The sequence below is a fragment of the Impatiens glandulifera genome, chromosome 2, assembly GCF_907164915.1.
Source record: "Impatiens glandulifera chromosome 2, dImpGla2.1, whole genome shotgun sequence".
Classification (NCBI taxonomy): domain Eukaryota; kingdom Viridiplantae; phylum Streptophyta; class Magnoliopsida; order Ericales; family Balsaminaceae; genus Impatiens; species Impatiens glandulifera.
The window spans coordinates 55,391,815-55,463,903 of NC_061863.1; the positions used below are offsets into that span (position 1 = coordinate 55,391,815).

The 72,089-nt window shown below is 27.5% G+C and overlaps 8 protein-coding genes, 1 non-coding gene and 1 pseudogene across 10 annotated transcripts; 3 read left to right on the forward strand and 7 right to left on the reverse strand.

The window, feature by feature from the left end:
- The first annotated feature begins 2,197 nt into the window (after window positions 1-2,197).
- LOC124926549 (UDP-galactose transporter 1) lies at window positions 2,198-5,897 on the forward strand. Its single transcript, XM_047466798.1, has 5 exons — window positions 2,198-2,613; window positions 2,907-3,156; window positions 3,225-3,432; window positions 5,018-5,249; window positions 5,344-5,897. The coding sequence occupies exons 1-5, from the start codon at window positions 2,500-2,502 to the stop codon at window positions 5,563-5,565; spliced, it is 1,026 nt and encodes a 341-aa protein (XP_047322754.1). The 5' UTR covers window positions 2,198-2,499; the 3' UTR covers window positions 5,566-5,897.
- Window positions 5,898-8,192: 2,295 nt separating this feature from the next.
- Window positions 8,193-9,696, reverse strand: LOC124927104. The gene is made up of 3 exons (XM_047467452.1): window positions 9,149-9,696; window positions 8,758-8,882; window positions 8,193-8,659 (listed from the first exon to the last, which is right to left on the reverse strand). The coding sequence occupies exons 1-3, from the start codon at window positions 9,539-9,541 to the stop codon at window positions 8,503-8,505; spliced, it is 675 nt and encodes a 224-aa protein (XP_047323408.1). The 5' UTR covers window positions 9,542-9,696; the 3' UTR covers window positions 8,193-8,502.
- An 8,492-nt stretch (window positions 9,697-18,188) lies between these two features.
- Window positions 18,189-19,120, reverse strand: LOC124926690 (uncharacterized protein PAM68-like). Its single transcript, XM_047466968.1, has one exon. It carries the CDS (start codon window positions 19,081-19,083, stop codon window positions 18,478-18,480), a length of 606 nt encoding a protein of 201 aa, XP_047322924.1. The 5' UTR covers window positions 19,084-19,120; the 3' UTR covers window positions 18,189-18,477.
- A 1,327-nt stretch (window positions 19,121-20,447) lies between these two features.
- On the reverse strand, window positions 20,448-21,624 carry LOC124927328 (aspartic proteinase nepenthesin-1-like). Its single transcript, XM_047467725.1, has one exon. It carries the CDS (start codon window positions 21,585-21,587, stop codon window positions 20,472-20,474), a length of 1,116 nt encoding a protein of 371 aa, XP_047323681.1. The 5' UTR covers window positions 21,588-21,624; the 3' UTR covers window positions 20,448-20,471.
- Window positions 21,625-22,879: 1,255 nt separating this feature from the next.
- On the reverse strand, window positions 22,880-25,401 carry LOC124926643 (gamma-glutamylcyclotransferase 2-3). Of its 2 annotated transcripts, XM_047466910.1 has the most exons (8): window positions 25,076-25,395; window positions 24,893-24,969; window positions 24,469-24,522; window positions 24,152-24,208; window positions 24,001-24,041; window positions 23,847-23,918; window positions 23,249-23,328; window positions 22,880-23,156 (listed from the first exon to the last, which is right to left on the reverse strand). In XM_047466910.1, the coding sequence occupies exons 1-8, from the start codon at window positions 25,182-25,184 to the stop codon at window positions 23,089-23,091; spliced, it is 558 nt and encodes a 185-aa protein (XP_047322866.1). In that variant the 5' UTR covers window positions 25,185-25,395; the 3' UTR covers window positions 22,880-23,088. The 2 variants fall into 2 exon arrangements, with proteins under 2 accessions (XP_047322866.1, XP_047322867.1); XM_047466911.1 differs by lacking the exon at window positions 24,469-24,522 and having other exon boundaries at window positions 25,076-25,401.
- A 2,720-nt stretch (window positions 25,402-28,121) lies between these two features.
- On the reverse strand, window positions 28,122-31,227 carry LOC124926482 (WAT1-related protein At4g08300-like). Its single transcript, XM_047466713.1, has 7 exons — window positions 31,017-31,227; window positions 30,302-30,364; window positions 29,531-29,647; window positions 29,153-29,399; window positions 28,903-29,061; window positions 28,664-28,815; window positions 28,122-28,583 (listed from the first exon to the last, which is right to left on the reverse strand). Exons 1-7 carry the CDS (start codon window positions 31,202-31,204, stop codon window positions 28,304-28,306), a joined length of 1,206 nt encoding a protein of 401 aa, XP_047322669.1. The 5' UTR covers window positions 31,205-31,227; the 3' UTR covers window positions 28,122-28,303.
- A 22,140-nt stretch (window positions 31,228-53,367) lies between these two features.
- Window positions 53,368-54,728, forward strand: LOC124924977 (annotated as a pseudogene).
- A 2,703-nt stretch (window positions 54,729-57,431) lies between these two features.
- Window positions 57,432-57,512, forward strand: TRNAL-AAG. The gene has a single exon. It is a non-coding gene; the product is annotated as a tRNA-Leu (tRNA).
- A 2,778-nt stretch (window positions 57,513-60,290) lies between these two features.
- On the reverse strand, window positions 60,291-62,511 carry LOC124924978. Its single transcript, XM_047464958.1, has 4 exons — window positions 62,331-62,511; window positions 61,318-61,438; window positions 61,124-61,235; window positions 60,291-60,995 (listed from the first exon to the last, which is right to left on the reverse strand). The coding sequence occupies exons 1-4, from the start codon at window positions 62,509-62,511 to the stop codon at window positions 60,291-60,293; spliced, it is 1,119 nt and encodes a 372-aa protein (XP_047320914.1).
- A 4,506-nt stretch (window positions 62,512-67,017) lies between these two features.
- Window positions 67,018-68,026, reverse strand: LOC124926503 (caffeoylshikimate esterase-like). The gene has a single exon (XM_047466739.1). The coding sequence runs from the start codon at window positions 68,023-68,025 to the stop codon at window positions 67,033-67,035; it is 993 nt and encodes a 330-aa protein (XP_047322695.1). The 5' UTR covers window position 68,026; the 3' UTR covers window positions 67,018-67,032.
- Between the last annotated feature and the right edge of the window lie 4,063 nt (window positions 68,027-72,089).

The window sequence follows — 72,089 nt, forward strand, 5'->3', positions numbered from 1 at the left end:
TGAGTAATGTGTTATAATTATTAGATTATAACACATTTAAAGTAATTATAATAAGAAAATATAATGAGTGTAAAGATTTGTTAGTAAACTATCAAATATATTAATTATTATTATTAGTAAGACAAATTTAATTTTAAAATTGTTGACTCAATTTTAGTGTGATATTTAATAAAAAAAAAGTATTAATTCATAATAAAATGTATTTGTGTTTTGATTAGGCTACTTATTTGTGAATTATGTTAACAAATTTTATTCATAATATTTTTAATTGTTCATATACATAAAACTATATATCGGTGGTTAATGATATATATACTTATATATTAACAAATTTGTCAATGAATTAAATCGATTAAACCGACTAAATCGATACTATAATCGTTCAAATCAAATTGATCTAATTGACAAACCAACGATTTGAAATTTAGTAAATCGACGTCAACCGTTTAGATGTGCTTTAGATGTGATTTTAGTTCATAAATAGACCAAACTGAATCTCTTACACTCTTAGAAGACCCAAACAAAAATATTTTATTTTTTTTATTCAGTTGTAAAAACAAGTCTTATTTAGGATTTCTAAATAATTTGTGAATTAATTAAAAAAATGGATGCGGGTGATTTTGAAGAAGGGCGGATATTTTAGTAAAAAAAAAATTATTTATTAAAAATGTATTAATATATAATGGTAAAATATATATTTTTTAAAGAAATATATGTTATTTTAATATTTTGATTACCGAAAAGAAATAGATAATATTTAAGGGTTGTGGAAAAAAAATCAAACTGAACCGAAACAGTAGCTTATCGGGTTTATTTTAACGGTTTATCAATAATAGAGGTTCCAATTAACCAATTTTTTTACCGGTTAAATGGTTCGATTTTCGGTTGAACTATTTTTTTACCGGTTAACTTGTAATAATTAAATTATATATTTAAATTTTATAATTTATATTAATTATTTTATAAATATTAGATATATTATAATATTTTATACCCTAAAAATATATAGATTATAATTGTTAAATCATGTTAAAATTTAAAAAGAAAGGGGGAAATAATGAATTGAGATGAAAGACATAAAAAAAATATGATATTTTTGACTATATATTATGCAGTTTATTCCAAATATTTTAATTTTTGTATTAAATATAATTTTTGATAAAAAAAATATTTTTAGGATGAATTTGGTCGGATTACTTAAATATTATGTTTGCCAATAAATTGTTGCAAATTGGCTAAAATAGATGTAACAAAAAAATTATTTTTTTTCACTTTTTTCTTTGTTGTTCTGTCATAGATAGAATAAAATAGTGACAAAGTATAATTTTTGTTTATCCAATAACACAAATCATTCACATTTTTTTTTTATTAAATAAAGTTATTTTAAAATAACCACTTGGAATATATATAGACTCATTTGATTAAATAATTGTGGAAGTGAATAAACTGTGGTGAATAGACTCAATAACATAAGTAACAAACAAAATTCTGTTTTTATTTAATTTTTTATTGGACGAGTTCTTAAATTTAATCGTCTCCAAAGACCTTTTATTTTATTTTTTTATAACTATCTTGTTATGTCAATAAATTAAAAGATTTAAACTTTAAAAAAAATCCTAACTTCCTAATGTTCCTGCATTGAAATCAATCACCACACCACCTTAGACTACCTATGACATTAGACGACTCAAGTCCCGGACACATACATCCATGATTGTGACACCCAATTGGCTACCGCAACCGATACTTTCATCTAAACCTTGAGCGCCCGAACACCATTTTGTTCAACCTCTCCGGACGATTATATCAGCTCAAATTCACATAGACGTCGGATTGAAGTTAGAAATGAAATCATTATCGCCACACATTCTAAGGGTGAAATTGTGAAATATGTGCGGAGAAAAATTCATTTTTTTAGCTAAATATCTTTCCATATAATAAAAAAAAATTGATGCTTCAAATGGTTAAAATTGTGATTGTTTTGAGTCTCGTGAGACGGGGTAAAATGTTAGGATAAATGATATTAAAAAAACACCTAAAACATTAAAACTTAGTCTTACTTACTTATAAAATAACCTAATTAACATCAAACATGGCCTAAGTGAAAAGAAAAAAAAGTGAAACCACATAAAATATGTGAAAGAGTAGTTAAACTGTGTGGAAGTTGAGCCTTAAAAAAGGGTCTAATGGCGTGAAGTGAAAACGTTTCAAAATTTGGGAGAGAGATAAAGAGAGACGACGGCAAGGCAAGAAGAAATCATGTATGTTGAATGTTCCCTACCCAGCTTCTCATAGAGAAATAGAATAGAAGAAGAAGAAGAAGAAGAACCAGACCCATTTTACCCATTTCTATATCTCACTTCACACCTCTGTCAACCCTTTTTTATATCTAGTTTCCCACTCTTACTTACAACTTCTCTCTTTCGCCCCCCAAAATCCCACTTTCTAGATCTTTCGAATTCAGGGTCATACCTTGATCGGCTAGGTTTACACTTTACGATGATGGAAGAGGGCCGATTGTGTCAGTGGAGCGTAATTCGATCCGTCTTGTGCATCCTTCAATGGTGGGGATTCAATGTCACTGTTATCATCATGAATAAATGGATCTTTCAGGTATATGCTTTATTTACTTAACCTGATCCGTTCACTCATATCAATCCCCCAGCTTGATTTAAGGGTTCGTCCTCCTCTGATGGATGCTGTATGTTTTACCTTCATATGATACCCAAATTCTCGATTCACATGTATTGGAATCTTAAATCTTAAATCTGAAATCTTTAGTTTGTCATTGGTTCTATAAATTGATCAAAACTATCATGGATCTAATCAAACAAGGTTTTGTCCTTTTGCTACATTTATTTAGTTGTTTCTGACTTCTGATATTCAAATCCTTTCTTCTTTCACAGAAATTGGACTTCAAATTTCCATTGACGGTATCATGTATACACTTCATATGTTCAGCTATTGGAGCTTTCTTGGTTATCATTGTGTTGAAGCTTAAGCCTCTTATTGTGGTTGACCCTGAAGATCGATGGAGAAGGATCTTTCCGATGTCATTTGTATTTTGCATTAACATAGTACTCGGAAATGTTAGCCTACGCTACATTCCTGTCTCATTTATGCAAACCATAAAGTCATTTACTCCTGCAACTACAGGTTGGCATCGGATCTCCTTTATTTGCATTGTCATATGGAATTCATTCTAAACATTTTTCTTGAAACAGTTATTCTACAATGGTTAGTATGGAGGAAGGAATTTGACTTAAGAATATGGGCCTCATTAATTCCTATTGTTGGAGGAATTCTTCTCACATCTATTACCGAGCTAAGTTTCAATACACTTGGATTTTGTGCTGCGTTATTTGGATGTCTTGCTACTTCTACAAAGACCATCCTTGCTGAGTCTTTGTTGCATGGATACAAATTTGACAGGTAATGCATGGAATTCTATACATCTTTGTTTTTTTGGCTTTAGTCAAGCTGAATTGGTGTGTATTTTGGAGGTGAAATTTGATGAATATCTTGACATCGAAGGAGACTTTATGCTCAACAAGTTTATAGGTTACATGTTGGGAACCAGATGGATTTGACTTATGTTTATACCCATTTATACTTGTTCAGAAATCACTCAACACTAATCTATAACTATAGAGAATAGGATAAAGTAATCAACGTGAGATACTGAGATTTAACGAGGTCTAGCCAAAAATGCCTACATCCTCGGCCATTCTGTATATCTTTAGGGAATAATGGCCCTAGTAGCCCTATATTACAATGTCTTTATTGATAAGAGTACTACAAGTCAAGAAGACTAAAATGCCCTGCCCCAGCCCACTAATAACCCTAATTCTATGTGTATACGAGTTGTATATAACAATATCTAATCTCTACTTCACATCTTAACCCTACCTAATATTTACAACTGTGACAATATATTTTGCTATTTGGTTATGCAAGTTGTATATATTTTCAGGCCTTAATATATAACATGAATATTCAGTTGTGATGCAGTGATTGATGTAATAGGCTTGTTTAGTATCAATAAATGGACTAAAATTATGGTTTCAGTAGTCACATTGCAACGCCATATTACAAATCTTAGTGTTTGGTATGTGGATTGTAAAATATTGCCACATGGTAAAATTTGAAGTCATTTGGAGTAGGTTATGGTTAAAGTAGATTATATAGTCATGAAAGGGTTTTTTCCTTGAAAATAAAGATCGAATAGAAAGTCAATTTTCAACATAGAAGTATTACTATTTCGGATCTCATACAGTTGAGCTGTTGCGCCTTATTGGTTGTACTTATTTTTGTAGGAGATGCAATTGTTGCATTTTCTGTGGTTATTAATGAATTCCATTTTTTTCAAAAAACAAACAAACATATTACTAGTTTGTTCAAATCAAGGTATGATGAAAATTTTGAGAAGGCAGTAACAGTTAAACGGAATAGTGTAAAATAGCTTGAGACCAGAGAGTATCTTCTTCTTTCTTCCACCTTCATTTCTGGTAGACATCTATAACTAAGCTTAGGCCTTGTTTTATTCAGGGTTATTTGGATTTAATCAAAATAACCCCATATCCCATCATCATTCAAATCATCAACTAAAATACCCTTCTTCATTTTTGTATAAATACATTCAAAAGGCAGTCTTGTCTTTTCACCTACAATCCAAAGTGCATATTGGACAATACACACAAAAATCCAATTATCTGATATCCCTTTTAAAACTTTTTTTAAATCCTTCCTCAAACAAGCTCTTAGTTTCAGCAACAAAAACTTTTGACCGGACATCTTTTCTCTTTTAACTTGTTGCCTTCATTTTGGACATGTCTGCACCATTATCGCCTATCAATGAGGCCCATGACAGTGGCTACAATCAGATGACACCGACACCCATTGTCCAGTTCAAAAGAATTTATTATTACTCATTTTCCATGTCAATATGGTTTGTGATTTTTTTTGCCTGTTACATAATCTAATATTTTTATGTGCGTGTGTGTTTGCCTTTTGATAGCATAAACACGGTGTACTACATGGCTCCATTTGCAACAATGATTATGGCTGGACCTGCATTGCTACTTGAAGGAGCAGGAGTCATATTATGGTTTCAAACCCACACAGATGTTCTTCCAGCCCTCGTCATAATTTTGGGTTCGGGCGTGTTAGCTTTCTGTCTTAACTTCTCTATCTTTTACGTGATTCATTCTACAACTGCCGTGACTTTCAATGTTGCTGGAAACCTCAAGGTGAGACATTGAATCCAGACATTTTGTTGTTTTGTTTTGGTTTTTGGCCTTTTTGAATCCAAGGGTAGTTTTGACTGAATTTTGATCCCTACAGGTTGCAGTGGCTGTGACATGTTCGTGGTTGATATTTAGAAATCCGATATCTGCTATGAATGCAATTGGATGTGGGGTGACTCTTATTGGATGTACATTTTATGGGTATGTGAGGCATTTATTGTCTCTACAGCCACCAGGAACTCCTCGTACCCCACGAACTCCTCGGACGTTGAAAGACTTGATTCCTCTCGTAAACGATAAACTAGATGACAAGGTATAGTCTGATGACTTGGAGGGGAGTAAATGGTGATATAAATATCAACAAAGATATAAAACTAAACCTCTTCTCTATGTAGTAGTAGTTGTCCATTTTATTTGGTATGAAATTGAAAAGATATACTAAGTTTGAGTATATTTACTACCCCCACCTGTTGAAATTTTCTTATTTGGGCCAATTTTAGTTTCATGTTTATTTTGGGATTTTATTATATAGCTGATAATGAGATTTTCAATTAGTGAATACAGTGTGGGAGATTTCCATATCCTTTCACTAATTTAAGGTTGGTTTGTTTGTTTGGTGATTTATAACTATTATTAGATTGTTGCCTTGGATTGAAATTTTATTGGGTCTTCCATTTCAAACAAGTCTTTATTTGGAATGAAACTCAAAACATATACTAAGTTTAAGTATTTTTACTACCCACCTGTTGAAATTTTCTTATTTGGACCAGTTTTAGAGTCATGTTTATTTGGGATTTGATTACATAGCTTGATGATGAGATTTACATTTAGTGAATGCAATTTGAAAGATTTTCATATTCCCTTTCACTAATTTAAGGTTTGTTTGTTTGTTTAAGGTTGTGGTGATTTATAACTGTTATTAGATTGAAATTTGATTGGGTCTGATGTTTCAAACAAGTCCTTTGTTGCTGAAACCCTGAGTTTTGACTAAATTGAAAGGGGATTTGAATGAAGCTCAAACTTTCACAAATAAGTGGACAAAATTATAAACTGTTTCATTGTATATGACAAACTTTGAGCCTGATAATAATATAAGTAAGCATAGTGGGGACTGGTGCAGCATTTAATATGAGTATTATTATATGGGGTTAATGATAAAAGCCTTTAAAGCCAAAGGTTAATGATACACAGTTCCCAATGTGTTCAGATATTTCTTACTGTCTTCCTTTTGATCTGGTTTTGTGCACCTTTAGTAGACTAATCAATTACATCTTTAAAATTTAATGTATAAAAAAATTTGATTCAAAAAAATTACATCATTTGAAGTGAGACCAGTGAATTCTTTTGATAGCCCTATTTCATATACTTTTATTATATGTGGAACTGGATGAGATTCTGTTTGAAACATTTCTTTGCAAATTGTACAAATTTATGATAATCTGAGAGTCTGAAAGAGTCATTTGGAGGTTGCATGATTTCAGGTGTATTGTTAACCATATCTTTCACCAAATTCCCCAATTCCTAGTATGCTATAAAATGAAAAAAAAAAAAATGTATGCTTTTTTTAAAAAAATTTAAGGTATTTTAGTATTTTAATCGGTAATTTGATTGATATAATTGAAATGTTGGTGAGTTATTTGAAAAGGGACCAGACCTAAAAGTTCAGTGAACTTAACAGTCCAATTTTTCTATGGAGATCAAGCTGTACAAAACTTGGTTTAAAAAAAAACAAATCAATGATTGATCACCCAAACTCAAACATAAACAATGTTTTCAAATAGGCCCGATCAGGAAACTTGATCATTGGGAATTCATACAGAAGATGCTAACAATACTTGGTAGGTTTAAGAAACTGAAAGATAAATGGGAAAATAAAGCAAATCATCCAAGTAGGTTTAAGAAACTTGAACATTTTTTTATCATCCATCACCAAGGCATCAATTAAAATATCAGGCATCTGATACTCTTCCATCTCATGCAAATTAAACATATGATAAGCAATGAGAAAAAGATTGATTTCTAAGAAGGTATAACTTATGGTTAATTTTTGAAGCCAGGATTTGAAACCTACCCGGGCTAATTTTTTTATTAAAAAAATCTATCCGGGCTAGTTTTATAGTTTGCTGTCACCAATGCCTTTAGCGACGAAAAATAACCTTTTAGCGACGGAAAATAACCAATAACGACGGTACTTTACCGTCGTTATTGATAAAATACATAAGGCTCCCCGGGCTACAGCCCGGGCCAGCTTGCACTTGGCTCCGCCCCTGGGTATAAGCTTATGTATAAGACCTTGATTAATATGGGTTATTTTAGATTAATTTAAATAACTCACTATTCAATCAATAATCTATTCATCAATCACATTATTTAAATCATTAATCAAGATATCCCCGCTCTTTTATATATTTATACTCTTAATGTATTTTTATCCAAATAACTTTATTTTCTATAACCACATGGAACCGAGGTTACCACAAGTAAGCACGAGTTATACTCAGAAATCCGTTTAAAACAACACCAATTCCAGGTTCAGCACATCCTCTAGAAACAGCATTGTTGGTAAATGGCAATGGTTGAGTTTATAACAAAGGCCAATTTATAATTTGCAGAATTCCAACTTGAGTTAATTGTGACACTAATACTTGTGCTATCAAGGGGGCTTCTTAACATTATACTCTATTTTTCAAACTCTTCTCTCTTAATCCTTTAAGTCAATTACCGAATTAATGTTTGCCAAATAAAAATAAAAGGTAAAGCAATTAAGTGTATAAACACCCCAACCTTAGGAATGATAAACCAAAATAACCCAAAATTTAATCTAGATTTGAAAAAGAAAAAGTGAATAAGACTTTGATCATAAAGTTTTTGTATTACCCTGTTATAATGTCACCATATCCTAATTCAACATTTTGATAATAAATTATTTTAATAATGTACCAAACAGAAACAAAACAAAAAACAGATTTTTAAAATTTAATAACCCCAAATCAATTTAAAGATGTTTTTAGATCTCTTTAACACTTAGGATAACAGTTACAGTAGAGATAAATCTGAACACAAACTTAATAAAGAAGACAGAGAACAATAATGGCCATTAACCATTATTTGTATCTCTTGGGTTAGTAGGTGAATCTACAGAGAAAGATCTAGTAGTTGCACATGTGGGTGGTAGTAGTTAGAAATCTACATAATATTATTATTATTATTATCATTATGATCCAACAACTATTGTTCAATCTACTAGAATAGGTAATTAAGCCAAAAGCCAGAAGTTCTTCTGCCATCTGGTGCTAATTAGATACCCACCAACACTCTTACTCTGTTTCCTCACTCCAATTGTCAAACACTCCATTGTGTTTATGCATTCTTCTACAATCTCTTCTCCATTGCTTCTCCTCTCCCCAATCAAGCTACAATTTTTAACAACATTCATATCTAATCAAACAACCAAACAAACAAAAACCCATTTCATTGTATATAAATATGGTGGTCATTCATATGTATGTACCAGTTCAATAGTAGGGAAGATGGCTTCTTCTGCCCAAGAACCAGTACAGATACCTCCAGCTTCTTAACTTGACTCATTATTGTTCCAATCTTTGGTCCTTGTACCACCACTGCTTCTATCTCCACCTTTTTCAGTATCAATTTCATCATAACAAGAAAAACATGAGATGTCAAATAAAGGAACTGAAAAGTGGTCAAATAAAGAAGCAGATCCACATGAGATGTCATAATCTCTTTTTCTATGTAGACATGTAGACACACTCATTGCAATGTGCCATCAGCCATGCAGATTATTTAAAGATTATGAATATCACTGTTTTGATCTACAAAAGATAAGTCCTTTCTGATGTGTAACAGTTTCTGACATTTCAAACAAACAAAAAAACACTTACCTCTGGTTTGCAAGCTTTACAGAGTGAGGCAAGAGATGTAGCAAGTGAAGAAGAAGGAGAAGATGGATGAGGTAGAATATGAAGAAGGGTGAGAAGATCACCCTTATCAGTAACATGAGTAAGTGCCCACATCATAGCATGCTTAGAATGAGAAGATTCATCAACAACAACCATCACTCTCTTCCTCATCATCAACATCCCCTGCTGATTCCCATACATGCCTCCAAAACCAAGTCCAGCTTGTTCCATTTGCTTTCTCCTCATCATTTCTTCATCTTCTTCACCACCAGATCTACGCCCGTAATTGATTCCCTGTGGCCATCTATTTGAAGTTGATTTCCAACTCTCTTTCCCACTCAGCTGCCTCAAGAATGAACTACTTGTCCGAGGCATTTCTCCTCCTTTTCTGAGATGGGTTTCTCAACTTTGAATTGAATCTGAAGATTATTGATCAAAAACAGAGAAAGAGAAGAGATTTATTGATGGAGTTAAATGGTGGAGGGACCTTCACCTTGAAGAGAGTGCTTATATTTTGGTTGTATATACAAACTAGACTAGTCTAGTCTAGGGCTATAAGCCATGAGTGAAGGAATCCTGAATTACCTCACTTATGTCCTGTTTGTTTAGACACTTATAATTCATTTTACATTTTATTATTCAAAGTAAAATATTATATGGGTTATTTTTTATTTTTTTCATCTTATTTGTAATCACTACTAGAATAAATTTAAGTCTGGTTTTTGTTATGATTTGAATTTAATATTAAATAACTCAATATTCAATTTAATTTAAATATATATATATATAATTTTCTCTAATTCTAATAATTTGATTTCAATCATATACATATTATATGAAAATAACTTAAATGATACACAAAACAAATTAAATATATGATAAATATTTGGGTAATTTATTGGAGATTACTTGGATATATTCAAGCAATCTTAAAAGTCATTAATTCCTTTTCTCTTTTTCCTTTTCTTAATAATGTCAAAAATTATTATAAATTCATTGACTTTGAATATTTTTTAATTATTTAAATGATAATTAAAGTTTTATTCTTTAACATATTTCAATTATAATAATATATATTTTTTAAAAATAAACTTTTGTACTAATTGAGATGAATAGGAATTGGATAGAGTTTTTTAAAAAACTTTTTAACTATTTAAACTTTTTTATAATTTTTTTTAATATAATTATAATTAAATATTATTTTATCTCTTTTTTATTAATTACATCACTCAATTAATTAACTAAAATATTTCTATTTAAAATATATATATTATTATTATATATTAATACATTTTAATCTTTTTACAATAAAAAAATACTCACATTTTCAAAATAACCACTAATCAACCTTGTTTAAACTATCTAAGTTTCTTATAATAAATTCAAACCAAAACAAGTTTCAATAGTAAACGCATTTATTTATTTTTAAATTCAATCATAACTAAAAAATCATTTTATTTTCTATATCATTAATCATATCATTTAATTTATTAATTAAAATATTTTTCAAATAATAAAATTATTTTATCATATATATTAGTACTATCACTTGGGCCCGGTTCGGTTATAGTTTTTTTTTTTTTTTTTTGAGAACGCTGGGTTCCGCTACTCCTATGGAGTGCGACTAATCCCCGCGGGTTAAGTACATAGCCCGCAAACATACTTAACCAATTAACCAGGCGCAGAACATGCCGCCTGACGGGCTCGAACCCAAGACCTCATGGAGGCCTGGGGGATATCCACATCTTGTTACCACTAGGCTAGAAGAGGGGATCAGTTATAGGTTTTTTTAAAAACCAAGAGAGAGAAAAATTGAATGATTGGTGATGATTTTGAGAAAATAATAATTATTTTTGGTAAAAATATTAAAAGATATTAATATATATAAATAAAATATAAAATAATAATTTAAATTATAGGGTATTATATTTTGGTTAATGAAATAAGTGGTGAGATTGGTGAGAAGTGATTAATTGAAAAATTGATTTGGTTTGGATTTTTATAAAAATTCTAAGAGAACAAGCCCTTTATAATTTTTAAATAAACTAAAATTTATTTAAATAACTCAATAAAAAATTCATGTTCAATATTTAATTTTAAATAAACATATATTTCTTATTATGATTTGATATATATATATATATATATATATATATATATATATATATATATATATATATATATCAAACAAGTTGATTCAAGTGAATTCAATCCACGCAAGTTATTTGTAAAAAATCAAAATTATTTGAAATTGTTTTCATTAAATAATTAGTTTCTTATTTATTGATAATATTTAAATTTGATAAGAAAAATAAAGTAGAGATAAATTGAGTTTTGAATGATAAATGATTAATTATTTACATTAAAAAAACAAATAGCCCATATTGGAACTTGTTTGATGTTTGATTATTTAGGATTTTGATTGAATTTTTGTTTTGTTAGATAAAAAATGAGTTATTTAAGTTTCTAATTTATTGATTATTATATTTATCACCTTATCTTATATCCTATATCTTATGTTAATTTTTTTTTATGTTTGTTGATTTTGTATTACATTTTTTGGAATCAAACAAGAACAAGGTGATATATAATTAATAATTTCACATGTGAAAAGTTGGAAAAAAAAAGAAAAAAAAAGTAGAAAAGAGTCTAGGCAAAACTGAGATAGAGATGAAGGTCACGGGAACAGCAATGACAGGATATAATAAATAATAATAATGCCTTGTTTGGTATGGTACATATTCAAATAAATACGTGGAAGAGTAAGTAATTCATAATGAGATACAGAAACCAAACAAGGCATAGTACTGTTTGGTATGGATGATTAAATAGTTGATTCTTATGCAGTGTGCCAGTATTCGTACACCAAAACTTCACATCATATCAGCTCCATCCATCATCATGTGGTCAGATCTGATTCTTCATCTTTTTTATTTTTTTAATAATAAACCCATATCACATTATTTAATTCTCAATAATATAATAATTTATTTATATGCATATTCTTTTGTGTTTATTTACATCTTTCTAGGAAAATCTGATTTTTCTATGAGAATAGAGAAAAGAGAACCATCATACCCACCTTTCAAACAATTTTTCCCAAACTACTTACCTTTTCATTCACATTCCCAAACTACCCACCTTTCTCTCTCTAAATCATTAATCAACCTATTAATTAACTCACTCTCTATCTTAACCCACTAATTAACTCACTCTCTCTCTAAACCCATTAATTAACTCACATCTCTCTCTTTCAACTATTAATTAATATCCTCACTTTTAAATTATTAATTAATTCAATTGAAATATATTATATAAATATTAAAATAAAATAACACATATGTTTTATTTTTATTTAAATCTATAAATATAATATATATAGTTCAAATTAAATACACTAAATTAAATAATTTAAATAGCTATTATAAATTAAAATAAAATAGAATACATTACATAAACAGAAACTTAAAATAAAATATATTACATAAACATTAAAATAAAATACATTACATCACAATAAAATACATAAAAATTACAATAAAATAAAATACATAATAAATATTAATCACGTTCAATATACAATAAAATAATAAAATGCATATTTTATCTTTATAATTCAATTTTTTTATATATTTAAAATGCAACGTTTAATGACCTTCAAAATGGTCAAATTTATTGTCAAAGGTCAAGAGAATTATTTGAAACTGTTGAGAAAAAAACATCATCACACAAAGTTATTCCATACAATGAACAAAAAGGAGTCTTCGAAATCGTTACTGCACAATACAGAACCATAAATAAATATTGGAAGGGTGGTAACAAACATAATGTGGATTTATATAAAGGTTTTTGCTCTAGTGGAAAATGGAGTAGATATCATAAAATTGAATTATAAAGATAAAATATGCATTTTATTGTATATTGAACGTGATTAATATTTATTATGTATTTTATTTTATTGTAATGTTTATGTTATGTATTTTATTGTGATGTAATGTATTTTATTTTAATGTTTATGTAATATATTTTATTTCAAGTTCTCGTTTATGTAATGTATTTTATTTTATTTTATAATAGTTATTTAAATTATTTAATTTAGTGTATTTAATTTGAACTATATATATTATATTTATAGATTTAAATAAAAATAAAACATATGTGTTATTTTATTTTAATATTTATATAATATATTTCAATTGAATTAATTAATAGTTTAAAAGTGAGGATATTAATTAATAGTTGAAAGAGAGAGAGGAGTTAATTAATGAGTTTAGAGAGAGAGGGGAAGTTAATTAGTTGGTTAAGATAGAGAGTGAGTTAATTAATGGGTTGATTAATGATTTAGAGAGAGAAAGGTGGGTAGTTTGGGAAAAATTGTTTGAAAGGTGGATAGGACAGGAAATGGTTCGAGAAAAGAGAGGTCATCAACAAACTCACAATTGATTATTTGAGATCATTTGATATAAATGAATAAAATGATTGTAATAGATAAATTTATAACAATTAAAATTATAGAATGTTAAAAAGAAATATGTAAGGGGTAAGCCCAACAAATCTTATCCTTTCAATAATTATCAATTAACCTTACATTTGGCTTGGATTCAAGTGTAGATCATATTTTTTAAATGTCAATGTTTTTGGTGGAATATATGATTAATGACATGCTTAAACAAAAAAAAGGACAAGATTTGTGCTAATAGATATTCTGACCAATTCAAAGTTAAAGAGTTTTATATAACTTGTCTTTTGTTCATTTCTATTAGAAATAATGAGAAAATAAAATATTGTATTGTATCTCCTATATGTTACATAGTCCTAGTTAGGATTGTGATTGAATATGTTTTTGAAGATAGATAATTTTTTATAAAAAAATTTAAAAAGTATTATTATATAATAATAAAATAATAAATAATAATTTAAAATAAATGATATTTTAGTGACGCGATGAATAAGAGGCGTAAAATAATATTTAATTAGTTTGAGTTATTTAAATAATTTTAATCCATATACTAATTTTATAGATGTTTATTTTTTACTTATTTATTTTTTAAATTTAGACAACAACTCTCTTTTAAAGTGTTATAATTAAGAATAGAATTCATAATTTTGATATTTTAGAAATCATTCTTTATACTTAGAAATAATACTTGACTATGAGTTTTGATTTTATAAATATTAAATTATGTATATAAGAAAATGACTATACTAAGGGCTTGTTTGGTTTAGGTTATTTAAATAACTTGGAGAGAGAGAAAAATAATTATTTGTAATGATTGGTGATAATTTTGAAAAAATGATGATATTTTTTTGGTAAAAAGACTTAAAGGTATTGATATATATAAATAAAATAAATAATTATAATTTAAAATAAAGAGTATTTTAGTATTTTGATTAATGACTTGATTGATTTGACTGATGAGAGGGAGAGTGAAGTGACAATTGATTTGGTTGGGTTATTTGGAAAACCCATATCTAAACCAGACCTAATAATATAATATATTATCACAATATCTACATTCTAATAATATTATGATAATAAATAACTGTAATATATATTAATATTATATGTGTTAACGAATGAGATTTAGGATCTTATAATGTGTTAAAATTCATAGTAAGAATTTCTGAATGTTCTATTCTCAGCACATAATTGACCAGTGTGGTTAGACGGCCTTATTTTATATTTTCAAACATTTTAATTTGGTTTCATATCTCCATTTCATTTTCAAGTTAATTTGACACAGCATTAATTATATATATATATATATATATATATATATATATATATATATATATATATATATATATATATATATATATATAAGGATATTTTATTGGTTGAGGGTGAAAAATTACCTATATTTATTTTATATCATATTGTAATATAAAATACTGGATTTTTATATATATATATAAAAATAAGTAAAATATGATATAAGTACGATAAAAATATGAGATTTATAAAATTTTAGTATATAATGAAATAATATTTATAAATTAAAAGAAATATGTAACATTTTTAAATAGTTAAATTTTAATTTAAAATTTTAAAATTATATTTATACAGTAATTATATTTTTTTTTTTAGTAAAATCAAAGGTTCAGTTAACGAATTAACCAATCTTACTAAATTTATTTCATTTTCTAAATAATTTTTATACTCTTAACTCTAAATATATTTATTTTTTTCTCTTTCACCTTAATAAATTTATTTCATTCTCAAAATAGATTTGATTTTAATTTAATTATAAAAACTTAAAATTTTAAATTAAAATATAATTAAACTTTATTATTATTTGGTATAAACGATATAATACCGATACCATACCAAAATCGCAGTTCGGTATGATCGGTATGTTACTTGTATTCTACCGAGATTTCGATATATATATCGAAATAACGATACGGTAATAGTAAGATTTTTCATATACCGATATGAATAAAAATTACAATATACTGAACCACCTATATATATTTATCGATAGAAATTTTTTAAATAAAATCTTTTAAATGGCTATAATGAAAAAATATTTTAGTTAGTTTTTTAATAATCTCTTGCATTGGGTTATCCCTTTCTTTCATTTAATGTATCGACTATAACAGGGCCATTAAAATATTATAAATAATAGAATTAGTTTGATTCAAATTATATAGTTAAGTATATTTTATAACATTTAGCTAATTCGGTCTGACTTATTTGTTAATAGCTAAATTACAAGTATATCACAAAGTTTATCATTTTTTCACCAATATAATCTCTAAGTTATTTGAATATTATATATATAGTTTGGTGTAATTTATATAATTAATTATCATAAGTGAAAACTAAGTTGGATCTAATAAGATTTCTAAAATTGATGAGAGATGTGCAAGGTTATCTAATGAAGTACAATTGAAGAAAATATTGAGATATGGTAACTTTTGCTTTTTCAAATTGAAAATTCTGTAATATATGTTGTTTAGTGAATTTGTAATCTTGCTTACAGAATTAGGTTATTATTTCTATACTTTTTATTGACTTTTTTTTTTAAATAAAATTCAAAAGACAAAAGGTTAATCATTTTAAACATAATAATTGAAAATATAAAACAAATTGTTTAAAAAAAAATTACATTGCAAATTTAACTTTGGTAGAAACTAAATATAAGATTTTTGTTTTTTTTTTTTTAAACAGTTCATGCATGTAAAAATGATAAAAATTGGTAAGCATAAAATATGGAATTAATAAAACATTCAATAAATTATTGAATTGGTAGTATAGTACAGTGGTTTATAATGATTTTTTAAAATTAGTTTATGGTTCAAATCTTGTTAAAATATTTTTTAACAATTTTTAAAATTAAAATTATGATAATCAAAAATATTTTTTAACGACCGGGACAACCTAATTCTCTAGGCCAACACTACTGGTAAGTTATATAGAAGAACTATTAATTCTCAACTGACTCTAACGACTTCAGGAACGAATATAAAAAAATGTCATATATAATAATATGATTATGAATGATACGCATCAACAAATACGATCATTAAAAGTTCGACGATTCTCTACGACTAGATAGTCTAAAAAAACAATTGAGATTGTATACGAAATATGTAAGATGAAATATCAACCACATCAATTCAAACTTTTCGACAACTACCCAAATACTCGGACATCATGCAATTAATCTTAGTAATAGTACTTCACAAGAGATTTCAGATATTAGTCACCCTCGACAATTAAAAAGGAGGCGGGTTGCCAATTCAACCTCCAAAATATTTTTATAAATATTTACTCAATACCTAACTAATTTAAAATATCACAAATGATAATAAAATAACTTAATAATTAATATCCAATTTTTTAGTCTAGCGACAACAAAATATGGATATCTCCAACCTTCTTAAGAGGTCATGGGTTCGAGCCCGTTAGACGGCAAGCTCGCCTAGTTAAATGATTATGTGTGTTTACGGATCATGTAATTAACCCCCTTGTGGTCACATTTTAACTCTTTTCTAGTCTATCTGTAATAAAATGTGAATATTCTCAGCCTCCCTAAGGTCTTGGATTTGGACCCGTTAGGTGACAATTTTGCACTTGATTAATTGGCTAAGTGTGTTTGCGTGTTACGTGTTTAATATGTTATTTCATTTTTATCCTCTCTTCTAGGCTAGCGACAACCTGAGGGGTTTCGGTTCGAACCGATCAGTCTCTTATATATTTTTTAACTAATTTAAAATATCACAAAAAATGATAATACAATTACTTAATAATTAATGGAAATTCTTATAATTTATCTTATTTTAAAATTATTGGCAATAAATACGTATACTTTTTTTCAGCCCATCTCTCATAAATCATTGCTAATTTGGCCCTCATCGAGCAAGTTTATTTTCTTCTTCCTCAAAATTTCATTAAGAACAATGATTATTATTAGAAACTTGTGATATGTGATAGCTAATAGTTTCAAAATAAAATGATTATAATATTTTTTTTATTAATTATTAAGTTATTGTATTATAATTGTTAAAATGTTTTAAATTTAATTATATATTAAATAAGTATTTATGAAAATAATTAAGAGATTATATCATTTATTATATTATATAAAAATAATAATTTCAATATATATATAACTAATTAAATTTAAAATATATTAATTTAATAAATAAAAACAAGTCGTAATATTAATACAAAAAGTTTAAAATGTATTATAAATATGAATAACTGAGTTTGAAATCGTGCATAAATTAAGTGAGATTGAAAATAAATAATAAAATAAGCTAATTTGAGAAGTTAAATTTTAAACTAGATTAATTTAAAAAAGAATTTATTTCATAGTATATAAACATGAAATTTTAACATGTATATTCATTTTATAATTCTAAAATAATTTATTAAAAAATAAATAAATAAAAACCATAATATATAGATGTTATAGTATTTTGAAAACAACACTTGAATCCAATCTCACAATACAAAATATCTCAAAACAAAGAAGATAAATAATGTATGGATTTTAAAAGAAGAAACATATACTTGGACAACTGTAAACAAATATAAAAAAAATTATTATAAATTCATGACATATTTACAAGTAGTACCCACTAGCTAGAAAACCAACAATATTATTAAATGTTTTATTAAAAATATATTTTTTTAGTATATATGGGAAATGTTACCCTAATTCATGGACAACACTTAACATACCTCACATGTACAATACAAAAATTATCCAAAAAATAGATAAAATAACTAATGAAACTCCAATATATATTTGAAATAAATTAAGTAGAGTTGATAGAATAATATATTAATAATATTATGATTAGTTGGTATCTTGTTGTTCTTGATCTGCAAGCCACATATCATCCCAATTCTGTCTAGCTTCTTGAATCCCAAGAATGGAGCCCTTGTTGTTTGGATCCCAGCTTGTAGATAGAGCCCCATAAGCTACCCCAAGTGTAGAAGCTCCAAAAGTGATGAGTGTGGTCAAGGCTGGCACCCAAATTGGAGCATCCCACAAATGTTTCTCTTTTAACACATTGAACAATTGCAACAATACTAAGCCAGTCCCCATAGGAGCCCCAACATATAACAATATCCTTCCTATGATTCTCTCGAACACCACATCTGGTATCTTTTCATCTTTGTCGTCGTCGTCATCATAGTTCATGTCATCCCTGAACATGCTATTGTTGTTGTTGCTGTTGTTGTTGCTTTTGGTCTTTTTGCGGGTTAGATTATCGTCGGTCTGACCGAACCCTTTAGACTCGGCGTTGAGCTTCAATGTCTTGTATGTTGGGGTTCTAGTGGTTGTTATGGGAATAATTAGGGTTGAGCTTCTTGTGAACCTAGGGTTAGTCCATGGAGATTTGGTGATGTTTAGAGGAAGATGATGATGATGATTCAAGCACAGGACTTTTGTTTTCATGGTCTCTCACTTTTTTGTTTTTGGGACTGGTTTGGGGTTTTAGAAGTATTTGCATTCAAAATTCAAACATGGGGTCTTATCCATAAGAATGAATGAATGGTGGGTATATTTTCACCTTGGAAAAAGATAATGTGACTTCTTTTTGGGTTTCCTATGGTTATTGTTTTAGATTTTTTTTCAGAAATATGTCCTTCAAGTATATATAAATGTTAATTATTATTTACCCTTAAACCATTTTATATATATATAGGTATAAAAACTTTCAACTATTAAACTGTTAATTTCCATATGAGTGCTTTTTAAAATGACAATTTTAATTAATATAATAATTTATTATTGCGATCCTTATAAACCGAATCCAAATTAGCCCAACTGTGATTCTAGTTTATTTATTGAAGAATTGTGATATTCTTTACTTGAGCAATACAGAGGATTTCTTAATTCATTTAAAAATTCTCAATAAAAATACTTTATATTTCTTTTTTATTTTCACAAAACTATTTTTTTATTTTTTATTTATACATTTAAAATTGTCATAAGTAAAAAAACATTTAAAAGAAATTCACGGATGCAACTGTTTGCAAGTACAACTCTGTTCTGCCTATCTGAAAAGCATACAATTCACACTGCCTTTATTTTCTCACTACTGACAATTCATTATTTACCGACACTATTAAATTGTTTATATTATTTTTTTTTCTATTAAAGACATTTTTTTATAAATAAATCATTCAGATTATCGAATCAAATTATTTATTTATTTTTATAAAATGTAAATTTAAATAAAAAAACATATTCTATTAATTTAACTAAATAAAAACCCAAATAATTTATATTTTCATCAAATAATATTTTTTTTTTAATAAAATCACCCAAATAACACAACATCAAACAAGCTTTACGTTTTGTGATCAACCAATTATAGGGATTAGCTTGATCTTGGGTTTATTTTAAAAAATAAAATATTATTTAATAAAAATAGCAATTTATTCTAACCAAATAATATAAAAATATATTAGTTAATGCTTGTATATATATAAGGTGATTGCTTATGAATAATGATTTATTTTAAGTAGACTTTTTATACTTAAATATATATACTAAATCTCATTTACCTAACCAACATATATACTCTAAATGTCAAATGACCATTAAATTGAATTATCATTTTTTAGTGATACTCAGTCCATATACAAATACATTTTGCAATGGCCATATATATAAATATACAAATACATTCAAAATATAACTATTCCCAAATAATAATAATTGAAAACATTGAGAAAAAAAACCCATTAGATTTTATTTGTTTCCTTTATTCATTAAATAAGATAATGCATAATAAACTATAAAATTGTGACAAAAAGATCAATTTTTATTATTCTAACTTAGAATTGATCACATTGAGTTGGTACAAAAGAGAGCAACTCTTGATCCAAATCATGAACAACCAAGAAATTTTGTTGCTGAATATTACCAAAGATAGACATTCCATTTGATGCAGCCATAGCCAAACACACCACACCTAAGCTCATATCACCAACTATATAATTCTCACTTGGAAGTTCCAAATCCATACCCTTAAAATGAAACTTAACCTTAGGAATATCGATATTATCATCGTTATTAATCCCAAAGTCCCTATCTTTCCCGGGCAAGTCAAAGCACAAGTCCATCCCCGTGGTGTCGGACTTCGTGGAAACCCTAAGTCTCATTTGCGACGTAAATTCCTTCTTCAACAACCTAAAAGCCTCCTCGTGTAAATAAGTCAATGTAGTTCCCGAATCAACTATCATTCCACCACTCCCATCTTCCTTTACCTCAAAAACCTCTTTAGGTATAGGCAATAGGGTTTCTCCAACCGTTATTCCTTCTAGACCTACGTAATAAAATGACGTTTGAAATGAATTCTGAATCAACGGTGTGGCACTATGGTTTGACTTGGTTCTAGTACTCGAGTTCCATTCCGCTAACGAACCAAACACAATGCTACTAGTTTTATTCTCCCCTATCGGACTCAAGCAATAGGAAAATTTCGTTAAACCTAATTGTGACACGAGTGATAAAGGCCCGCGCCCTAGTCCAACTAACCCCGAACCAAGACTGAGTCCGGGGCCTTGGTTGATGACACCACAACCAAACGTGACGTTAGGTATTGAAACGGGACCACCGAAAGTGAACGTCTCCGTAGCTAAGAACCCTTCGGAGGAGGATCCATCGCCGTAGGAATACAAATAAGTGCATGCTTCGTTTTGACACTTGAACGTGTTCAAATCGCTGCATGCATCGCTATAACAAGAAATGTTTGAACCGGTTGAGGAACGGATAGGGCTGAAAGATGGAGAGTGATGGCGGTCACAATCGACCCAAATCAAGTCACTTCCCGTGTCTAGTATAGCCGAGATGGGCATAACCGGAGTGCCAATGGAGAAGTTCATGAGGAACTCACCTCCCCCGGCATTGATTGGGGCATAAAAACCAATACTTTCGTCGGCATTATTCATAGTGAGAAACCTTTTTGATTGTCGGGCAATTGCATTCCGAATGATATCAAGTTTGGCGGTGTTTTGATTATGATGGATTGGGATTAGTTGGGCACGAAACCCTCGTGGGGATGAGTCGGAAGAAGAAGAAATAAGACCGAGTACAGAAAGTGACATCGCTACTACGAGAAGAACATGAAGAAAAAACGAGGGAGTTGAAGTCATGATTTAGCACTATGAAACTTGTTCTAATTCTGATAATGTAATGCAAATTGTAAGAATATATATATATATATATATATAAGAATGAGAGATCATGAGATGGTTAAAGATAATGTGGAAATTGAATATAAGTGTAATTAAGATGAAACACTTCATGTTCTGAGTCCGTTACACTAGCTAGTTTAATTAATTACTTGTTTATTTCCCTAATAATGTCCAATTGAATGATCTACTAGCTAGTTATATGTCGTCCAAATGATAAAAATGCAATAACGCGTTTCTCCTTTGGTCTTCCCCATTATAAACTATTTAATGTTACACTAAATTAATTATGCTCAAATGAATAAAGTATTTATTTCCCACTAAAATGTTACATGAATAAATTATTACCCACTAAATTGTGTAAGTTGAAGTGGCCAACTTACACAATTATATTTTTATAATCTTAAAATTATATGCCTTCAAATATGGTTATAATATTAATATACTTTTTTAATTATTTGTAAGTGTATATGAAAAACTATTCATGTTATAAATTGATTTTTTTTTTTTTTTGTAGAGATAGCAACATTTTATTTGAGAATTGTTGAGATTTTGTCATAGAAAAAAACAAATATTTGTTTGATGAAAAATAAATTATTTGGGTTTTTTTTATGAATAAAGTAAGAATATTTTAGTATTTAAGTCGATAAATGAGTGACTTAATAGTTAAAATGATGTAATATAGTGAAAATATGTAAAAAAAACTAGATAAAAAAAAAATCCTAATCAAACTATCTCATGCACTTTCTACTTCAGAATATAAATATATATATAACTAGTAATTTTGTATTTTATTTAAAAAGGTATTTTGAACTTTGTAATACAATGGCATCATATAATTTTTAGTTTATTATTTATGTATTTATGCTTAAAATGATCAAATTTAATAAAGAAATCATTAGTAATAAAAAAAAATTGCAAGTCAAAAGAGTACCTTTGATGTCTGCATTTTTTTTATCTGTACCACTTTGGTCTTCAATGTCTAATATTTGGATGGATACCTTATGAATATCAATCTAACAAAGGTCATAATACTAATTACTGATTCCAATAAGATAACCCTAGATTGCTTATTGGCTTAAACTATGCATTGCAACATGTTCATTAAAATATAACTGAATATAAATGTTACAATTCATCTACATATAATCGGTACCCGAAAGCCAACATTGCACCTATATTTGATCGGGTTGTTTGCATTTAAATACCACACTCAATATTAAATCTTTTCCATTTCCATTTCCAGTTCATGCAATTCTTACAGCTTTTCGGATAGGAGGCGTCTCACTTCATCAGCCAGCTCCATTACATGTTTGTCCTCACATCCTACAAGATGAACTTCATCAAATCAAAAAAACTTGCAGTGACTAATTCTGTTACTACTAAACAACAAAGAAATTTACAAAAATTAAACTTGCCATAGCTCTTCAGGGATTCTTCCAGGTGAAATAGGTAATCTTTGTTGGGACCCGATGGCCCTTCCGAGCTAGCAATTTGCCTACCCATTCAAGTAAAAACAACATTGATATACAATTTTGATCCTGTTTGGAAGCAACCAACTAAGACTAACTAGAAATCAAAAGGAAGGAAGAATATCGATTGAACAGTGTATGTTTATCACAATGACAAAGAAACTGTTTCAAGGAAATTTATAGACATTTTCTAATTCAAACCCGAACCCAACTCTAGAAAATGTTTCCAAATACACGTAACGTTAACTTGAGAGGAAGGGACAAAAGGCAATTACTTAAAAATCCTGGTTAAGTAATTGACCATTCTCAAGCAATGTCGGGTTGTGGTATGTCAATCCTAGGAAAAATGTTTTATTTTTTAATTTGGAAACAATAGACACTATGTAGTCTCTTCAAGTGACTTGGTTTAGTTATGAAATAGGTCAATTAAGATTGATTGCCAAATTCAATGTGTTATTAAGCTGGCTGAGATTTTTTTTTTCTTAAACCAATATATAGGCTTACTTACAATCAATTACACTGAAAAGTGAAGATGCATACATACTTGGCAATTTCTTCAACGGGTGCAGGGCCCAAGTAGTTCGGATTATGCTTCTTGTCTGGAGACGCTATAAATCTACAATTCAGGTGAAACATCACCTTGTTAAATTTTATAAAGAAAACCATGAGAATTGATTTCTGGGTTTTCATTAACTTACACCATGACATCAGATATAGCTGGTTTTGAATCATTATCGTCCTGCAACATAACCCAATGGTTTGTTTTCATGCTCACAAAGGCATATTTTCTTAGCCTTAAGCTAAAAATACCTATCCAGCAGCTTTAGAGATATGAAGAACAGAACTTACTAGGAAGAAATCAACGTAAGCCTTCTGGTCATATTGTTTCTCCCTTACTCCTAGGTACTGTAATACAACCAATAAAAATTTACCAGCCTTTCAAAAACACAATGTTCTCTCAGAGTTTGTTTTTGAAATTTCATAACATTAGATCATTTGGTCATATGTCCTTGTTCGAGCATTCACACAATTTTATCATTAAGAACCAATCTCAAATGTAGAATTATAAATGTAATGGATTCGCCAAAGTGATGATACCAGGAAATTTCAACTGGAGTATGTAATAATTTGTCAAAACCTTTGAAACGATAAAGAAATAAACTTACAGTTAGAGCAACTTCTTGATCTTCCTTCTTTAAGATCTTATAGGCAACACCCCACTACAATCTTGCATAAAATTGACAGATTAGTTTTACATTGTCCATAAGAACATCATCTGAAATGTGAAATCATCAGCCAGGTGGAAACTCTTATGTTACTCAATACAATCATACTTTGGTACATATTAGTGTTTAAATTTTGATCCTGTTCCTTAAACCCATCTTCACTGGATTAAAAAAAAGAATTCTTTTGAACTTACTCCTAAATGTCGCGTTAACAACATGAATAAGTAGAACCAATTACAACATATGCATCATTCATAATATGTGGGATCAAATTCTCATCTCCTTTTGAGGCAAACAAGTTCTCAGGTCAAGAATCAATAAGACATTCACTAATATCCAAATTGTGGTGGAGAAGAAGACATACGCAAACATCTCCATCTGCAGACTCTAAAGTAACTGTTCTTCCAGGGTATTCTGGAGTTCCTCTGTGATCAGTACTACCTTTCAATGAACGACAATAAGTATATAATGGGTAAATGATTATTGAAGAACTTGGTTAAGGAACTAAGGCGGCTACTTCAGATGATGAGAATGGAGAGAGAGAGACCTTGGTAGAAGACGCGTCGATAGGATTTGATGCAGCCAAAAACCCGATCATCGTAGTTGAAACCGGCCTTCCATATCAAAGACCCGTAACCGAACACCCACATGACCATGTTTCCTTTCTGTCGTCTCCTCCTCCTCCTCCTCCTCCCTTAACAAAGTGGAAACCTGGGAGAAAGAGAGACAGTGGGGAAAAGGAGAAGATTCCCCTGGTTCAGCCGCCGCCGCAGTGATCTGAGAAGAGACCTAATTGGTTGGTTGTACAAGAACGAAGAAACCAATGGGTCAATTTGTTCGAATCTCTATACTTGAATCTTCATTTTCTTTGGGTGGTCCGAACTCCCAACCTATCAAAACTAATCTATAATTCTAAATTTCTAACTAAAAATAAATCAAACCTCTTAATATAATTAAGTTTTTAAAATTTGTATAATTATATTATAATTAAGAATGGGAAATTTGACAAGATGACCCTAAAATAGCCTTAAATAAATGAATTTGGATATGTCTCTCAAGATATTGGCCCACTTTTGTTTTAGAGGAGAGAAAAAGAAAATTAAATATTAAAATAAAATGTTATTTATATAATTTTTTAAGATTTAGGATTTAAGATTTAGAGTTTAAAATTTAGGATTTAAGATTTAGGGTTTATGTCACATATATAATTTTGTATTTGTCTCATTTATCAAAACAACATCTAAGTCAGCAAATGGGACAGTCTCTTAGGATAGTAGATCCTCATTTTAAATAAATGACGCAAATGACCACTTCAAAATATTATGACGAATTTACCCCGTCTCACACAAAAGACAGGATCGTCATGCGAAGGGGTAGAATTGTCACATGAAGGGGCAGAATCGTCACGCAAAATGCAGGATTGTCACGCGAAGGACACGGTCTGGACTTTTCACCTGACTTCCCTTCGCGTGACGATCCGCTCCTTCGCATTACGCAAATGTGGTATTTTCCTAAAAAAAAATTTGGAGTGATCACCCGCGCAATTTAATTTATGTGACCATAACCTTTTTTTAGGTCATCTCCTCAAATTTCACTTAAGAATAGATATATAGAAAATTCTTAATTTTTTTATTTATTAAGAATACAAAATTTGTCTTAAAATTTTATAATTCAAACAGTTTTTATTATTATTTAACATTATATATAAATATATTATTTTTAATAAAGATCAAATAGTGATATTAAATCTCTTAAATTTGTTTTTCTGTCACTTATGTTACAATAGTGAGTTTTGCTATAAATAGGGTTAGTTATGTTTTTTTTTTTTTTTTTTTTGTGAGTTATTGTTTGTTTTCTAACTAACAACAAATTGAATGATATTGTCGAAAATAAAATTGTTTTATTTATTATTATTATAGTCATGTAGCTAGATTGATCTTTGATTTTTTTTATTTGTTTAATTTATACTATTTGTATTTAATTCTTTATTATTTTATTTTTTAGATATTATCTTGTATTATTTATAAATTAATTTTCTATATATACGACTCCTTATTAAAATTAATAATATTAATAAGAATTAACTTCTCATAACCAAATATATATATATATATATAATAATAATTATTTAAAATATATAAATAATAATTGCAGAGAGATAATCAATTGGTAGAGCTCAATTTATGTCTTGATAGTTATGAGTTATGGTTTTAGACATGTCGAGATTTTCTCAATCCAATTCGAGAATTGAATTGAACCGTTTATGTCTTGAATGGTAATCAAATTGCTCATCTCTTTTACTAGAGACATTTATATATATATATATATATATATATATATATATATATATATATATATATATATATATATATATATATATATATATATATATATATATATATATATATTTGAAATTTTTATTTTTATTTTTTTTGTTAAAAGGATCTATACAATCAAACCAATAAATGTGTAAATGTAAAAAACTCTGCAAGAACAATAAACAAAAAGACCAACACGGACACTCAAATGCTATGAAAGAGCAATAAAATCTTTCAACAAATCACTCTTTTAAAATGAAAGTATAATAGGCTGGCAATAATGAGATATAAACTCTAGTAGGGTTATCAACGGATTCATCAATTTCCACCCAAAGTTTTCACAAAATATTTATTTATAGATTACTAGAACATCGACAGACATGAGTTTAAATGCCTTAAGTTTGAATAAATATTTATAAGGAGTCACACTTACATATTAGTAAAATATCAAGACATGATATCTAGTCATGCCCACTCTTGGTAAGCCTAGTAAGCCTTTAAGATTGATGAATCCATGAATAGGTTCTTCTTCTAAGATGATCATTGCTTCATTTAGTTTTTTAGCTTTAAGATTAAGGTAATTTCTTGTTTTTGTTAGGAACGAGTGACAAAACATCATTTTTGTGTTTTTTTTTTTGCTTCCAAAACCAATGATTATGTTATGTTTGCTCTTTTCTATTTGGATCAAGATCCTATGTATGTATGAATGATGTTTGTTCTACTATAAGAAAATATCTATTTTTAATATGAAATTATTCTTATACATAAATTGGACCATTTTCTTTAGTACTAAAGAGAGAAAAAAAAAGTCAATCATTCTGATGACAATTTTAAAACCAGAAGGGTCTAAATTTGAATGGGGGTATTTTTTTTTCCAGTTTGAACACTATTTTATAAAATTCGAATTTAACTCACATTTAATATGTCACAACAAATTATATATTTCTTAAATTAAAATTAGGATAACTAAGGAGTAAGGATCACTATTTATAATATTTTAAAATTTAAATATTTTTATACATTTTATATTTTTTTTTAATGTTTAGGACTTTGAATAGACATGGTAAGAATGAAATCTCTAAAATAAAACGGGACAAAAATAGTTAGGTCAATTTTCAATCTTGGTCATGATTTGTGTTCGATATTGTCATCTATAATCTCTAAAATAAAACGGGACAAAAATAGTTAGGTCAATTTTCAGTCTTAGTCATGATTTGTGTTCGATATTGTCATCTATAATCAAAATCTCTACCCCTTTTCTCACTGTCTTTCCGCTGTTTCGATATAAAGTTCATTATATAAAACACAAGTTCTTATAGTAAGTAAAATATATAGGTAAGATTACAATGATATTTCAACATGTCAAGAACATATCACATGGTCATCCCTATATATATATATATAGAAATAACTTCTCTCATTTTCTAGAGAAAGAGAGATAGGCTCATGATATATGATCAAGTTTTGGTTACAGATATATTGATCGGAGTTGGATCCTTGTTAGGGTTGATCTCAACTTGTCCATGAAAGGTATAGCCATCACAAACACTAGATTTTTTCGACAAATTATTACTATCCATCGACATAACAATTGGCAATTCATTATCATTATTTGCTTTCCCTTTATCACCATCATGACCATGATTACTCGATTGAACCAAATTAGGCAAAGGGTCTTTACTTTTGCCCCAAACCACAGCATACAGCCCAAACACTATCACCATGGCTCCAATCAAGCTGGTATATAATTAATAATTAAGTTAGCATATACTTAATTAATTCTCAAGTGTAACAACATTAACAAATATATATATTACCTTCCTAGATGAACTTTTTCTCCCAAAACAAGGGCACCCAAAATCGCGGTGATGATCATTGCGAGAGGACTGAACGCTGTGATGAAAACTGGACCACGAGCCCGGTTCACTACGCCTTGCACATAGTAGGCAATTCCAGAGCAAACTACTCCCTGTTTAAGATTGAAAAAAAAATGTGACAATGAATACAAATTGTGTTATTGATAATATTTTATGTATTTTTTTTAAATATTACTTACAGAGTAAACTGCAGCGAGAAGCTTGGAATCAAAGCCGATGATCCAAGCACTCATGTCATGTTCGAAGGCTAGTGCAACCGCGGATCCTTGTAGCGTGCCCATCAAGCATATCAACGCGGTCAATGAAAGCTCAGCCGGATATTGCTTTAATGTGATAGACTGTCCCAATAATAATAATTATTGAGTGAAATTTAAATCATACAATAAATTAAGTTACATATATTTGTCTCAATATTCTATGTATTTTTACCTGTAGAATGAAAAAACTTGACCAACCGACTATGCAACAAAAGAGCATGATTGTGCCCATGACCCAATGATGATCGGCAGAGCCATTAGACGCATTGCTTGCGTCGTGGGCGCTTTGATGAGACAACCCTAAGATGTTCACAATCGGGCCTTTATATAGAGTCATTACCATCGCTCCCACAACCGTGATTGCGGTTCCTACCACTTTTGCGATGCTATGTAATTGCTTCAAGCCCACTCTTTCCAACCTATTTGAATCATTTGATTAGATTTGATATAAATAATTTATTTATTGAAGGGATACAAAATTATTTAGCTCTTTATAATATGATTATTCATGTAGTCATGTAAATGTTATATTTGATTTAACTTTAAATACCTGAAAATAACGGCCATTATGAAGGTAAGGGCAGGAAGGATATTCACCATTGCAGATGCAAATGTTGCTGACGTATACTTCATTCCCACGTAATATAAATTCTGATCGATAACTGGCCTGATATTTAAATATTTATATTATTATTTTCTAAAAAAATGGTAAAAATACTATTGTCTTAAAAGTTAATTGATATAATGCACCATAATTTTGGACCTGGCAATAAAACACGACCCGAATTTAACACGAAAAATTCATAAGTCAACCTTCTTAAACCGATTAATAAACAAGTTAAAATCAGATCGATCTGAAATAACCCAAATTAGAATTCTTACAAGTTTCTTTTTTAATTTAACTATTTTATTTTGTGTTATTGTCATTTTAATTTGAAATTGAGAGACGTGAATTAATTATATTTGGTTGATTTCAAGTTGAGTTAAGTGAACCGGGTCGGGTTCGGGTCAATCACAAATAAACATATCAGGTTCAGATTAAAATTTTTGATACGAATTATTAAATAGGTCAGGTTCAGTATCGTTCAACCCGTTAACCTACCGACCCGAACCCACAAACCTGAAACTCACTCCGATTACCACCACTAATTGATGTTGGAGAGTTTTTTTTTACCAATTTTTTAGTTAATCATTGAATGACTTATTCTATTTTAAATTTTCAAGTTGGTAGTCGGTTATAATTGATTTTAGTTTATAACCATTTTTGTAATATAACAAGTTAAAGGGATTATAAAATGAAAAATAAAAGTAAAAAGATTACTCTATCAATCCAAGGGCGGTAATCTTTAGGAAGATTGATACAGTCATCTTCGGCCTTGTTTTCCTGAACAAAAACAAAGAAGAAAATTAATTACAAATATAGATTTTTTACTCTTACTATAATTAAATTTAAATAATTATTTCTCAAAGTACTTTCATACATCAATAACAATCATGTTGCTATTGTTAAAATTTATTATATAAGATAATTTACTACGTGTAATATAATAATATTTGTATTATTGATTTTCAGTTTAATATAATTACTATATATATATATATATACATATTAAAGTAACACAAGTTATATAGTACTAGAATTAAATAATCTGATTCACCCTTAAAAATTATTTAATTTCTTTTAGCTGATTAAAAAATATGATTCTAATTATAACTAAAAATCAATTACTTTTAAGACATACATGACTATATATATGTGTAGTGCACATGTGACAATGACAAGTTAAATAATAAATCGAATATGTTTTTAGAAAATTATTCACTTTTTGATATGTCCAATCAAAGTATAGACCTAAACACTATTGTTATCAAATGAGAAGCTTGAAAAGAAGACGACAAGTACTGTTCATCGAGCCACTCGTCGATCTTAAACCACAATCCAAACCCAAATAAGAACAAAAACGGAATCAAATAAGAGCCAACGATGTTTTAGTCGGAACAAAACACTATCAAAAATGTACGAGTCGAGCTTTTACCTTTCAATAAAAAGAGCAAACGGGGAGATTGCAAGGGTTGCAACCAAGTGACGATAAACAACTAATACATAATGGCTCATGCCTTGTTTCAACGAGACCATTGTTATAACAAACATTCCTGCATACCCAAATTGCAGCAATATTATTGCAATATATGGCTTAGCCTTCTCAAACATTTGTTTCACCATCTTTGATATGATCTCTCTTTGTTATAATTATGCACTATATCACCACAATGTAACTATAGCCTTTATATAACCAAGAAAAGCAAAAAAACAAAAAGGGACATCAAAAAGAAGAACATATAATAAGCATCAACTTTATTTTTTTAACATAGATAAATTATGATAATATTAATCCTATATTATTATATTAATTTGTATTGATCTTATAAGGAAACTAATATAGTGATATAATATAATATTGATATTATCTAAATTGTGATAATATCTTAGGTTAGTGTTTGTCATGTGATACTAGTTATGCATGTATAAGTTGTAAGGGTATAAATGGTAAAGATGCATTAGAATATACATGATATAAATTTTATTATTTTGTGTTTGGTTAGTGTTATAAAAATGTAATAAAAAATGTAAAAGACTATTTTACACTTATATTTATATAAATTATTTTTAATTATTATTTATAATATAGGTAGTTTGTATTATTAATCATATTAATATTAATATATTTATTTTATAGGTAGTTTGTATTATTAATTATATTGAAATTAATAATAAAAAATAATATATATTATTATATAAATATATTTTTTAAATAAATAATATTATTATATTATTTTATATATAATTCATTGTAATTTAAGCTTTATAATTATATAAATAAATAATACTATTGACAATATATAATACAATCACAATCAAAATAATAAAATTGCACAATATATCATTTATTTGTTGTTGAGAAAAGGTGGAAGATGAAGCAATGAAGATAAGAGATATGAAGAGAAAGAATAAAGAAGAAATGAGTTTTATAAAAACATAAATATAATAAAAAAAATATAGGAAGATAATAATGGAATACCATTTTAATTAAGGTTTGTAATTGGTTAGAACTTTCCACCAGTTACAATTTAATACCTTATTTAAGGTATAAATTATACTTCATAAGTTAATATAGTTATGAAATTGTCCATCCAAACAATTAATAAATTTTACTGTATAGTATAGTTATATTATACTTACAGTGTTATACTCTTTATCAAACGGAAATTATAAATATATTATTTTATATTTTAACAGTTTTAAATATCCAATTTTATTTTCATTTCTATGACGATTCTATTTATTTATAAATTTTATTTCTTTCATCCAAATAAAAGCGAAACTAATAACAAACTAGTTATATATATATAGTTGCGATGTAAGGATATATTTTTGTGTTCATGGAGTTCCAATTTTAAAATATTATAAATTATTAATTAGTTTAGTAAATAGATAATTATATTTGTTAGAAATATTATTTTATATTTGAACATTCCCTCTCATTTATGGATTGTCTTTGTTCAGCCTAAAACTTTCAATCTACATTTATTTAATTCACAATTTATTCCTATAATTCTGAAAATAATAAGTAAAACTCATATTCATTCATATGTTACGTCCACAATTTTCTTTGAGTTCACTAAAAGAAATTAAACTCGCCCCAATTATAATTCACAAATTCGTTTCATAACCGGTCATAAAAGTATTTAATACACACCGGTTGTAGGATATTTAATATATAGACCGAGATTATTTGAAATCATTTCTCACTAATTTGTTACCTGTTTTTGAGATAATGGATGACTTAGCAACTTCACTCAATTTGCTATCGTAGTACATGTTACCTTATCAATATGTTAGATCCATATTTTGTCCATTATAGTGGATTTTCAAATAAATCTCTAATAATATTGTAATAAAGATTGAAAATTACCCAGCACACAATAGGACTTTCCAAAATAACTTATTTTTAAAATGAACTATTCAAAGTAACTTATTTTATTCATTCTTTCTAAACTAAACAAGTTACTATTTAAACTTATTTTTTAAACATTTTTAATAATTTTATTATTATTATTAAATATATTTTAAATCTAATTAATTTTATTTTTATTTGTATATTTTAAATTTAAATTAACATTTTTATATAATATAATTATTATCGTAACTTTAATTATATTTAATTTCTCAACTATTATATTTATTTTTTTAATATTTATAAAATTTAAAATATTATATTAAGTTATATTCATATTATAAAATTAATAAATAAAAAATTTGCATGGTCAAATTTACGGTAAAACCATGAAAAAATATTTAAAAAAAATAAATATGGTTAAAATTAACATGTATTTGAAAAAGAATAATAAATAACTAAAGTCAGAAATTGTGGAGGTACATTGGGGGATAGGTTTGGTTTTCGTTCAGGAGAGACAATTCTGTACAATCTAAAGAGCACTCTATTAACGCAATGCAGCTGATTAGGGTGAGAAAGAAAAATACTCATATCGGTAAGTAATCGACGTAACAAAACAATTTAAGTGCGGACAGTCGTCATTATCACAACAGGAGTTTCCTCATAATTCCTGCCATGATTTTGAGAATAGCCTTTAACAACAAGTCGAGCCTTATATCGCTCAATAGAACCATCCGATTTTGTTTTAATCTTGTAGACCCAATGAGAGTCAATGACATGTTTTCTAAATGGTAGTGAAACCAAATCTCATGTGTGAGTCTAATATAATATAGTAAGTTCCTCAACCATAACAGTCTGTCAAAGGGGATCACAAACTGGCTCTTTATAGGATGAAGGTTTAGAAAAATGATGAACATAAGTGACAAATGAAGCAAATAAAGTAGAATAAGAGGAGTACTTAAAATCGAAAAGTTTAGTAGACTTACGAATGCGAGTGAAGTGACGAGGAAGAGGATCCGCAATCTTATACGACAATTGAGTGGTCGTAGAAGTAGGGACATGGGAGGTGGATGTATCGTGAACCAAAGTATCAAATAGATCTTCATCGGGCTCAATGTCAAATGGATCAATACAAATTAGATATGTTATATGATATGAATTAGCAGGAACATAGAAGAATGAAATGTGCTCTAAAAACACAAATGACACGAGAAATACAATTTTTGACTAACTAGATCAAAACAACGATATCCCTTTTGATCAAGACCATAACCCAGAAAGACACATAAGACAGACCGGGGAGACACTTATTACGCTCAACATGTTGTCGAAGGACAAAACAAATACAACTGAATATACACAACGAGGAATAATCAGGTGAATGACCATATAATTTTTCAAAATGGGACAAACCTAAATGATGATATATTGAGATTCTATTGATCACATAAACAACGATAATAACTGCTTCCTCCCAAAACACACCAGGAACCTCGGTTGATAGCATGAAAAGAACGAGCTTTTTCAAAAAGATGACAAAATTTTCTTTCAGCCACACCATTTTGTTAAAGAGTGTCGGTACATTAGGTTTGGTGAATGTTACCATTAGAGGAAACTAACTGAGAGAAATCATTAAAAGTGTATTCACCTCCCAAATCACACCTAAAACATTTAATGACTAAAGAATGTTGGGTTCTCACAAGAGCTCAAAAATTGGTGACTATAATAAGAAATGCATACACGTGTTTCATAAGATAAACCCAAGTATAACGAGTGAAATCATCAACAAACAAAACATAATATCGAGAATCTCCTTTAGAAGAAACAAAAGAAGGTCCCCAGACATCAAAATACACGAGATCAAATAGAGTAGTGGAAAAAGAAACACTTTTATAAAAAGGCAAATGCTAAAAATTTAGCCAATTTACAATCAATACAATTAAAAATATCATGACTTTCTAAACAACCAAAACTCGAGTAGACACTAAAAACTTTAAACAAGATCCAGAAACATGACCCAAACGAGAATGCCAACGGTAAAATTCTGAAGATGAACTATTCAAACGGAATTATGACAAGTCAATGCTGAAGGCAACAACGTCAGATATTTTGAGTTCATCCAAAACATAAAGTCCTCATTTTCTACGGCTTGTTCCAATCACCTTCTACGACCGTGGGTCCTTAACACAACAATTGGAAAAAGTAAACAAAATTGTGAGGCCAGAATCACACAATCGACTAACAAATACAAAATTTAATGAAAGACGGAGAATATGGTAAACACGTGAGAGAGAAAAACAAGATGTATGTACATAACCAATTTTTTTCAATGGCATTGGAGTACCATCGACAGTCATGACGGAAGATGGTGAACAAAATTGACTGACACAAATGATTTAATATTATGAAACATATGATGAGATGCGTTTAAATCTAATATCCATAAGGGAGACGATGTACCTGAATTATCGATGACAAACTTTGATGGAAGGAGTCAAACATTGCATGAGACTGTGAGGCGATGAACTACTTATAAAACTGCTCAAATATATATGGATCCAAAGTTGGAGCAACAATTGTATTACTAATATACGGTGGAGGATAAGTCCATTGTGCATTCGGTGCCGAATCATCTTTACGATCAGACATGGTGAAAACAACAACAACAAATATGGCACGATGCGAGCGACACAATGTGGCACAAATACAAATCTCTAACGGCAACACAAAAACAACAACACGAAAATGGCACGACGCAATACAAATACAAATCTTTAACGACAACACAAATACAACAGCACAAATATGATACGACACGGCACGATTCAACACGACATGACTCAGCACAACACGACACGACATGAATAAAAATATCAACAACGACAACACAAACACAACAACATGAATACGACACAACGCGACACGATGCAGCGCATATACAAATTTCCAAACAAAATCAACTAGAGAAAAAAGGAAGCGATAACGAAAAATACCTTTGACGATTGTAGACTCAAACACCAAATCCAAATCGAAAAGTGAAAAAAAAGTTAGAAAATTAGAAATTATGTAACCTTCTTACTGTAAAAAACAATTTAGAAAGGGTTTACTTTTGTGATCTTCACTAGGATATGAATTAACAAAAATATTTTCTGTTAAAAAAACTATACATGTTTTGAAAAAATATGAGAAATGAAAGGAATTGGAATCAGAAAGTTGAGTGGTGAGGTGAATTATGCATTTGCTTTTGGGTGTAGAAATTTGCTTTATAAGATTCCTTTATAAAGAATGGGCCCATGTTAATGTTATTGGAAAAAACCTGTATAAAAGCTTTAATAGGCTGATAATTCTACATGATTTAACCCAATTAAAAATTAATATTGAAGTCCACGTATTTTCTGCACTAAACTATACAATGGATGTTTACTAGACTTTTCAGTCTTTCTAAATTATGCAAGAGGAGAGTGTTTGGACTAGAGTTGGGCATCGTACATAAACGTTCGTATTCGACTCGGGGAAATCGTGTTAGACTCTCAATCGTGTCATGTTGTGTCGTGTCTAAATCTTATGTGTGTCGTATCGTGTCTTGACCCACTCAAAATATTATGATTCACGGATTCTTTTGTGTCGTGTTATTCGTGTCCACGAGTTTATTCGTGCCGTACTAACTCGTGTTTAAATTCGTGTTTCGTGTTATTCCGACTATATTTTGTTACCGTGTCAACACAATCGAGTCTTGACACTCAGGTTAATTATTTATTTATTTATTTATATATATTAAATTATATTATTAGTAAAACTTATAAAATATTATTATATTATTAAAGTTAAATTATTATTATATATTTTATTTGAATGTTTTAATAATAATTAAAATTTTAAAATAATTTTAAATTTTAAAAATAATATGTAAACTAATAAAAGTAATATATGAGATAATTTTTATGAGACTCAAATTTTTATTCATATAATTTATTTAATATTATAATTTTATTTTAATATTTTAGTATATTTAATTTTAATTATATATATTACATTTATAAAATTAAATAATTTATAAATTTAATGAAAATGTAAATATATTTAGAGAGACGTGGCCATTTGATAATGTTAATGTAAAAGTGAGTAGTTTGAGAAAGAAAATGGAGAGAAAGTGGGAAAGGTGGGTAAAGTTTATATTTATATATTATTATATTATTATATTATTAAAATTAAAATTAAAATTATTATCATATATTTATTATTTAATGTATTAATAATAATTTAAATTATAAATAATAAAAAAATTAATAAGTAATTAATAAAATAATATCGAAGATAATTATTAATAGACTCACATTTTTATTTATATAATTTATTTTTTATTTATATTTTATTTTAATTTATATTATTTAAGTTAATATTTTATTTTAATATTATATTTTAGTGTGTTTACTTTTTATTATAAATATTACATTTATGAAATTAAATAATTTATTAATTGAATAAAAATGTAATAGGTTTAGAGAATGTTAATGTGGGTAGCTTAGGTCATTTGACTAATTATGTTTATGTCGTTTCGTGTGTATACTCGTGCTCGTGTCGTATCTATACTTGTGTCGTGTCTATACTCGTGTCGTGTTCGTGTCGACTCGTAACCGTGTTTCGATCGTATAAACTCATAATCGTGTCGTGACCGTGTCGTCTCGTGCTTGTATCGTGTCAACCCAAGACCCGAGTGAGATAATCTCGTATCGTGTCGTTCTATACAAATATCGTGTTGGATCGTGTCGGTTCGTGTTTAGCTAACCCATTGTCCAGCTCTAGTTCGGACGGACACAATAATAACTAGTAACAACAAAATATCACTTTCAAAATTTTGAAACTTGATCAAAGTTATTAATGAGTTTTATAATTATCTTGATTCGTGACAATTTTTATTCGATTTGACCGATAATTTACTAGGACCGGTGAAGTTGCTATTTGTGTTCAGACCAAGATATTTGGGGAGATATAACTTTAGATGGAAATGTATTCATTCAATTATGAAAAAAAATCGAAAAAAATGAAGAGAATAGAAAGTTCGGTCAAAGATGTGATATTTCGTTTAAGAAAGTCATAAGTAAAATCAAAGTAAAAGCGCTATAGCACTAATTGATTGTTGTTGATGTATGTAATTCAGTTCTTGTTCACTGTTAAATCTAGAAATTGTTTAAATCTGATTTTAATTTTTTATACTTTTTTTACTCTTTTGAATTTTTTTTAATGAAATGACACTAAATTGTTTTTATTAAAAAAAAAAAAAAAAGTACTTTCAAAATTTTGAAACAATGACCAAAATTATGAATGGCGTGACCGTTTTATTCAATTTGTAATAGGATGAGTGAAGTTATTATTTATGTCCCGATTGGAATATCACTTTCAAAATTTTTGAAACGCTGATCAAAATTATCAATGAGTTTTTTCATTTATCTCGGATAGTTTACTGAAGTGTCCCGTCCGGAAAATTACTTTCAAAATTTTGAAACAATTACCAAAATTATTAATGAACTTTTACGATTATCTCGCTCTTGACAGTTTTTATCGGGTTTACTGGAATGGATGAAACTGTTATTTGTGTCTCTGCTCAAAATATATTTTCAAAATTTTGAAACAAGGACTAAAATTATAAATGCATTTTGACAATTTTATCCAGTTTGACCGATAGTATTCCCATCCTAAAAATAATCAACATAATTAAATATATAACATCAAAATTATTATTTATTTTTTATATTTTATAAGAGTTTTAAATTGATTATATAAAAATATAATTTTATCATAATATTTTTTTATTTGTAAGAAAGTATGATATAAATTGTGTCACAGAGTGATTTTCTTTAAACAAATAAGACATATAAATAGTAAAATACATCTCTTAAATAAAACAAGACTGAAATGATAAGTCCACTTCCAACCTGATTTGCCCCGAATTGTTAATTTTTAAGTTTAAATATTTATAAGAGATAACTAACTTATTCTAGAATAGAATAAACTAGCATAAATCCTCCCAGTATTCCCTAACCTCAATTCATCACATGTTGTGTTTATAAGGAAAAACAACAACTAATTGCAATAAAAAAAATTAAAAGATAAGCTTTTAGTAAAAGTGAAATAGAAGATCATAGATTACCATTAGCCAAAACTATGAAAACTAGCTAACAACCTTAAAGAAATAACATCAAGCTAATGAAAAAACAATTTATTTAATTAATGAAAATAATTAATTAGATTTTAATTAATTGAAATACTATAGTTTCTTTTATATTGAAAATATATATTTTATAAAAATAAAGTACACAGAATTTGATATAGCTTATTTATAAATTTGATATCTAAATTTTAAATATAATTAAAACTTAATAATTCATGCTACAAAACTTTCAAATAGCTAGCTTACATTTCTTTTTATCAAACAAGATTAAAAAAAAAAACATAGATCAAACGAGCTTCAATTGAAATGTTTTGCATTTTTCTTTCTTTTCTTTTTAAAGGCCAAATTAAAGGGGTATATCATATTCTAATATTGAAACTTTGTATCATTAATTGTCATATCAAGAATAGAATGGAACTCTGTTGCATTATGAATATAAATGGAGACAGCTGAGACAAGACTAGGCCTTGTTTGATTCTAAAAGAAGAAAAAAACTTATTGAAGAAGCAAACAAAACCTATAACTCATAAAAACTAATGAGGAATCAAACATGCCTAACTTGCTAGGCTGTTAGAATATATCTTACAGCCCAAAAATATGTCAACTGGAGAATCAACTTAATTAATATATTATATATAGTGCTCATGTTCTTCACATTTACAATCATTTTTTTTCATTTTTTTTAAAGAAATTGTCATATACAATTTTCCTTTTAATCTTTAATAACACTCTTAATAAAGTTGGGGTAATAGAGTTTGGAGGGTTGAAAAAAAAGATATTTTAATTTAAGAAAATTAATATTAATAATTAATTATTGATTCATAATTTAAGAAATATAAATATTTCGGACTAGTTGGATTTGATAAGAGATTCATGTGTTAATTTAGATGAAATAATGTTTTGAAATATTTTTTAATTATGTATATATTAACAAATTTAATAACATTTGTTCGTTTAACTCCAACTCTAGACGTTTTCAAACAGAATATTACGTATAAATAAAATAGTAACCAACACTTTTAAATAATGCTAAGATTGTCAATGGGATCACTTGTCACTGAGTTTGATCATAGTATAATGGAAATATGACTTAAAGATCATGACAATAGTCACTGAAATTGTCTTAAGAAAAGTTTTAGAATAATTAAAAATTAAACATGACTAATAAGATATTGAGAATAAAATAGTAACAAACTGTTTAATTATGAGAATAAAATAGTAAAAAGTTTAAAATTTGAGTGAAGGACATTCAAATTCGTGTGAATCTAGATTATTTTTTGGAAATATCATCTTATTCATTCTTGAATAGCACCTTATTTGTTTATTTTTTTACCTGTCAGCAGTGTTCTTTCAGAATTATTTGAGATAATTATTTTTCAAAAAATCATCTTTAATATTTTAGCTATAGTACATGGAATAAACCATAATACAACATTAAAAACAAAAACAAATAGCAACAAAACAAAATCACCAATCCGCGATAAACAAATTTTGAGCCGAAATTAGGTAATTCACGTTTCTTTAAAAGAGCTCTAACGTCTCCCATTAAAATAGAAATTTGAACAAGAATAAACATTTAAAGAAATGAAGAATTGTTGTTTTCTTTTAAAGCTGTAGAATAAATCATATGAATTGAAATTCTTTAATGCAATTTAATTGTGTTTTAATTTCAGTCATTAACATTGTACCTACAATTTATTTGCATTTAATAGAATCAATTTTATTTTATTTTAATTTTGACTATTTAAATTTATTCTTATATTCTAATTTTTATTGATAATAGAAGTCATTTTCATCCTATAAATTCCAACATAAACTATAATTAAAACTTCTCATTAGTACCAAGTACCAATAGACTGTAGATAAATGGGGTTAAATTACTCATATTAAAAGAAAAAAGTAATAAATAAATAAAAATGTCGGCCATTAATGAGTAATTTTAATATATTTATTGCCTTTTCAAAGGTATTTGTTTTTAAATTGTCTTTAACTATAAGCCCTTTAATCCAATTTTAAATGATTTTTTTATTTAAAAATATAAGAAATTATTTTCTTTTTTATCGCTTATTTCATATACGTAGATGATCAATTATAATTTGACAAAATCTTTTTCGACGTTGCTTAGTAACCCTCTACTAATAATAATTTCAAATGCTGCTCAAAATATTTGATGGAGATTATTCCAATACAATTTCATTTGTTCAATCGGCTTGATCTACTTTAACCCTCGTCGTTTAGGAACTCAAATTAGTTTGTTCTTGAAGTAACTCTCAACAAATTGTATGATTGTTGGATCTTGTCTATTATAAATTTTAATTTTGTAAATTGTTATTACGTACAATTTAATTTCTATATCATCAACTCTTTCTATTGATTTTGTTAAGTTTCATTTTTTTTATTATTTACTAATTAATTTTGTTCCTATAACTCCTACTTAATTTAATGAGAACTAATTTTAATAAAAATAAATAAATAAATAAACACTTATAGTTCAGTCATTAATTCCAAGAAAAATGAAAAACCAAACTTTTCCAAAACAATCATACCAATAATTAAAGCTTTCTTTAGTGATTTATAGTGTATATTTTATGATTGCTTTGTAGTAGTCTTTTTGCCAAATCATTAATAAATGATGTAGTTTATAATCTATTTGCTAGTACAATACATGTTGATGAATCATGATTTAAATATTTCATTAAGGAATCAATATCATACATACACCTCACTGAATTTGTATGAAAAGTAAATATTCCAATAAACTTTTGATCAAGTCAAATAATTCATTGAACATGTCTAAAAGCTTAAATAATCTCATCACATAAATAATTGTAACACCCTTTAGGGTTCCTTCATTATTAAGAGGGGTTTGCAGTTTGAAATAGGGGGGAAATATCACAAGTTATTAATTTAGATGAACTTTTGACAATTTAATAGTATTTGAAAAAATAATGTAACATACACACATAGAACTATCGCAAAATGCAACTTGGACAAGACCATGCCGAATACTAATTACATGATAATATGTGCAAATAGCTATTTATAAGGATTTTTCAAACATTACGACAACTATATAGGAAGGGAAGATCCAATGAGTTAATTAGGCTTCTTATGGTTGTTCTTGTTGGTATGAGATGAATTCAGGTCAAGTTGGAGCATTTGGATGGAACATAACCGGTGCATCTTTATTGAGGGGTCAACATATACTCTTTCTATATGGTAGAAGACAGATTATTGATGAATCAAGAGAGACAACATTTGTATTCAACCTAATGGGATGTCTTGTTGTTTTGTCGATTTCCCTCTTATTTGATACTACTCTTTTCATGATAGAATTTTTGTTTATAGGCTTGTAACGGCTTTCTTGATTTTTTTATTCAAGGTGAATGGTTTCTACATTCAACGTGAATGATTAGTAAAAAATCATTCATATTTTTGTAAGGATTGTCGGAAATAATATACATATTGTGTGAACTTCGATAAAGTTAAGTCTCCGGGACAACACAACGCAAAGCAACACTAGAAAAAAAAAGACGCACCAAAAACACAAAATTCAAATCAAACAAAGATAAATCAAAAGAGAAAAACGGACCTAATTTGAATGGACAAAACTATCGAGTCTAAGCTCCTCAAACAAATCCATGAAATCCACAAATTATCATTGGGGAAATGAACATATTAATTTCCTAGACACTTTTTCAGTGAAAGTTCTTAAAAAAAATGTTATTTGATTATGTTAAATTTTGGGTATGTTTGGACTTTGGAGGATTAAAATTGGAATTAGATTTGATGTTCAAATTCTAATTTTAATTCTAAAAAATATAGAAAAAATAAATATTAGAATTACAATTCTAAAATAAAAATAGTAGAATTTAAAATTATAAAATTACATTGATTTGATTTTCATTAAAATTCTAATTTCAATTCATAATCTTAAAAATTGAAATTAGACCTCCTAATTCCAATTTTAATTTCATAGTTATTAAATACACCCTAAGAAAAATCAATGATTATATATCTATCTAAATTAGTTTTTATTTTTTATGTTTTTGACATTCAAGCTTATAACATCTCCTATTAAGTCTTGGAGTAGAGATTGTTTGAATTACATCTAATAAGACAATATTTTTTTTAAATATCATGAATTCATTTAAGATAATAACCTTAAGTTTCTAGGCGATAATTTAAATTTTGTCAATTGCTCTTATCTTACATATTGAAAGTTTAGTAGAATAATTTCCTTCTAAAAACTAGAGTTTACATTTTGAAAAACAAAATAGTACTATCCATAATTATTACTTTATATTTTCATATCAGACTTTCTTATTGAAATAAATCCTAATTTTTTAACATCTTAGAAAAAATTCCTTTTATTTTAACTAACTAAGCAAATATAGCATAACAAAACTCTAAAGTGAAAAAGATTTTTATATGATTCAAATTCTTGAAAAGCTTACCATATTTTACTTTTCTGAAATAGGATGTATATCGAAAGAAAAGGCATTTGTTAAGCACACGACCACAGAAAATAAGAATACTTGCATTGAAAATTCAAAAACAAAAACAAAATAAAATACATAAAATAAATTCTATATTCTAGGCTAGAGCACAACTTAACTAACGTTAAAATGATAATGTTGTGAAGAAAACAGGTAGGGCGGTTGAAATTGTTAAAACTCTCCCGATTACTCTTTAACCAGATAATTCACAAGATTTATAGTCTCTGGTATTACATATTGAATTCCAATGATGTTCAAAAGGAAATTTCAAACTTAGTAACCTCCTTATAGTGTAGAATAAGATGGTGAACAGCCTGGAGCTGTTCGGGAGCTGCTGTATTGTTTCGGAGCTTTGGGACAGATTCTATAAAATTCTGGAGCTGATCAGTTTCCCGAGCGAATGGAATTAAATCAAAGAAGCAGCACTACTCAAAGCCAAGTGAAATAGATTTGCAACAAGCGTGTTCAAGTGCGGCTTTGGAGCAGTGGTGTATAACATTTGGCAAGAATGGAATGTAAGGGTATATGACAGAACCCGCAGGAGCATTGACGAGTTATGGAAAGATATTGTATCGGATTGAAGCACCCTCGCGGGAACGTGGAGAAGAATTCCAAGCACGGAGCATAACTGGAATATCTGCAGGAACTGGAATTTACCGTTTTTTAAACTCACTAGAATTGAAAGCATTATAAATAGATAATTAATTTACGTTTTTAGCTTTTTAGCTTTTATTCAGAATGTTACGACTTGTCCTTGCACATATACTATAACTGTTTATTCTTGTATTGTGTGATGTCTTATCTCGAAAAATTACAGTAAATATGAATTTCTTATAAAAATGAAGTTAATAAACTTTAGATACTTTTATGGGTACTTTTAAACTTGGATTGTGGTGGCCTAATGGTTTGTTCAGAGATATTTATAGTTTATTTTCTCAGGCCACCCAGTGGTAGTAACAAAGTGTCACGGGGAGTACATCTTGAATCCCGCGGGAACAAAGTGTCACGTGCGTGTTCTAATCGGGGGAGTCTGAGACTACAAATAGGAGAGTGACGAGGACGCCGCGTGACTAAATTGAGAAGATTGCGATGTTTTACATCAAGAAATCACAGTAAATATGAACTCCTAATAAAAGTGAAAATAATTGACTATAAATATTTTCATGGGTACCTTTTAAACTTTGACTTGTAAAGATATTTATAGTCCATTTTTTTCACTGATTTGGGGCTTTACATATAGTATATCTCATATTGTAATAATAATTTTTTTTTTTAAAAAGCACAAGTCTATGTCTCAAACACTTTGAATATATAATGGCTAGCTAGCAATATAAATTAATACTTCTTTATGCCTGAGTAAGAGAGCACTACAATAGAAGATAGTATTGAACAAGTGGGACTGAATCATTTTAAGATAGCAATTGGTCTCTTACCAACTCAACTAATTTCATGTCCATGCAGTCAAGCAAAGGAAAAAGGTGACACAATTCCCTTGTTTGCTTGCCAGATCAACATATAATGGAATTTTGATGAGAGTTTTATAAACAAAAAAGGTCCCTTTCTTGAAAATAACATTTATGGGTGGAACCAAACAAAAGACCAGTCTAAAGACTAGTTACTTCTTTTGCATATCATCAAGAAGGATTTCAAGGGTGCAAGGCAAATTAAGCTAATTCAAATTATTCTTCTTTAGCTTTTCTTTATATTAAATATTTTGTTTATTATTATAACAATAATAAAGTGTCAACCACTAAATCAAATATTATTGGGGTTTTGTAGGTAAAGTATATATAATTTACCCTTTTGAAAGTGCCTAAATATGTGTTTTTTTCACATTCATATATATATATTTCTCAATATTTTGTGAGACAAAGATTGTTTGTTATGAACAAATCGTGGTTCCTCAAGATCGAGACCGAGTTGGATCCATTGAAATGCAAATTTCTCATTAGAAGAGATAGGACTAGCTTGTTCTCATCGTGAATTCATGGACCTCTGATAGAAGCTTAAACAATAATTGTTCGCGTTCCACCTTTGGTGGGCTATGTGTTTTGGCTTGTCTAGAGTTTTTTATTCTATCGTTTTATAGTTGGTTTATTGATTATTTTTTCCCCATTTCTTTTAACACATACGTGCTAAATAAATATAATAACGTCTTTCTTATGTAAAGTCTATCATTATTGCTAAGAACCTTTTAGATTACAATAAAAGTAAAGTTATTTGATACATATATATTTAACTTACTTAAAAATATTTTTTTGAAAACTAAATCCAAAACTTTTAAACAAATTTATGAAAAATCGAACTATTTTCATTTATAATATTAATTTTTTTTTATCATTGTTATATATGAGCATTTAAATTTCCGAATCGTGATCCTTTATATATATCGATTTTTGTTAATCGAAAACATCCAATTAATCAGATATAATATTGATATGATAAAAAATAATTTTATTATGGTCAAATAAAATTTATCCAAATAATTAAATCAATTAGAAGTTTATTCAACATTAACATATTTATGTGAATGAACAAAGAAATTATATATATATATATATATATAAATTAAATGAAAATATAAAATATTGTAAATTTTGTTTGTAGTTAACTTTCATCATATTTAATTTATTAAAAATTAACTTATTATAATTTATTTATTTTAAATATTAGAATATATATATATATATATATATATATATATATATATATGTGAATAAAAATTAAGTTCTTTATTGTTAGTTGTTAATTAGGTCTCTACCAGTTTGATAAAAAAAAATATATCAAATCAAAAAAATTTCATTGTTTTATTTTTAAAATGGTTCATTTATATTAAAAATGATAAAAAAATTATTTAGTACAACAACAAAAACATGGCATAAAAATAAAAGTTATTCAATAGGTTATCGAGCTCGTAGATCTTCGAGAAAAACGATTAACTCGTCCGATTCTAGCAGTTTTTTAGAACGGATCTTAGAAAGCGTCGTAATAATAAAATTATAAATGATACTGATTGGAAGTCTACGATCATTGATAATTCGACGATTTCTCTTCAACCAGATAGTCTACCAATAAATAATTTAGATAATAACTCAATTATGTTGATTTTTCATATAAGTCATATCAATCCAAACTTTTCCACGACTGCCACGTCTCCCAATCAATCCCGGATCAATAACATTCTACCCAATGAATATCATCAAGGATTACATCATTTTCATTTCCACCCAATGTAATATACATAATTTAGAAATATATATATATATATATATATATATATATATATATATATTAAAATATCTAAAAACATATAAAGGAAAAGTAAGTGAAGGAGTATTATCTTGTATATAGGATTAGAATGATGACATGCAAAGCAGTCAATGGAATTAATCTTTATATATTGTTTTAAATTTTCCATATCCAATCCTCTTCTTTCTTTAGCTTTTAAAGGGTTTACCTTTTATTTCCTCTTTTCTGATGTTACTGCTCTTTCACAATCAATGAACGTCTTGTTTGACTCCAATCCATTAGTAATTAATATGTTGATGATTTTTTAGAGTAAAAAAATCCTCCTAATGTATTCGTATGGAATAGACCATGTTCATTTCTTCCTAGTTACCTAGCTATTATTTTAAGCATGATTATTGTCTCTTAAAATATAAAACAATTAACACTCTCTATGACTATGAGGAAGAGTAAATCAATTCATATCAGTCAAAAGGGGTATGTTGGCTCTTTTCATGGAGCTGGGATGTTAGGAAATATCTGTCTCAATTGGAGCCAGTGTATGAAGTCCTCGATTTTCTTTGGTCGGGATAGGTGACTATGATCAATGACATATGGTGCGATAAGTTTTGGCTTGTCGAAATGTAATAACCCCTAGTTCTAAGCAACCATTTGCCTTAGTGCTTGATGTATCATGTATGATTCAAGGGACAATTTCAATGATGGAGAAGGTGCCAAGAGAGTAATTCCCCATCCTAACACTAGCTTAGCTAGGGTACGGGTTAAGTCGAGTATTGTGCATGCCATGAGATGGAATAATCTGGACTTCTTTGGTGTCGAACACTATTATGTCATGTTGGAAAATCATGTTGTTAATCCTTTTGTTGGCGATTTTTGTGTGCTTTACTTTGGAGTACGATAAATCTCACATGGGTAATGCGGGTCTCTTTGATTGATTGAGAAAGATGAGTTTCCTTCTAAATCTTGATTACCATCTTATGGGACACTTGGAACACTAGAAATTAGAGACTTTTTTCCATTAAGAGAAGTCATTTTGAAAAGGTTGATTCTTAACACCATTGTTTCAAATGGATAAATGGTCCCCCAGTTCTTCAAGTGACAATATTCAAGACCTTTTGGAGAGTTTTAGAATTCACAAGGTTTTGGTTGTTTTCTTGGTTGTTTCTTGGTTTATAGTTTGTGCATGGTGTGTTTTGCAGCCTTGTTTTATTGTTGTTATTTTTTTATTATGTAATATTTATAAAATAATAACAATTTGTTCAAAAAGATATAAATATTATAATTATATTTCAAATAAGTTGATAATTAGTCATTTAAAATGTGAGTTTTTTTTTTAATTCTACAATTTGTTGAATCTAGAGTAGACTAACCATTAAACTAGTTAAATTTTTATCATTTAAAATTTATGGTTTTAAAATTTTACAAGTTTATAAATTATTTTAAGTTTTAAATAAATAATTTATATTTATAAATTAAAAAATATATATTTATTCAAATAAGTAAACTCATGTGATTGGTTTTGTAACTATAACTTATTTTGAGTGTTATTTGTTTATTATTATTTTATACTTAATTATATACATAATAATAATAATAATAATAATAATAATAATAATAGATTCTTAATATATCAAATAAATCCTTAATTTTAAGTGTTTATTGGTAGGTAAATTATTGATTTGAACTTTGGTAGTGAAGACAATTCATATTTGGAAGCCCGGTAATGGTTTGGCCCAAAAGACTTTGTTGTGGGCCTCTCTTATTAGAGCATACTTTTTATTTTATTTTATTTTATTTTGATTGAAGGTTTAAATATTTAAAATCTAGTATCTCTTAATTGTAAAATACTTGATAATATGTGAAATATATAGAAACACGAAAAATAAAGTTCCGGTGTAATATTGGTAGGCATATGGGACACAATCAACTCGCAAAAGTTAATATCATAACTTTTAAAATTTTAATTGACAGTAAGACAGTGGTTTAATATTTGGTCTAAATTGAATATTTGATTGATTTCGAATTTTAATTTAATTTTCGAATCGAATTTTAAACACATTCGAATTAAAATACGGTTTTTGATTTGATTTTCAAACGAAAACTGAATTCATTTTTTATTTTAATTATATATTTGATTATATATTATATAATTTATTACATAAAATTAAATAATCATAGTGCCAAGCTAAAGACAAGGATCACATAAAAAAAGCAAAAGAAAAAACGGGCCGAATATCTTTCACTCACTGAAACCAAGCCTAACTTCTTGAATACCAGGAAATCGAAGATATAATATATTTTAAAAAAATTAAATTTGGTGTTATTAGAATTTTATTCAGTTCGATTTTTGAATTAACTAAAGGACTAAAATTAAAAATCCGAACCAAAGAAACGAATAACCCGAAAATCAAATCGATGAACGTCCCTAACCTCATGTTCCAACCATGCTTGTAATAATAAATAATTTTAAATTTTGAGACAAATTGGATTAAGACATCTATACATAACTAGTAATGAACAATGCAACATTTGTTTGGGTCAATGTGCAAACAGGGTTGAGAAAAAATTTTGGTTCAATATAACTTAGTGCATTTTTTTGTGTCATAGTTTATTCTGGAGTAACACTTTATAATAAGATTGTTTTAGCATTCAATTTGGGTCATCTTTAAATATTTAAAATAGTCAATCAAATTTTGCACTCCAAACACACTTGTGTGACTTGTCAAATTTAAATGATTATTTTGGACATCCATTTATATTTGATTGTGAGAACTTATTTTGTCTTTCTTTTGTTAGAAAATTAAAGGTAGAAATAGACAAACTACTCTTGTAAAAAAATCTTATAATTATAATAAGTTATAATTTAATTAATTAAATTATGTGCTCACAGTTTATTTTATTAATTATTATATCTAATCAAAAAGTCTAGTGTGATTAGATGGTGGATAGCGTGCCAGCATGAAAGCACGACATGATTAGAGATCGACACGAACTAGAAATTAAATTATTGTTACTGTCAAAGACACAACACGAAATCATATGTCATTTTCTGGTATCTTGACCCGCAACAACTAAATATTTTGGTTTAAAATATATATTTATATATACAAAATTGATCAATATTTTAAATATGTTAAATATTTTAAAGTTGGGTTATAATTTGAAATATATTATAAATTATATTAAAAGATAAAGAATAAAACAAACAAGAAATTTCAAATAAACTAAATAAATTAATTCTTGTATGACTAGCTAGACGGAAGGAAGAGTGTCAAAAATTGTGAATATTACGCAAGGTTGATCATATTTTGATCTTCCCTAGATTTAGTATATTTAAAAAAAAAAAAAAAAAAAAACTTATAAAGTTTTTATATTGACAATTTATCCTAATTAATTATACAAACAAAAAATAATACTTGTATTAATAATGTACATAGAAAAATAAATATAGTTTTTGAGCTTTTGTGAATGTGTGATAATAATTTTTTTTAAGACTTTAAATAACCTGAAAAGGTAAAAGAAAATATTGATAAATAAAAAAACTTAAAAAATATTAATATATAATAATAAAATATAAAATATTTTAATTATTAATTAAATAATGTTATAAAAAAGAAAGAAATAAAATAATGTTAATTAATTTAAAATTATTTAAGTAATAAAACTAAACAAATCCTTAGAATTTACAACTTTAGGTAGCACCTGAGGTGGGTCTGACCTATGAAGGATTACCTAGACGAATTCTGATAGAATATATATATTTTTTAAGTAATAAATTAATTAAATAATACTTAAATATTTTGTTTTTAAAAGGTATATGCATAGAAACTAAATAAAATTCTTTAAAATAAGTTTTTTTTCAAATAAAATAATTTTTTTTATTGAAATAGAGGATTCATTTATCGGAAGATGAAGATAAAGATAAAATGAGATATGTATTAAACACCGGATGGGAGAGAGAATCGCAAGCGGTCGCAAATAAGGACACGACAGAGATGGGAGAGAGAGAATCGCAAGCGGTCACAGATAAGGACACGACAGAGGTGAACTCGCAACTGTCTATAAATAAACAGACAGTGAACAAACATCACTATTAACAAATGACCTTTCACACACGTATCAACAAATTATGTTGGACCAAATTTCTCAAGTCCCAATACCATCTCTGTTTTTACTCAATTATTCATTGATTTGCCCTCAATATAAAAGACAAGGGTTATTTCAAGTTAAACCTAAAAATGTAAATAAACTAAAAGAAAAAAAAAAGTTGCACATGACTCAGGAGTTTGATTGAAGCTTGTTTGATCTTTGGTTTTTTTGATTAGTTTGATTAAATTAAAAAAAAAATAGTTTTCTTTTATTGTTGAATGACAAAAATATTCTTAACTTTTTCTCTTTACATTTTAAAAAATAATTAAATAAAAGATAATTTTAATAGATAAAAAAAATTGATTAAATTGAAATCAGTGTTAAAGTAACAATGAGGTTTATGGATAAAATAAAAAAAAAAAAAAAAGAACTAGCTAGATTAAACCAGGTCTAAAATTATTTAAAATTTAATTGAATATCTCATTATCAATCAATTAAGTAGGAACAAATTAAATCTAAAAAATTGTATTGAAATTAACTAATAAAAACTATTTTTATTTTTGTACTAACATGTATTGTCTTCAAAATAATTAGACTAATATAAAGAGTATTTAAAATTAAAAAAAAAAATTATTAGTTAAATATAAAATCTCATAATTTTATTTATATTAGGAATGATATATTTTAAAATATATGTAAATATGAGAACAAAAAATTACCCATAAAAGAATAAAATAAAGAGTTTTAACAATATTTTTAAACTAATCTAAATTTGTCTTAATAAAATATTCAAACCATTAAAACCATGATGTTAAGCTAAACATACAATAACTAAATAAGTTATAATAACTTATACTATTTCTTATTTAAAAAAAGATTTTTTATAAATTTAATAAACACAAAATATAGCTAATTATTAGATAAATAATGACTAATTAAACATTTAATTAAAACAATTAATTATAATAATTTTTTCATTAAATTTATAAAGAAAATTCAACCATAATCAAACATTATTTCATCAATTGCCTCATCATTAATTATATCATATAATTTATTAACAAAAATATCAAAACACCCTCCATTATTTATAAAAATAATTATCATTATATATTAATACATTAATTCATTATATATTAATAAATCAAATAATAAAATATCCTCTATTATTAAAAAAAAATTTATTATTATATAAATAATAATTACTATTTAACATGTATATGAATTAAATTTAAAACAATCAATCAAACAAAAATATCAAATAATACATATTTCAAATAACTACTTAAACAAACAAAATAAAAATTTATAAATAAAAATAATTTATAATTAAGTAAATGTGACCAATAGATAAACAATAACAAAAAAAATGTTATTAATTAAATAAAAATAATCAAATTATTTAACTGTCAACATTAACTTAAAAACCAAACATTTTATTAAATACTTGTTTTGATAGTAAAACAAACAACTCAAATATGAATGTTAATTAAAAATAACTTATCAATTTTATGAATGTAAATTGTTCAAAATATTTCCATTTAAGGATAGATGTCATGACGGTGTGCATGGATATGATTTAAAAAAACAAAACAAACTATTTAAATTAAGAGGAATGATAGAGAGCGCGACTCTGAGACAGCGAGTGGGAGCGCGATGCCTACGTGGTGTGCTACGTGGTTGACAGGTAGAATATTCTCTTTTTATTAATTATTTTATCTCTCTTCTTATTAATTAATTTCTCTCTCCTCTTATTAAATAATTTTTCTCTCTCTGCAAATTAATTTATCTCATTTATCCATATTCCCACGATTATTATTTTACTCATTTATTTGATATTTATTATCTCTCGTTTAAAGGTTAAAATAAATCAATAATTTACAACAAATTCTCACATTAAATATTTTAATAATATGTTTAAATAAATTCTAAATCCTAAACCTTAAACCCTAAACTCTAAAACCTAAATACTAAATTCTAAACCCTAAACCCTAATTAATATCAAGAATTATGAATTTATCTCTTTTATTTTTATTTTTATTTTTATGACTATTCAATTCCTTTATTTATCAAATATTATGGCCTCTTTTTTCTTTTTTTTATTATTTTTTTTATATTAACTTATTAATATTTTTTTAGTTTTATTACTTATAAATATTATAAATAAATGTTTATCTAATATTTCTATTTTCACGATTAATTATTTTCTCTCCAATAACTAATTATTAATAATAGGAGAGAGAAAATAATTAATAAAAGGAGAGAGAATATTCTATCTGTCAACCCACGTAGACACACCACGTAGGCATCGCGCTCCCAGTCGCTGTCTCAAGTCGCGCTCTCTATCATTTTTCTTAAATTAAATCATTAATCATCATCCATTTCTATTTCTATACTTTCTTTAACTTTCTCTTTCTAAAACTTGTCCATGGCGTTTAATCATTTACAGTTTCCCAGTTTCTCATCTTCCTCAAAAGAAACCTGCGATTACTCTGAATGGTCTCCTTTCGTCGATTGGGACGCCGTAACCGCCAGCCAAAGCAATTTCCAAGACCCCGTTTTGGAATCCACAATTACACAAAAACAGAGCAAATCGCCACCATCACCAATCAACGATTCAACAAACGCCGGCGTTCGTCTAATCCACCTCCTAACCGCCGCCGCCGAAGCTATCAGCGAATCAAACCAAAACCCAAGTCGCGAACTGGCTCGAGTCACATTAATTCGTCTCAAACAAGTGTTAGCCTCCAAACCCAACAAAGGCTCCCCCATCGAACGCCTAGCGGTTCACTTCACAAACGCCTTCCAAACATTACTACAACACGTTGAAACGCCAAACAGGAGAATCGCAGTATGTACTCACGATCAGACGGACGCTATCGCAGCGTTTCAGCTCTTACAGAACATCTCACCGTTCGTTAAATTCGGTCATTTCACAGCCAATCAGGCGATTCTTGAAGCGGTTATGTATGATCGTAGGATCCATATAATAGATTACGATATCATGGAAGGTATTCAATGGGCATCTTTAATGCAAGCTTTAATCTCTAAAAAAGATGGCCCGCCCGCTCCACCGCTCCGGATAACTGCAATAATCCGGTCTAAGTCTACTGCCGCGTCTGCGTTTGGCTTTCGCCCTGTAGAATCTGTACAAGATACAGGAAAACGCTTGACAGCGTTTGCGTCTTCTCTAGGGATTCAATTTTGTTTCCATCAATGTAAACTCGACCCGGATGAGACTTTTCGCCCGTCTAATCTAAAGTTGGTAAGAGGAGAAGCGGTTGCGGTTAATTGCATGTTACATTTGCCCCATTTTAGTACTCGGAGCTCCAACTCGGTCCGGTCGTTTCTAGATGGAGCCAAGACTTTTAACCCGAGTGTAATAACGTTATCCGAGGAAGAAATCGGGTCGGTTCCGGGTTTAGGGTTTGTTGGGCGGTTTAAGGATTGCTTGCACCACTATTCCGCATTGTATGATTCGGTAGAAGGGGGTTTTCGGGGCCGTCTATGGACCTTGTTGATAGGGTTTTATTGGGGCCACATATAGGCGTGACAATGAATAGGTTATATCGAGAAAATGAGAATGGTAGCTTGGCGGGGTGGTTATTCAGGGCGGGTTATAAACCGGTTGACATAAGTTTTTTTAACCATTTTCAAGCGAAATTGTTAATCGGGTTATTCGATGGACATCGAGTTGAGGAGTTAGCTAACAATAGGTTAGGTTTGGGATGGGTAAATCGACTATTGTTGTCAACTTCGATTTGGACTTCCCCTGAAACTATTTCTTAAAATCAAAAGTACTTGGTTTAGTTTTTGTATTATGATCAAGGGTGTAGAAATAGAAATGAGTAATACTCTTTACTTGCATCGAATTGAATTTGTTCTATTACAAGTCTAAAGATGAAAACATACTATAATGTTTGATTTATTCTTTTTCTAATTTTTTATTCAAAGGTTATTTAGTAAACTAGTAATCCGTACAAAAAAAATTGCTGCAAAGTTAGGCTTCGTTCGAATTGGAGTTACTCTAATAACTTAGAGCGGGAAAATGAGTAATGATTGGTGATGATTTTGAGAAGATGAAAATATTTTTGATAAAATTACTTAAAGGGTAAATAATAAATTGAGTGATGTGATTGATGAGAGGGGGAGTGAAAAGATATTTGAGTGGGTTGGGTTATTTAAATAACCCCAACCCAACATGACCTTAATGAAATGATCAATTCTAATATTGTACCCACTAATATATGTACATTATTTGATGAAAACTTAGGTTATTTAGATATTTGATTGTTTTAATTAAATTTTATAAAATAAAAATATTTTAGTGTTTTTATTGATAAATTAAGAATTTAGTTGCTGAAAAAAAAAACAGATGATAAGATATAATAAGGAGGACTTTTTAGTAACAATCTCCCAATAAATAGAGTTCAATTTAAATATTTTTTACCTAAAATTCAATCAACTCATCTTATTTTCATTTTAACCATCCAGTTATTTAATTTATCAATAAAAATATTAAAATATTTTTATTTTATTTTTTAAAAATAAATATTTTAAATACAAAAGATATTATAAATACAATTATTAAAAATCTAAAAAACAATTTTTTATTAAACAATTTTTTTATACAAACTCATCAAAAACCTTCAAATAACCGATTTCAAACAAACTCTTTGAATTATTTTATGATAAAATATAATACAAATATATATATATTATATATATATATATATATATATATATTATATATATATATATTGAAAAATAGTTTTTATTTATTTTTTGATTGATACATTAATTGATTTAAGATATTAATAAAAATCTTGAAATTATTTTAAGGTTATTCAAAATAACTAAAACAAGATTATTAATTTATTTTTAGTGATGAATGTAAAAGGAAATAAAAACAGAAATCCAAAACAGATCAAGGAATCTGTTTAACACATCTATATTGTCATTCACTTTATTACCTTTCATAAAATCATTATTTTTATCATGTTTTGTTTTGTTGTGTTGTTGGGAGGAAAAATGTTGAATAAATGTCATGTTTTCTTATCATGTTTTGCATAGTGAGAAACAGTGAGGTTACCTGGTCCGGATGGTTTCTACCACGGGCAGCAGTGACAAAATATTTTTTTTTCGTTTTTAAAGGACTGTTTTGTCCCCTCATTTGAAGTGACAATACCGGAACAAAGAATCCTATCATAGTGTGAAGATACCTTAATTAGGGATCGGATCTTTTGCTCACATATTCTCTTGCTCATAGGGAGGGAGCAAAATAATAATTTTAAAAAGTTTAAAAAAATTTAAAAATAAAAATTACACTCATGTGATACTTGAGAGCAGACAACTCAAGTGTGTTAAATATACTTGTGACAAACAAATATGGATTTTGACCTTACTCATTAAAAAAATACCAATAATATAATATTAATAGGTCAGATACCTGGCTGATACAATTCTTATATTTAATTAATCTAATTCCATTTTCTTATATTGAATGGATTATTAGTTTATAATATTTTTTTATTCTTTTCTCATTTAAAAGTTTGTAAGGGTATTTGGTAAAAAAATTTTAAAAAAAAATCAAAAAGTCTAATATTAAATTTTCAATGAAAATATTTAATAGTAACAATTTTTTTTTAATTTAAAAATGAAATAAAAACCTTGTTTATACTACATGAATGCTCCTTATAAGGAATTAAATTAGTAAATCATATCCTATTTTGGTTCATTATTTTGAAAAAGTTTTAACAATTATTATTTCAACTAACAGCCATTTGTATCATTCACATTAACCTAAAATATGCAAAATTAATTAAATTATTCTAATAATTAAGAGAGAATATAGTCAAAATAAAGACTATAAAATATCAATTCCTTAAAAAAAATATTATATATTATAATACACTTTAATTTAAATAATAAAATAATATTTTTTTAAATAAGTAAATAATAATTAAACATGAAACATTTGATTATGAATATTGTTTATTCAACTATTATGATTCATAGTAGATACAAATATTGACATAGAACACTTGTACTTGTTAAATTCTATTTTATTCATTGTAATTGTTAAAATATATTTATAATTTATGTATAAATATATTAATTAGAATTGAGGATTTAGAATTATTTGTCATATTATTAAATTTATTTTTTTACTTAAGAAAACAAATAAATATTATAGAATTGTAAATAATATATATAGTGTTCTAAGAAGTAGAGTACTTAAATGTTCTTAGAAATAATAATAAATAAATAATAACAATTAACAAATTGGTCTAAGGTACCATGAGTTAAAATCCCAATGTGAACAATTATTTTTATTTTTAAAGTACTAATACAAAAGACATCCAAAATATAATCAAGAAAGACATTGTCTGATGTTATATTTTTGAATATTACAAGTCTTTTTTTTTTTTTTGTCAGATGTTTGGATAATTTTAAACTCGGGATTTAAGTGTTCTTATATTTTTTCAAGAAGTTGATATGGCCGAGTTGGTCTAAGGCGCCAGATTAAGGTTCTGGTCCGAAAGGGCGTGGGTTCAAATCCCACTGTCAACAATAATTTTTTCCCAACTATTTTATAAAATAATATCATTAGATAGTATGAATATTATTAGTATCTACTATACATGAGACTCATAATATATAGGAAAAAAGCTCACTTAGACGTATGTACTTGTACAACTAGCTTATTTAAACGTATGTACTAATAAAATGTCATTTAAACGTACGTACTATCAAAAATTGGCTCATTTAGTCTCTTTTAGTAACCATGGTTAACTTTTATATTTAAATTTATATATTTATTAATTAAATATTAATATATTTTCTCTCTCTTTCCTTTTTATTTATTATTTCATTTATTACTAATAAATGAATCCTCTATTTTTTTTATTTTTTTTATAATTTTTTATTATTTCTATATGAGTATTTATGATTGATTATTTTAATTTTATTTTATATATATGAGCATTCATCATTAATTATTTTAACTCTATATTTCTTCTTCTTTTTTATATATATTTTTTATATTTAGATTAATTATTTTAAATTTGTTTATCCCAATAATTGAATATAACAATGAAAATTCTTTTAACAATAAAAATCTTTCACACAAAAATAAATAAATTAAGAATTAAGAATTGAATAATAATAAAAACTCATTCATCAAACACCAAAAGAGTAATAATCAAATATTAGACAAAACAATTCATTTACTACTAATATAAGTCGTGAATAAAAATTAAATAAAAAATTATTAATTTCATTTTTATTTATATTAAACTAAATAAGAAAAAACTTTTTTTCATTTTTATTATATTAAATTAAATAAAAAAAACCCTTAAAAAAAATATTACAGTAAAACATAAAATTCATAAATAAGTTGTTAAATTTTTTAAAAAAAATGAGAATTTAAAAAATATGAGAAATAAAAACTAATAAAAAAAGAAGATGAAATATAAAAGAGAAATTAATATTAAAATAATAAAAAATTTAAGAATAAAATAAATTACTTAGTTTAATTAATGAAAAAGAAGGAGAGAGAAAATGTATTAATATTTAATTAATAAATATATAAATTTAAAAATAAAGGTTAACCATGGTTACTAAAAGAGGCTAAATGAGCCAATTTTTGATAGTACATATGTTTAAATGACCTTTTATTAGTACATACGTCTAAATGAGCTAGTTATACAAGTACATACGTCTAAATGAGCTTTTTTCCTAATATATATATATAACTGTCCAAAATTGTATTATACTTACTCAATTATATTGTTGATAAAAAAATAGCAATAATATATTGTGGGAATAATTTTTTATATGAATATTATTAATATATACTATACATGAGAATAACAAAACGTGACGAACTATATAACTTCCAAAATGGTATTATACTCATAATTATATTGTTGTGATTTTCTGTATCATATAATTAAGAAAAAAAACTAACATGACATGAAAAAAGTAGTGCACTAAGACAGAAAAAACAAAATTCCATCAAATTTTCTCGAAAAATACAAATTAAACTACTAATATCATTCTTTGTATATTGGATTTATTTGAATAAACTAAAAGTTTATTTTAATAAACATGATTCTCAGAATTTTTTGGATAATTATTTTAGAGCTAGCTAATCATCATTCAATTGTTTGGTTGTCTTTATGAGAGTTAAATAATTATTTAGAGTTTTTTCTATTTTTTTTTATCTTGAGTTTATTAATAGGTTGGCTATCATAACCTTTTACAATCACAATTCTGTTTAATGATAATATTTTATTTTAGTGAGAATCGAATTTAAATTTTTTAATTTTTTATGTAATTTTTTTTTTATCAGTTAAACTATCTTATTGGGTTAATTCAAATAATATTTTTTTGTTTGTTTTAATACTAGATTTTATAACTAAGTATATTACTTTTTATTAATTTTCAATGTCAACAAGTTATATATAGGTTAAAACATGATGTAAAATTTCTGCCCATCATAAAAGAAAAATACACTGAAAAGGACACAATTTGTCTAGCTCATTTTTACTTCAAATATTCAATTTTAATTCTATACTATTTTTTGAAATGATGTTTGCAAGATAATATTTTCTTCTATCATTTGATATTACATGCATTATTTTTTGTTTTCTTCAATCTTACTTTTGAACAAATAAGTTGGAACTAGTGGACAGATGTATGTGCAAACAGATTCGCATTTTCCTATTGAGTTAGATGATCATTATAAAAAAAATCACCATCAATTCTATAATTTGAACAAATATTAAAGATCTCAAATTTATTATTGTTTGTAGTTACAATTTTTTTAAACATAATTTGGATTTTGAACTTATAGATTTTAGAAATTAACATTAAAAAAAGATAAATTATATGTGTAATAGATTAATCTCAATTTCATTGATTTAATATTATAATATCTTTTTATGTATTTATAGTAAAATGAAATTCAACAATAGTAAAAAGATTAAAAGTTGGCAATAATAAGTAATAACTAGCAGCAAGATTATGAATCAGTAAATATTTTAACAATTTTATCTCACTGTCGGATTTTATAAGTTGGTACAAGTTAATACGGCCGCTTATGTGTTGGTTAGAAATATGGCGGCACTTATATGCGCCGGTAAATCCTTTGTAAGCGCCAGCATTAATTCTTTTTGGTGCAAATATGTCACAACTATTGTTGAAAAGGACAACGCAAACTTATATTATGATTTTAACTGTTAAATCTTTCTGACTATGTGATTTTGGCGATATATATTGGTCGAAAAATAAAATATATAGTTGTTTCTTTTTTATCGAGGTGAGCTGCCCTTACTCGGGATACCTTTAGGGTCGTCCAGACTTCATATTTCTAGCATTCATAAACTTGTCAACCATCCTACTACCCATAAATTGGGTACCGTTTCGGCCAATGGTACCATTAGTCTTATTAATGTTGTCTGGCTTAGCTTGTTCGGTAGCTGCTGGTTTACGTCCCCTGGTCACACTTGGAGAGCATGATTGTCTGCTCTTCATTGTAGGTTTTCGGATATTGTTATTTGTGTCATCGCAATAAGATCCCGTCTTTTGACCTAGAACTGTTGTCTTTTGATTGATAATTGCTACTCCTGTTGTAGTTTTGGATCCCACGGGTCGATCCCTTGATGTAGAATACGATCGGGTCGATGTCCTTATATTACTAGTGGGAATTGTCGGTTTTACCCCTGATCCATTTGTTAATGATTTTTCTTCCCCCATGCTTTTGGAAAGACTTGTGCCATTGATCATGTTGCTCATTTGCTTTAGCTTTCCATTGGTGTTGTTATTGTCCATTGATTTGTTCAGCTTTTGAGTGTTTCCAATTGATAGTTTTGAATTTGAAAAAGTATTAATATTGACATTTCTTTCTTGAGACGAGGATGAATTTGTTGGAACCCTTGGTGTTGGTGTGACGGATCTTAGCCTCGGAGGAGCTTTCACTTTTGTAGCCAATGATGTGTCGTCAATTATTGTTTTTGTTGGTGTTGTTTTCGATGAATAATTACCTGAAAACTGATGTTAATTTAATTGTTAGTAGCTATTATTCCAGAGATGTTATTTTACCTGCCATATTAATTGTAACAAAAAAAAAAATGAAATATTAGTTTTTTGATTAAAACAAATTATGAATGGATACTTACTCTTGAAAGGGGCTGGAGAATTGGGAGTTCACGTTGAACAACTAGAGTGTGCCCATTAATAGCATCTGTCTCTAGCGATGGAAATAGAGGCGTCGCTGGTGGAGTCTTTAACCTTGTAGAAAAGAAAAACACGGAGAACCGAAATAGTTAAACGATGGGTAGAAAATGTGCATTGGTTTGAAGTTTGAACTCACCAGTCATAGTCGTTTTTACTATCAACTTTCTCAGCAAGAAACTCGTATCCTAAAGACGAATGTGACGGTCCTTTTGGTAAATTCCCATGTGCTGTAGATAATCTATGGTACAATGAGTAACCTTAAAAAATAAACACACATTTAATCGTTAGTCTTTGTTTTCATTCAAGTAAATGTCTCAAAGAAACAAATGAATGGGAAAATTCAGATCATTAACGACAACTTTTAATTAAGGTATATTTGACTGTACAAATCATCGATCACATGTGGAATGCGTTATTTTTTTATTCAGATTGTGTTCTAGCCAGACTTTAAATCTTTAATGGGTTTAGTCGAAGTTTAGTCATAATGAATTTTTTGATATACTCATCTAAACAGAGTTGGCCCTGGATTTTGGGTTGCCCAGGCTTTATCTTCCACTGCTAAGCTATAAAACTTTAGGTTTAAAATAATTATAACAAATTTAATAAAATATCATACTAATTTTAATAATTGGACTACCCTAGGAGGTGGGCTGCTCTAGCCCAAAGGCTTGTCAGACTTACCCCAGGACCGGTCTTACATCTAAATAACGGTGTGCTAACTTAGGGTGGTTACTAGGACTATTATTTCATAGAAAATTTATAGATAAAATTGATAACTCCTCGATGATATAGACAATATATTGTTGACCGAATCTCGTTATATCTTGTGTCATAACTCTATACTTATAATATCTGTTATGATATCCATAATAATAATATTTTTACCGTGTGAATGTAATCAAGTTTATTGATAGGTGAACTACCGTAAATTTATATTTTTCTTAATTCTTAAAAAAAATAAAAAGTAAACATCTATGGACTAAGATTTGAGTCTTGATGGCACGACCTATTTGAAACTTTAAATTTTTGTTTGAATGGTAAATTTTATTTTTTATCCTTTCAAAAGAAAACTCTCCTAATGAAATAGAGTTAATATAAACTTAAAAAAGGTAACATAGAAATATAATTATGCATATGAAAGTGAGTTACCATCAATAGAATCATCAGAAACTGGCTGAAGAAGACTGACGAGCCGATCCTTTTCGCGTTTGTGCATCTCAGCAAACATCGCCAGTTCTTCGTCTCTTGTTTCCTTCACTACGCCCTTCTTCTTCGTCGGAACCGGCGCCTTACCAGGCACCATCTTCCGCCGCCCGTCTGTGGCCGACATTTCTACCTTCAATTTATTACAAAACATACGATTTATTAGTTTCCGATCTATCCAATATTTTTAAGGATTTATATATCAAGTGGCAGGCCTCAAGAAAGAGGCATTTGTCAATTGCAAAGATGTTTATGTTTGCCGGCTAATTTGGTCTTTCATGTTAATTATTTAATTATACAAATTAAATAGTACATAGAAATCAACGAAGAGATTAAAAAATATAAAGTTAGAATAGTCATTTGTGAAGACATATTTAATTATTTTGTGTTTGAATTTGGATTGATATTTAAAAAAAAATAATAATCAAACCAGGTAAGAGGCTCTTTTGAAAACATGTAGCTTACTAGTTTCCTTATTATATTTTATTGGGCCCAATTTGGGGTTCTAACATATTTAACAAATTTAAATTTGATAATATAAATATATTATTTATTCAAAAATTTTACCTAAAATTTTATTTAAAATTACTCATATTAATGTATATATTAAAATAATAAATAACTAATTAAAGTCGTAATAATAATATATATATATATTAATTAAAGAATTATTTAAAATTACTCATATCAATGTATATATTAAAATAATAAATAACTAATTAAAGTCGTAATAATAATATATATATATATATATTAATTAAAGAATTATACTATTAATTTAAAACCCTAATTTCTCTTTCTCTACTTTTCAATCCCTCATTATTTTTCATTTCACAACGTTGCGGCGACTCGCAGATCTATTTTTCCATCGCAATCCTTATCGACAGGCAATCCTTACTGTCTATCCTTCTTCGAAGATCGATTGCTTTTTTAAACCCTAGTCGATTTCAATTTCGATTCTTACTCATCTTCACAGATTTATTTCCGTTCATAGATCTACAAGCAAAAGATTCAGGAAGTATGTATAAGGTAAAATCGTCCGTGAACACTGATTTTACCGCGTTTATCGATTTTAACGAGTTAAATCGCGACTTTATTACGATTTTGTTTCTAAACGAGTTTCTTCGACTCTTGACTCGTTTTTGCTTAGTCGCAAACTCGAACGAGTTTACGAGTTGACTCGCGATTTTGACAGCTTTGATTGGAACTATTAATATTAAAGTTATATATTAGAACGGAAAATATACAATTAATATATCCAGTTTATAACCAGGTTTTGTTGGGGGGAAATGATAATTAATAAGTTATCGAGCTCGTAAATTCTCGAGAATAACGATTAATTCTCGATAAACTTTACTGGTTTTTCTAAATGAATTTTAGAAAGTGTCATAACAATAATATTATGAATGATACACATCGGACGACTACGATCATTAAAAGTTCGACGATTTCTCTCCAACCAAATAGTTCACCGAAAAATAATTAGGATGATAACTCAAATATGTAAGAATGTCATATCAGCCGCATAAATCCAAATTTCTCAACAACTACCCAAAGACTTGGGCATCACCCAATGAATCCCAATAATACTCTAAAAAAACTTAAAATACTAGACATCCCTCGTGAATGCAAAAGTAAGTGAGTTATCGATTCAACTTTTTCGCGACATATACGATTTGATTAGCCATAATACTACATTTTTTTACGCACATATCATCTGTTAGAATTTTATCATGAATAACGTTCCATTCAAAACACGAGATCTTGAACGAAATTTTTAACTCTCAAAATTTTTTCTTACAAAATTTTTATAAAATTTTCTGAGCAAATATCTTGTAAAATATGTTAAAATATTATGTTTATGTATAGAAACTTAATAAAGTATGTGAAATTTATGTAAGTAATATAAAATTAATAATGATGTTAATTTTTACAAAGTGTTTGAATGCTTGAGTATGAGAATATTATCACTAACTTAGTCAAATATGTTAAATTAATATATTTATTAAAATTATTTAATTGTGCATATACTTAACAAAAATATTATTTAGTAAATATTTCATTAGTTATTATAAATAAAATATATTGTAAATGGAGTTATATTTTAAAATAAAATTATTGTTTTAAAATATTTTATTTAAAATTATCATTAATTTTAACAATTTATAGATCAAATTATTTTATTACTTATAATCTTAAAATAAAATGATTAAATTTAAAAATAATAATATATTATACATAAATAAATTAGACACCTTTTACTATATATATTCTTCTTATTTCTTTCTATTTTATTTTATTGCAAAATGTATGGAGATAATATTGATATAGTCTTAAACTATACATATTGGGCTCATTTAGAAACTTCTCACTTAAAATTAATTATGATCCAAAAATGTTTTAAATCAACCAGGAATTGTTCCTTCTTAATATTCACCGGTTTTTTATTTGAATTGTCTAGTTAAGGGTGAATTTTGTTTTTCTAGTTGTTCATGGTTGACCATAAAAATCAATTCTGCATCGAATATTAATAAACTCAATTAATATATTTATTTATTTTTAATATTTTTAAGAGAGTTGAAAAATTATTTTTTAATAATAATATAATTTTTTAATATATTAGAATATTAAAAATAGAATTTATTTAACTAATTTTTAAACTTTTTTTTTTAAGAATATAACATAAATGGTATTCTGCATAAATTTTCTAACTGAAAGATAAATAAATATTTTTAATTAGACTTAGACATTAATCCTAATCATTTTTTAATATTAAATTTACTTACATTATTTTGCTCAATTATTGATAGGATAGAATTTAGAATTCGATTTTAAGATATCAAAAATTACTCTTAGTTTTATTTTAGAACGCTGAATTCCGCTTATTTTTTAGAATGCGACTAATTCCGCGATTTAAATATACCGTCTGACGGGCTCGAACTCAAAATCTCATAAAGGCTGTGAATAACAAACTCGCGTTGACTTTAGGCTATAAGAGGGGATCTTATTTAAAATGTGTTAAATTTAAATTTAGTTAATTAATGACTTATTTAGTTATTTTACAAATTAAAAAGAAAAATGAATGCATAACCAGAAAGGACGATTAAGGAAAAGACTCTAATTACTTTCAAGACACAACCGACGGATGAGGTAGATAGGAATAGGACTACATTTACGCTCTTTATTAAATGCAATTTATGTATATACATATTTTTTATATATTTTTTAAGAAAAATAATTTTGAGAGGTAATTTGAGAGAAATAGGATAGCGCGTAAGTAGTAATCTAATGATTTGTTAAAAAAATAATAAATTTTCTCTGTCTTTACTCTTTATCATTTTTCATCGAATTATGTTGTGAATTATCATTTGCTCTTTCATTCCCTTAACCAAGTTGGAAAAATAATAAAAATTGAGGAAAAAGAATCAGATTGTCACGTCATTTCCTCCCAGGTCATTTCTAAGTCTTAATAATCCGTCCTTGTATCTTACCTATCTATCCTGATAGGACCTAAAGTCCCTAACCCATTCATTATTCATTACTTATTACTTGGGTTTAATATTATATATAATACTAGTACTAACATAATTTTAAATTACTATGAATTAAATATATGTAATATAAATTTTATCGTATTATGGTTGAGAATTTTAAAAAAAAATTATGTATTAAACTATTATAAATATTTAAAAAACAATTATATAACATTTTTAAATTATTATTAATTAAATATATATCACACTAATATTCTCAATATACAAAATATATAATATTCCTATGTTGTTAATAAACCATATTCATATGATATGTATTTAACTAATAATAATTTTTAAAAGAAATTATTATATTATTTTTCATAAAAAAAAATATATATTAATTTAATGCATATTTAAAGTGTTAATATTATGACAAAACATATATAACATTCATATATCATTAATAAATAATATTTATATAATATATTTATATAATAATATTTTTTAAAATTATTATGTTATTCCTTAATATATTTATATTTATATATATATATATATATATAATACTTAATTTGATATATATTTAATTAATAATAATTTAAAATTATTTTATTATTTCTTATACAAATATATATATATATATAATTTAATATATATAATTTAATCTTCTCTTTTGAATTCTCAATATTATATTACATTCATTTTGTATGACATGAGAAGTATAAGAATTATTATTAATTTTTATTTTAAAAAAGCCATGTGTATATCAAAAATTGTTTAAACATAATTTTATATTAATAATATTAATGCGATATATATTTAATTAATAATATTTTAAATTATTATATTATTTCTCATAAAAAGTATATATAATAATTTAATATATTATTTCTTTATTTAAATGTTCAACCACAGTTGAATTTGTGAAAGATAAAAATATTTAAAGATTAATATGTGTCAAGACACTATTTATCAAACAAATAGACAATTAATTTCTTAAAATTATCATTTTTACTAGATCTATAATACAATAAAATATATTTTTTATTAATAATAATTCACTAAATTAACTTGAGTGTTTATAAATTGGTAAGTAACTAGCTTGAACATTTTATTTGACATAAGACTAACCATAGTAAAAAATTTCTTACAAACAACGAGCCTAGATCCCCTTAAAGTTCTTTAGCGACGGTAATCTTGGCTCTAGCCACTAACCAATCAACAATATCTCCAAATACTAAGTTTACGGTCTTCTCTTCTTCACCCACCATCTGATGCCACACTCCAGGGTACATTATCATAGTCTTGTCCACACTGGATGCGCGTCGATAAAACTCCTCGGCCGTAGCCGGATCACAAACAATGTCCTCGCTTCCATGAACCACGAGGAATGGCAACTCAACCTCTTCAAACTTCGTCTTGATCTCATCCGCTAACCTAACTATCTCCCTTGCAGTACCTGCCCGCGGTCTCTCCACGTTTTGGGTAGGGTTCGCGAGAATCAGCTTCCTTTTCCACCCGACTTTAAACGACACGTCGGGGATCGAATAACGGGTGGGCACTATCCGCCATGTTGGGACTAAGGCCGCGATAATTGTGAGAAAATATTCCAACGGCCAAGGAGGCTTGAACTTTTTGCAAATACCGAACATGGTGCAATTAAAGACAATTCCATCGTAGGGTCGAGTGATCAAGCCGCGACGCTGGCGTAAGGCCACGAGGAGAGCCATGGCTCCACCGAGGGACTCTCCGTAAATAAAGGAGGGGAGATGGGATGGAACGTGGAGTCTACGGAAGGAATCGAAGAATGTAAGGCAATCCTCGACAAGGAGATTGATGTCGGGGATGTAAGTTGTGAGCCCTTCGGAGAAACCGTGGCCCCTATGGTCAATGGCACATGTGGCGAAACCATGTTTAGCGAATAGAACCGCGGTTAGTTGAAGAACCCAACTTGTCTGGCCGGTGTAGCCATGAATGATGGCTAGACAACCGATTAGGTTTGTGGGTGGCAATGGGATCCACCATTGGGTGAAGAGCTTGAGTCCTTGACGGTTGGTCACAAACTCGTAGTCATGACTCACCGAGTGACGAGTGTAGAACTCGTCCGCGGTGAGAGTGCCGAAAAGACTCGACTCGTTTGAATCGGCAATTGGATGCCTCACCATTTTTCTTACTAATCAAAACCATCTTAACTGATTCACTACTTATAAGGAGTAGAATGTCCTTTTCCTAAGAAACCTTCAAAAACACTTGTAGCCAAGTAATTGTTTGATTTTATTCATAAGTTAATTTATAATACTTATAAATATATAATAGCATGAATACTAAGTCTTTGAACTCATTTATATTTGAAAATGAAAAATAGGTCATTTGAAAAAGTCTAGTTCGAACAAAGTTTATATAGTGTACACCTTTATTTGTTAGAAAATTAAGAAATCTATTCTATTATAGAAAATTTAAAATCAATTACATATGAAATACACAACTAAGGGTGGGTCGGTACGGTATACCTTAATATTTTATCCATACCTTATACCTTACCTAAAATTTCGGTATGCAAAAAATACATACATTTACCTTACCTTAATTTCGGTATACCTTGTTTCGATATACCTTAATTTCGGTATACAAAAAATTCATACTTTTACCTTACCTTAATTTCGGTATACCTTATTTTTGGTACGGTAGAGATATTATACCTTTGATACCTAAAAAATATATTAATTTTAAAAAAAATCAATCTCATTGGTAAGATAGAAATTACATATATAGAATAATATTTCAATATAATTATATTTTTGATATTATTCAAAAATTATATTTCTATAATTAAATTAATTTCAAATCTATTTAATTATTTTCTTAAAAGTATTATATATATATTAACTTATAAAAACTATTTCGGCATATCTCGATATACCAAAATTTTAAAAATCTCATACCTTTACCGTACCAATAATTACGGTATCGGTATCATACCTTACCTTTTTTTCGGTATACCTTAAAAGTCGATATTTTCGATATATTACGGTACAGTATTTTTGATATACATTTAATATCGGTAATTTTTCCTCACCCCTATACACAACTCAATATTTTCATATTTGTAAAAGTTTTGAAAATTATATCATTTGAACCTTAAAATCATTCTAAATATAAGATCTCAAAACACGAGAAATTGCACTTGCAACTCGTTTCAAAAAATTCAATTTATATAATGTCATATGTACTTTACAATATTAAGAATTATTTTATTTTAAGATCATGAAATCTTTTATGCACACAAATAAGACAGGGTTTCGCCTAGGCCTAAGCCCATTCCTGAAAAAAAATCTTCTATCGCATGATTACTCTAATTCTTTTATGGTTCATAACTTATATTTTTTTTCCTAATTCCTTATTTTCTAATTAACATCTTTATCACTTATTTTTCTAAATTTTAAAGAAGTAGAATATCATTCTCAATTTTTTTCCCCTAGTTCTTCTTCCTTAATTTTCATCTTCTTAAGTGATATATTTCGTTAATTTTATTATTTATACGAGGTTTAAAACTGATTTTTTATGTTTGATTGAACGTAAAATCTTGAGAATTTATCATTTTAAAATTATTTATTTTTTTTCTTATTTTTTCATCATAGTAGTTTAATTTTTTTGATAAAATACTATTTCCACTTAAATAATTAAGTTTATCTTAAAATTCAATATAAATATAGAGAGTTAACCTATTTAATTATTTGTTTAAATAATATTTTATAATAATTTATTGACTAGTATGACTATCTCTTTTAACAAAATTAAGATATCAATGCCTTTTTTTTTAAACAAACTAATGTTTTATTTCTTTAGATTCATATACATATCTATCTACTGTCTTTAAAATCCAAAACTAATATAGTATTTCAATTTTCTTTTACAATTTAGTGAAGTTTTAGCGACCATGCTCCAAATGAAAGACAAATGAAAGACAAGTTAAGGCTGAAATGCAGGGAATTTAGTTTAGCAAAGTCCATGCTCCAAATGAAAGACAAGTTAAGGCTGAAATGCAGGGAATTTAGTTTAGCAAAGTCCATAGGGTAGCCAATTTGTTAGAAATCCCCTATCAAAGCTAAATGGAATCTTCGAGATTACATTAAATTCGAACACACTCTAACTCTAATTTTAAAACATGTCCCTGTCAAGAAGTAAAATTGTTAGGTAGGTACAATATACAAATTAATTTTTAAACCTATTGTATATTGTATCGAAAAAACTTATACCGACACCTTGATAGGATAAAAATGACATATCAATTATATTGAATATTAGCGATATACCAAGAATTCGGTAAATACATTATGATATTATATCTAGCGGTGAATTTATGTAGGAGCTCGTCAGTCCAGTCCAGAAAAAAAAAAATTATTTTATTTTTTTTACAGTAAAAATTTGACATTACCCATTATATTCCGTTTTTTTTAAATAAAATTTTCACGATTATTAGAAGATGGAAACTCGTCATGTCCTCTCAATACACACGTTTGCAAAGTGAGTCACTGAGTGCTTTCAATAGTTGCTGTAAGCCGTAATCTGTTATTTTGTTTTTCATCTGAAAACTGTGCATTTAGTACTTTGTCAATATGACAAAGATATTCATTAGATTATCAAGATATTCAACTGCCCTATTATGTGGTGAAATATTATATCCTATATGCATAACAAAAGAGCATTTATCCTCATCATTAACTCGTTTTCAATATTTGAATTCATCTATGGTAAATGTAGGTTTTTGGGGTTGTTTATGTTAAAACAAGAAACATGGGAAACAAAAAACAGCATCTTTCAAATGAGAGTATTCTAACCAAGTAAATTTCTTAAACCAATGACTTTGGAACCGTCGATTTTGATTTCCAAATTTGGTCAGCGGGTACTCATCCTTAATAGGTTGATATGACCCCATCTTGATATAAGCTCGTCTAATTTCATACATTTGATTAAAAGGATATTTCCATATCGAAATAAGTAATGTTGGATCAAGTTTAAGAGAACTTACATCAACATCAATTCTAGGAGATTTGTTAAGTTCTTGAGTAGGAATATCAAATTCTTTATTTTAACTTGTTTATTAATATTAAATAATATAAAACACTATTATTATTATTTTAATTTTTATATTTATCCTTATAAATAATTTGTATTATTAATTATATTGAAATAAATAAAAAATAATGTACAATTAGTATATAAATATAATAAGTTAAAGATATCACCTGACCTCATATTCACATTTCAATAAAAAAAAAATTTAGCATTTTAATTTAGGTGGGGCTGGAGCCCACCCTAGCGGGTGGCTCCACCCCTGGCCATGATCATAACTATCATATTTCATAAAAAGTTTCCAACATGGTACAAGTTAGATTGCTTATCTGATCCAGTTTTAAGGGTTGTGAAACCAGAATAGACAACTCAATCAGAAACCTCATTCAATACTTGGCCTCCCAATAATAAATAAACAAATTATCATCAACTACTTCAATTTATATTTATTACATACAACGATAAATCATCAACGATCAATATGTTAGATTTCATTTAAGACTCGAAAAAAACAAGTATTATAAGTACATTAATAATAGAGAAATGATAAGAGTAGAGTATAATATCACAAACAAATTGACAAGAATGACACATCTTCCTGTCATATTATCGCGTTGTATATCATTTCTCTAACGAATAATCAATTATATAATTTTTCAAGTTCTTGATCCATCCATTTAGATTTCAGACAGGCAAGTAGGCTTCAAATCATAGTATTACATATATAAACAACTCATACACAAACACTTAACTCACATTATATGCCTTTCCAAAACCTGAAATAGCAGTTAGTAAAAGATTTTTTCAAATAAACAATTCGAATTAATAGTAAGACCTATATATATAAGAAGGCGATTCGGTGAGTGGCATCGATGTAGATGGAGTTTGTGGAAGATGTATGACGAGAGCAGCAACCACTAGTAAAGTATGTGTTTTTAATGGCGAAATTTTACGGCGGTATTTAAAACCGTAGTTAATACCCTGTTTTTAACTATGGTATATAAAACCGCCTTTAAAATTTTTACTTTTAACTACGGTATATAAAACCGCCTTTAAAAGTCTTACATTTAACTGTGGTATATAAAAACCGTAGTTAAAAGTCTTATCTTTAACTGCGGTTTTTTATACCGTAGTTAAAAATTAATTAAGATAAGTT

What these genes read in the sequence shown, in the direction of transcription:
- LOC124926549 (XM_047466798.1), top strand. Translation starts at nt 2,500, where the DNA reads ATGATGGAAGAGGGCCGATTGTGTCAGTGGAGCGTAATTCGATCCGTC. An exon ending in TGAATAAATGGATCTTTCAG is followed by an intron (nt 2,614 to 2,906) that starts GTATATGCTTTA and finishes CTTCTTTCACAG; the next exon opens with AAATTGGACTTCAAATTTCC. An exon ending in CATGGATACAAATTTGACAG is followed by an intron (nt 3,433 to 5,017) that starts GTAATGCATGGA and finishes GCCTTTTGATAG; the next exon opens with CATAAACACGGTGTACTACA.
- LOC124927104 (XM_047467452.1), bottom strand. Translation starts at nt 9,541, where the DNA reads ATGCCTCGGACAAGTAGTTCATTCTTGAGGCAGCTGAGTGGGAAAGAG. An exon ending in GTAAAGCTTGCAAACCAGAG is followed by an intron (nt 8,883 to 9,148) that starts GTAAGTGTTTTT and finishes ATACTGAAAAAG; the next exon opens with GTGGAGATAGAAGCAGTGGT. An exon ending in TCTTCCCTACTATTGAACTG is followed by an intron (nt 8,660 to 8,757) that starts GTACATACATAT and finishes TAAAAATTGTAG; the next exon opens with CTTGATTGGGGAGAGGAGAA.
- LOC124926690 (XM_047466968.1), bottom strand. Translation starts at nt 19,083, where the DNA reads ATGAAAACAAAAGTCCTGTGCTTGAATCATCATCATCATCTTCCTCTA.
- LOC124927328 (XM_047467725.1), bottom strand. Translation starts at nt 21,587, where the DNA reads ATGAATAATGCCGACGAAAGTATTGGTTTTTATGCCCCAATCAATGCC.
- LOC124926643 (XM_047466910.1), bottom strand. Translation starts at nt 25,184, where the DNA reads ATGGTCATGTGGGTGTTCGGTTACGGGTCTTTGATATGGAAGGCCGGT. An exon ending in CTTACGTTGATTTCTTCCTA is followed by an intron (nt 24,042 to 24,151) that starts GTAAGTTCTGTT and finishes GTTATGTTGCAG; the next exon opens with GACGATAATGATTCAAAACC. An exon ending in GCTATATCTGATGTCATGGT is followed by an intron (nt 23,919 to 24,000) that starts GTAAGTTAATGA and finishes CCTGAATTGTAG; the next exon opens with ATTTATAGCGTCTCCAGACA.
- LOC124926482 (XM_047466713.1), bottom strand. Translation starts at nt 31,204, where the DNA reads ATGGTGAAACAAATGTTTGAGAAGGCTAAGCCATATATTGCAATAATA. An exon ending in ATAATGGCCGTTATTTTCAG is followed by an intron (nt 29,400 to 29,530) that starts GTATTTAAAGTT and finishes TGATTCAAATAG; the next exon opens with GTTGGAAAGAGTGGGCTTGA. An exon ending in CAAGTTTTTTCATTCTACAG is followed by an intron (nt 29,062 to 29,152) that starts GTAAAAATACAT and finishes TTATTGGGACAG; the next exon opens with TCTATCACATTAAAGCAATA.
- LOC124924978 (XM_047464958.1), bottom strand. Translation starts at nt 62,511, where the DNA reads ATGTCGGCCACAGACGGGCGGCGGAAGATGGTGCCTGGTAAGGCGCCG. An exon ending in TTCTGATGATTCTATTGATG is followed by an intron (nt 61,439 to 62,330) that starts GTAACTCACTTT and finishes TTATTTTTTAAG; the next exon opens with GTTACTCATTGTACCATAGA. An exon ending in AGTAAAAACGACTATGACTG is followed by an intron (nt 61,236 to 61,317) that starts GTGAGTTCAAAC and finishes CTTTTCTACAAG; the next exon opens with GTTAAAGACTCCACCAGCGA.
- LOC124926503 (XM_047466739.1), bottom strand. Translation starts at nt 68,025, where the DNA reads ATGGTGAGGCATCCAATTGCCGATTCAAACGAGTCGAGTCTTTTCGGC.